The 65,866-nt window shown below is 64.6% G+C and overlaps 3 protein-coding genes across 21 annotated transcripts; 2 read left to right on the top strand and 1 right to left on the bottom strand.

Moving 5' to 3' along the window:
- The first annotated feature begins 6,114 nt into the window (after window positions 1-6,114).
- Window positions 6,115-44,963, top strand: LSP1 (lymphocyte specific protein 1). 6 transcript variants are annotated; one of them, XM_070782617.1, is made up of 11 exons: window positions 6,115-6,274; window positions 31,506-31,643; window positions 34,365-34,535; window positions 36,112-36,307; window positions 36,660-36,749; window positions 36,954-36,997; window positions 39,001-39,082; window positions 39,823-39,957; window positions 40,234-40,311; window positions 40,406-40,508; window positions 44,752-44,963. In XM_070782617.1, exons 1-10 carry the CDS (start codon window positions 6,207-6,209, stop codon window positions 40,493-40,495), a joined length of 1,092 nt encoding a protein of 363 aa, XP_070638718.1. In that variant the 5' UTR covers window positions 6,115-6,206; the 3' UTR covers window positions 40,496-40,508; window positions 44,752-44,963. The 6 variants fall into 6 exon arrangements, with proteins under 6 accessions (XP_070638718.1, XP_019810054.2, XP_070638719.1 ...); XM_019954495.2 differs by having other exon boundaries at window positions 44,539-44,963; XM_019954499.2 differs by lacking the exon at window positions 6,115-6,274 and adding an exon at window positions 19,419-19,538 and having other exon boundaries at window positions 44,539-44,963.
- PRR33 (proline rich 33) lies at window positions 40,945-47,359 on the bottom strand. Of its 2 annotated transcripts, XM_070782616.1 has the most exons (3): window positions 47,208-47,359; window positions 43,301-43,600; window positions 40,945-43,246 (listed from the first exon to the last, which is right to left on the bottom strand). In XM_070782616.1, the coding sequence occupies exons 2-3, from the start codon at window positions 43,589-43,591 to the stop codon at window positions 41,996-41,998; spliced, it is 1,542 nt and encodes a 513-aa protein (XP_070638717.1). In that variant the 5' UTR covers window positions 43,592-43,600; window positions 47,208-47,359; the 3' UTR covers window positions 40,945-41,995. The 2 variants fall into 2 exon arrangements, with proteins under 2 accessions (XP_070638717.1, XP_019810050.2); XM_019954491.2 differs by having other exon boundaries at window positions 40,945-43,600; window positions 47,208-47,356.
- A 1,754-nt stretch (window positions 47,360-49,113) lies between these two features.
- On the top strand, window positions 49,114-64,830 carry TNNT3 (troponin T3, fast skeletal type). Of its 13 annotated transcripts, none has more exons than XM_070782620.1 (17): window positions 49,114-49,244; window positions 52,311-52,343; window positions 52,454-52,467; window positions 52,873-52,890; window positions 53,988-54,005; window positions 54,143-54,184; window positions 55,163-55,183; window positions 55,385-55,399; window positions 57,544-57,562; window positions 60,078-60,123; window positions 60,725-60,841; window positions 60,959-61,036; window positions 61,284-61,397; window positions 61,475-61,584; window positions 61,671-61,761; window positions 62,651-62,691; window positions 64,631-64,830. In XM_070782620.1, the coding sequence occupies exons 1-17, from the start codon at window positions 49,126-49,128 to the stop codon at window positions 64,683-64,685; spliced, it is 951 nt and encodes a 316-aa protein (XP_070638721.1). In that variant the 5' UTR covers window positions 49,114-49,125; the 3' UTR covers window positions 64,686-64,830. The 13 variants fall into 13 exon arrangements, with proteins under 13 accessions (XP_070638721.1, XP_070638731.1, XP_070638720.1 ...); XM_070782619.1 differs by lacking the exon at window positions 62,651-62,691 and adding an exon at window positions 63,296-63,336 and having other exon boundaries at window positions 49,117-49,244; XM_070782623.1 differs by lacking the exons at window positions 52,873-52,890; window positions 62,651-62,691 and adding an exon at window positions 63,296-63,336 and having other exon boundaries at window positions 49,117-49,244.
- Window positions 64,831-65,866: the final 1,036 nt, after the last annotated feature.

The following is a 65,866-nucleotide window of genomic DNA, read 5'->3' as shown; positions in this document are numbered from 1 at the left end:
AGACCCCATGGACTGCAGCACGCCAGGCTGCCCTGCCCTTCACTGTCTCCTGGACTTTGCTCAAATTCATGTCCATCAAGTCAGTGATGCCATCCAACCATCTCGTTCTCTGTTGCCCCCTTCTCTTTCCCAGTATCAGGGTCTTTTCCAATGTGTCGGCTCTTTGCATCAGGTGACCAAAGTACTGATGCTTCAGTCCTTCCAATGAATATTCAGTATTAATTTCCTTTAGGATTGACTGGTTTGGTCTCCCTGCTGTCCAAGGGACTCTCAAAAGTCTTCTCCAACACCACAGTTTGAAAGCATCAATTGTTCGTCACTCAGCCTTCTTCATGGTCCGACTCTCACATCAGTACATGACTACTGGAAAAACCATAGCTTTGACTATATAGATCTTTGTTGAGAAAGTGATATCTCTGCTTTTTAATACCCTGTCTAGGTTTGTCTAGCTTTTCTTTCAAGGAATAAGCACCTTTCAGTTTCATGGCTGCAGTCACCATCTGCAGTGATCTTGGAGCCCAAGAAAATAAATCCGTCACCTGATGGTGGGAGGTGGGGGACCCAGACAGGGGTCTTGGGAGGGTCCCGGGCCCACCCGTCTTCAGCAGGTCGGGCGAGTGCGGTGGGCCGAGGAGACAAGGCAGGGCAGGAGGTGCCAGCCTCAGCGACAGGCGCTGCCAGGGGCCACTCGGGAGGGGACAGAGCCCTGTGGACTAGGACGGGCTGTGGCCCCTGCGTTCTCTGCACCTGAGGCAGGCTTCCCGCCCCCTTCACCTGCACCTCACCCGGCCAAGGGAAAGCAGAGGGGCGTCCACCGGGGGTCCCACGGGGCTGCACCTCCTTAGCTTAGCCCCTGGCAACCTGTCCACATCTGTCCCCCCGGCCCCCAAATAACAGCTTCATCTGCGCCCAGACCTGCTCCCCCTCCAGCTCCAGCCCTGGGCCTCCTTGTCACCCTCCTCCCTAACCTCCACTCACTCTGCCTCACAACAGCTTGGCCTCGGTTTACCCAACTATGAAATGGGTTTGCAGGTGAGTATACCTGCCTCACAGGACGGACAGGTGAGGACGGAGCTCTGACTCCTTCTGGGAGTCTTCCCAGCTTCCCCAGTCACTGCTCCATGACGCACCTGCCTCAGCGCCAGGCCGGGAGATCTCTCTGTCCTGGACTCTGCTAAGAAGCCTTCGGTGAGCCCTCGGGGCTGAGGGCACACGGTCTGGGCCATGATGACCTTGTGTAGAGGGGAGATACCCTCAGCTGGGGCAAGAATTTGCATGCCTGCTGTCCACACTGGGCCCCCAAGGCTCTGCTCATGTCTGGCCCCCACTCCCGACCACCCCATCACCAACATCCTTGCTGGACTCCTGGCCTTCGTCCTCCGTTGTCCTGGGGGGTCTGGGGAAGACCCCCAGATGGCCTTTCCTCGCTGTGAATCAAGATGTCTGGGACAAATATCAGTAACCTCAGATACGAAGATGATACCACTCTAATGGTGTTACCGTGGACCCTCCACGTGGAATCCTTCACGGCCAGCCTGGGGGCCTTCCCCCTCCTCACAGCTTCTCCTTCCAGAGGTCTGCTCCTTGAGGTTCTCGTTCCGTCGCTCAGCCATTTCCAACTCTTAGGGACCCCGTGGAGTGCAGCACGCCAGGCTCTCCTGTTCTCCTCTATCTCCTGGAGTTTGTTTAAACTCATGTCCATTGAGTTGGTGATGCCATCCAACCATCTCATCCTCTGCCCTCCCCTTCTCCTTTTGTCTTCAATCTTTCCCAGCATCAGGTCTTTTCCAACAGGATGTCTCTTTGCGTCAGGCGGCCAAAGTATTGGAGTTTTAGCTTCAGCATCACTTCTTCTAATGAACATTCAGGGTTGATTTCCAAGGGACTCTCAAGAGTTTTTCTCCAGCACCACAGTTTGAAAGCATCAGTTCTTCGGTGTTCGGCCTTCTTTATGGTCCAGCTCTCACATCCATACATGACTATTTGAAAAACCATAGCTTTGACTATTCAGATTTTCGTCAGCAAAGTGATGTCTCTGCTTTTCAATCACACTGTCTAGGTTTGTTATACGTTTGCTTTAAACAAGCAAGCGTCTTCTAATTTCATGGCTGCAGTCACCATCTGTGGTGATTTCAAGCCCAAGAAAACAAAACTGGCCACTGCTTCTCCCACCCTTCTATTTGCCATGAAGAGGTGGGGCTGGATGCCACGGTCTTCATTTTTTGATGTTGAGTTTTAAGTCAGCTTTTTTACCCTCCTCTTTCACCCTCATCAAGACACTCTTTAGCTCTTCTTCTCTTCCTGCCATTAGAGTGGTATCATCTGCATATCTGAGGTTGTTGATATTTCTCCAGGCAATCCTGATTCCAGCTTGTGCTTCATCCAGCCCAGCATTTCACATGATGTACTTAGAATATAAGTTAAATAAGGAGGGTGACAGCATACAGCCTTGATGTATCCTTTCCTGATTTTTAACCAGTCTGTTGTTCCATGTCCAGTTCTAACTGTTACTTCTTGATCTGCATGCAGGTTTCTTAGGAGACAGATAAGGTGGTCTGTTAGTTTCATCTCTTGAAGAATTTTCCACAGTTTGTTGTGATCCACACAGTCAAAGGCCTTCTTGTAGTCAATGAAGCAGAAGTAGATGTTTTTCTGGAATTCCTGTGCTTTTTCTATTATCCAACGAATGTCGGCAATTTGATCTCTGGTTCCTCTGCCTTTTCTAAAGCTCATACATCTGGAAGTTTTTGGTTTACATACTGCTAAAGCCTAGCTTGGAGGACTTGGAGCATGGCCTTGCTAGCACGTGAAATGAGTGCAACTGGACGGTGGTTTGAACATTCTTTGGCTTTCTGGCAATTCCAGGCTCACTGAAGCTGCCTCCCTTGCAGGGAGACCCAGCCAGGTGCCCAGGGGTCCCAGCCACACCCCTCGGCCTGACCCCCAGCCCCCATCAGGGGTCGCGTGCGTGCACAGACACCCTTATCTGTTCCCCTGTCTTCTCAACCCTCACCTGTCTCCGATGGCTCCTGTAGCCCACCTGCCGCTCCTGGGCCCCCACCTGACCTGGCCTCTCGGTGCAACTGCTCAGTGTGGACACACCCTATCTGCCCGACGGTCATCCTCCCTGGCCTCCCTCTGGCCTGCCCCGCTCCCGCTTGCAGACTCCCTGGCCCTTTCTGTCCCCAGGTCAGGACCCCAGGGCCCAGCTCACCTGATGTGGGAGCACGGGGTCGGGGGAGCTGCACCACCAAACCCTGAAGCCTCTCCCGAGTAAAGCCCTCCCAGCGTGCGCGAGGAAGCCTGAGAGCAGGAGGAGGTCACAGTGCAGCTGGAGACCCCGGGCCTCCCTCCGGCCTGCTCACCGCCACCCGTCTCTCTCCCAGCATCTCCCTGCTGTGCCCACACCCACACAAACCCCACAGACGCCTCTGCTGGGGTTTCTGCAGTTGGCATCCGTTCCAGATCCTCCTGAGACCCGACCTTCTCCCGCCTCCTGTCTGTGCTCACCCATGCCATGCCTGGGTCCCCAGCACCTCCAGGAGCCCCGACTTCTCAACCCCCATCCCCAGCCTCTCTCATGGTCTCTCCACTCCTCCCCTGCCAGCCGGTACTCCGAGGTCCTCAGAGGAGGGGCCTGGGGCCCCAGGATGAGTGCGGGCCCCCTCCCCTCCCACTGGATGGGGCTGAGAGTGAAGCACTCTCGGCGCTGAGCCCCGAGGTGTGGGGCTGTTTCTTACAGCCACTCCTTCCTTCCCTGGCTGGCACGTCCCTGAGTCAGCGTCCAGGGCACCGACAAAGGTGAAGCACAGCCCGGCAAGTCCAACAGCAAGACTCACGTCTCCAGGCCTGGAAGCCAGAATCCCAGATCCAGGTGCGGGCGGGGCTTGCCTCCTGAGGCCCCTCTCCTGGGTGTGCGGGTGGCCGTCCCCTCCCCACGTCCTCCAGGGTCGCCCTCTGAATGTGTCTGAGCCCTGACCACCTCTTCCTACAAGGACACCGTCAGCACTCCCACCGGATCAGACCTGCATCACCCTCTTCTGCCTTGACCTGGCCCTCCGCCGACCACTTCCCTGATTTTGACCCCTGCTCCTCACTCTCCCCACCCACTCTCTCATTCACCACCTGCGCCCCCAGCGTCTCATCACCGGGTCATTGGAGGGTGTGGTCCTGACCCTGCTTTCCCCAGGCCTCACCTGGGCCTCAGAGGCCGCCTCGTCCGTGGCGCAGCCTCCCCGGGGCGGTCTGCCTGGGCGTCCCACAGGCAGAGTCAGCGCACCTGGGCCCTTCTGCCCCCGTCTGCCTCGCCCAGACCTCCTCCCAGCCAGCCCCTCAGGACCTGCACACCTCGGCTCAGCACCTCAGGGGCTAGAGGCCTCCCTGGTACCCACCCCACCCTCCCGCAGGACTCATTGTTGCCCCCGGTCCCTCTTTGTGTCGCTGGAGACTGCGCTGGGCTGGAAGCGAGCAGGGGCTGAACGTGGCCTCTGCCTCCTGAAGGCCCCTCTGGAGTCTGTGTGATCGACGGCATGTCTGCTTCCTGGGTGGACCCTGAGCTCTTCCGAGGAAGGCCAGCTCTCCTCACCTGCCCCCAAGTGGGGCATAGGGGCCCTCGGACTCGGACGCTGGGTCACCAGGGGTGCCGTCTGCCTCTCGCACATGGGCTGGACCTGGCAGAGTGGAGGAGGGGGTGGAGGTGTGAGGTGGGCGGGCCCGGGGCATTTCTGCCTGGCACTGTGAGGTTCTAGCACACGCACGCAGAAACGGGGTGAAGGGAGCAAGGGAGGCTGGAGGCATGGTCAGCAACTGGCCGGCCCCGGGACATGGGGGACAGCTGAACGTGGGGTCGGGCAGAACCTCAGGGCAGGAGCTGGACCTCAGGAGGGAAGAGGGTGGCAGAGCGAGATGCAGCCAAGGAGGAGAAACCTGGTGAGCGAGGGGATGCTGCCCCCATGGGCCCCAGAGCCCTGGGGCACCCTCGGGTGCGGCTGCCATGGGCCCCCACCTCCCAGGCGTGGAAGCAGGGTGTCTCTCACCCTCCGGCTTCAGCAAGTGTTGGGGCCTCTTTGCTGGACACACAGCAGGAGGCAGGGGTGTGAGCTCCTGGAGCGGCTCCCACACCTCCTGTCCTGGAGCCCGAAGGTGGGGACCCAGTTGTCACAGGGGCTCCTCCTGGCCCCTCCCCAGTGGCTGGTGGTTTCCTGGGGCTTTTCGGTTTGAGACGCACCACCCCCACCTCGCTTTCATCTTCAGTTGGCGTCTCCCGACAGGCCAGAGCCTGCCTCCAAGTTTCCCCTTTCTGTACAGACATCAGTCATCCTGAATTATGACCTAGTGACCTCATCTTAACTGACTGCATCTACAATGACCCTATTTCCAAATAAGGTCCCGTTCTAGGGTGCTGGCCAGCGGGACTCCAGCCTACAGGTTTGGGGACACAGTGCAGCCCCCCCCACAGGAGGGGTCCGCTGTTTCTGGGCCTTCGAGTGTGGGGATGAGCAGAGAGGACGCGCTGCGGAGGGCCCCAGGGTCTGGTGAAAGCTTGGTGGTGCGGGCCAGTCCCGAGTCCCCCGGCCACGGGGCCTGGCAGAGTCCAGGGGCAGCAGAGAGGCCCCGACAGTTGAGGAAAGTCAAGAAAACTGTGAGCAAACACGGGGGTGGGAGAGGGGGCACCTGTAGGCAGGGCAGCTCAGGCTGGGCCCCAGAAGTCTGGAGAGCAGGGAACGAGGGGTGAGCCAGCCGATGGCCCAAGGCTCGGGAAAGGGGACCATGCTCTGGGCGTGCACCCAGGAGATGCCACCCGGGGAGGTCAGCAGGCTTCACGTGGAGGCTTCGGGACCGGGCCCTGCCCTCTGCCTGGGAACAGCAGCCGTGCAGAGGTGGACTTCGAGGCTGGGACTGCGGGCGGGTGGGGGGTTCCCGTGCGGGGTCCCAGCCCCCACACCCTGCACCTGAGCCTCACCTCCGCCTCCGGGCCCTCCAGGCCCCTGCAACTTGCTTAACGCTTCCTGGTGACTCGTGTTTTTTTTCTCTTCTCCTCTTGCAGCAACAGATTAGAAAACAACACCCCAACCCCAGCCCCGATGCGCTCCAAACCTCAACCTGCAGCCGGAAGGGGGAAGTGAAACCTGGCTGGGGGTGGGGGCTCCAGGGCGGCCGCCCCAGGAAGCGCCTAGAGCTGCAGCTCACACGCACAGTGAGGACCGATGGCGGAGGCTCCCGGCCATCCCGGCTCCGAGGAGCGGCGGGAGCTGCTGGCGGAAGAAGACACAGGGTAAGGCCCGGCCGGGCCACACACACGCCCAGGCCTGCACAAGCCTTTGCATCTGCATGTTGTGGGGCTGCGCTTAACCCGAGGTCTGTGGCACCGCGGGTCCGGATGCGGCTCACAGGCTGCAGGGCGTCTTCCTGGGTCCCTGTCCCCACCCCGCCCGGGCAGCTAAATGCCTCTTCCGTCTAATGCTGCAGCTGGGCCTCGCTGGGAAAGGGGGGTTCACCCACCCGCCAGCGGGATGCGAACCGGGCTCCAGGCAGGCTGGACGCCCAGGGAAGAGCCCGGGCCTAGGGCAGGCAGGGCGGAGACTGTGAGGGCAGGAGGTGGGGTGGGTCCTGTCCAGGAGGCCTGGCCAAGCGGGGGTGCTCAGCCTCGGGAGCCTCGAAGCCTGTGCTGGGAGTCTGACCAGGCCCTCTCCCAGGCCGCCCTGCTCCGCTGGGGGTGAGGAGGCAGAGAGCACTGCCGTGTCTGAGTGTCCGGCAGGCGGGGCTTTGGGTGGGCTGCGCGTGGGCACAGCCGGAGATGGGAAGGGACGCTGGCAACCCAGGCATCTGCAGGAGGCCTTTGGGCTCTGTGGAGCACCCCCACCTGAGATGGGGGTAGGCAGGGTCCCTGGCTGTGGGGGTCTGACTGTCCTAGGGTGCAGGGGCTGCACACAGGAGTGGCCAGGGCTTGTGGGCGGACAAATGGTTGAGGCCTGGGCAGCCGTGTGGAGAGAGACCACGGGCCCAGCGGGAGGATGGCAGAAAGGAAGGAGCAGAGGGAAGGGGTGAGACGCTCAAAGCCACAGGACTGAAGTGGACCTGACCAGCCACCCCGACTTGCTCCAGAGCCACTGCGGGGGGTGGGCGAAGGGAGAGCCAGCCGGCCCACTAGGACCCCCGCTGGCCAAGCCACCATAGGCTGGGCTCCCCGCGGCCGCAGGGCTTCCTTGCAGAGTGGGTGCTGCCCCCAGCTCTCCCATGGGAGGCTGGAGGCAGTGGTACCCGGTTCCACGATGATGCATTTATTGAGGAGGAAGGGATGCTGGAGCTGATGGTGAGGCACACGCACAGGCAGGTGGAGGCGGTGCGAGGGCGTCTCCTCCCGGCCGAGTTCCAGGGGAGCCCTGGGTGGGGGCGTGGGGCTGAGTCCTGGGGGGCAGGGGCAGCTGGGGTCTGGGGGGGTCAGGGCGCACCTGCCCGCCCTGGGCTGTCAGGGTAGCCGGGGGATGCCGAGCAGGACCCGCCGCTTGCCATAGAGGAGGGGAGAGAGGCATGACCCAGGCTTGGCGCCCCAAGGGGGCAGCCCGTCCTCCTGCGGGGCCAGCACGCCGCATGGAGCAGGTGATAGGAACAGCTGTGTCCTCGCTCGGGAACGGCTCTTCACGTCAATGCCACCCAGCCCGGGCTCCCATGCGCCTCCGGCCGCCGCATGCCCATAGAAGGGCACGACTTGTGCGGCCTGGCAGGGGCCTGCCCACTTCTTGGCCCCATCCTTGACCCCTCTCCTCAGCTGTCGCACACGCGGAGGAGAGGGGGCAACGGAGGCAATGGCCACTAGCCCCGGGCTGGGCGGCTTGCCGGGGCCTGTCCCTGGGGCTCGGGGTCTGCCGGGCGCTTGGAGGGAGGACCAGTCCAGAGACACCCCCTGCCCAGGAGCTGGGCGCCCCCAACATCCACCCCCTGGCACGGTGCACGTCCTGACCTTTCAGAATGAAACTGAGACCCAGGGCGGGGGGGTGGGAGGGGCGGTTCTCGCTTCACAAGGTGACGAAGGGAAGCGGGGATTTTTCTGTCTGTGGTGACAGAGAAGTCCCCGACGCCTAGGCAGGGGACCTGCAGCTGGGAAGCCCCTCCCGGGAGCCCCCCGGAGGGCCAGGGTCTGCTGGGACAGAGAGCAGAGCTCAGAGATGGCCAAGGTCTGTCTCCCAGCCCCCACTGGCCGCCCACAGCAGAGCCATCAGGTCGGTGGGTCCAGGGCAAGCCGTCCCCTCAGACTGCTCTAGCACGAGACCGGCTGCCTCAAACCACCCCAGACACCTGGGAGCCCTCCCCGAGGCCAGGCCGGAGCACGCTGGTCCTCCCTGTGCCTGCCGCCACCCGCAGGCAGCATCCCGGGCCCCTCCCCACCTCCCCTGCATCCCCCAGCTGCAGCCCTGCGCCTCCCCTATTGGCTGGGACACAGGGTGGCCTGCAGACCCCTGCCCCTTCCCTGGCCACGCTCTTTGTCCACAAGCCATGGGACCATGTCCTTCCACCGGTGGAACCGTGTGCCACGGAGCAGCATGATCCATACCCTGGCGTGGCCACTGCTGCCCCGGTTGCACGGCCCTCACTGCCCCACAGCCTGGCCTTCCCAGCCCTTCCGCATTCTGGAAGGTGCCGGAATCATTGCAGGGATTTTTTGAACAGGGTCCTTTGAACAGGACCCTCCTCAACCTCCCTGGCAGCCTCACTCCCTCTCCAGGCTTCCAAAGTTTCCTCTGAGCTCCCCTCCCCGGGTGGCCCCTACCCCAGGTTCCCTTTGCATCTGCCACTGCCCACAGTGGGGGCCCACGTAGAGCTTGGGTCTGTCCCCTCCTCGGCCAGGGCTGGGATAGGGTGAGCGGGTGTGTCCCTGACCCCCAGGCCACTGTCCCCCTCCAGATAGGGTGTGACCCCCACCCAGGTGACGCTGCCCCCTCACTGCTCCGTGTGCCCAGCTCAGGGGGCAGGCGGGTGGCGGGGGGACAACCTGCAGGCCCCCTCTCTGGGCCATCTGTCTCTACAGGCCCTGTCGAGCCTGCCCTCTGCACTGCAGGATCTGCAGGACAAAGGCCGCTGGTCCCCATGAGGCAGCGTGCAGTGGAGGAAGGGTCGAGCTGGCCCGGAGGCCTCGGACATGTCCGTCCGGCCAAGGGAGCCAGGGTGGGAGGGGCCCGTGGCACCGGAGAGGCCCTGGGTGGGGACCCCCAGGCATCCCACGACTGTCCCCGTCACCCACTTGCCCTCCCGGCAGGCCCAGCACCACCTGATACAGTTGGGTACACGGCCTGGAGCAGCGAGTGGCGCCAAAGCCCGCTCAGGAAGGCGGACGGCCCCCCTCAACTGTGCGGGCTGATGGGGCGGAGGGATGGGGGCCACACACTGGGGCTCCTCTCCCGGCCTCCGGCCCAGATCCGGGGGCGGCAGTCAGAGCTGGGTCAGGCCTCAGGACCCCCAGGTGGGCCTCATCTCCTCCTCCCCCAGGTCAGGGGTCTCGGGCGCCCGGAAATTTCCCAGGGGAGTGGGAAGGCTGAGCTCAGCGCAGATGATGGATGCCTTCCTTCTGCGCCTCCTCCCGCCTCCATCTGGACCCTTCACATCCCCTCCTCGGTGCGGGGGAGGGAGAGGACCTTCTCACACACTTGGGGAAGTCACTGCAGGGCCCACCCTGCAGACTTGGGAAGCCGGAAACCCTTCCCTGCCTCCCCACCCCCTTCCTGGTCCCCATCTGCCTCCTCAGAGAACAATCCTGGAGCCGCAAGGGCAGAACCAGGGGGGTCTTGGGGCCAGGATTGGCGGCCCCTGCCAGAGGGGTACCGTGGGTCAAAGCAGAGCTGGCCTCCCCCCACGCCCCCCACCCCAGCCCGCCTCTGCAGCAGCACCCCTCGCAGGGCCCAGAGCGAGGGCCAGCCCCCTGGGCAGTGGCAAGAAGCCCCCTGGCCCACCTCTGCCGCAGCACTTCTCGGAGGGCCCAGAGCGAGGGCCAGCCCCCCTGGGCAGCGGCAAGAAGCCCCCCGGGCCAGCCCTGAGCGTTGCCTTTGCCTTCCTGGGTTCTGACCCAGGGCAGGGGCTGGGTGGGCCCCAAACCCCAGGGCAGATGGCACCAACTGCTGCACCTGGCCTGGGACTTTCTGGGGTGACTGCACCCCACCCCGAGGTCTCAGTTTCCTCAAGGGCACAGTCTTCACTCACACCCTGCACCGGCCTCGTTGAGCACTGGAAACCAAGATGCTCACTGCCCAGCCAGGCAGGCCAGTGCCAGGGCCCCCTTTCCACAGGCAGAGCTGAGGCTTGAGGGCTGCACCCACTGCTGGAGGGCATCTGGGCACCAGCTCTGAGCATCTGCTTTCCTGCCGGGGTCCAGGTCCCCTGAGATCCAGTGAGGAGTCAGGGGGACCCAGAGCTGGCTGGGATGCCCTCAGAGGCCCTCAGAAATCCCGCACACTGGTGCCTCCTGAGTTTTCTGGGACGTGGAGAGCCACCCCAAATACAGCACAATTCAGAAGACACCCTGGGGTCCATCCCCAAAGCAGAGATGGGGTTCAGCACCGGCAGGGAGAGCAGGTCCTCTCCAGGGCCCCCTGGAGAGGTGCCCACAGCTTCTCCCCCAGGCCCAGCCCCAGCCCTGTGCATCTCGGGGTCCTCTTTCCACTGGCTGCTCAAGGCCTTCTTGGAGAAGTGGGTGGGGAGGGGGCCTGGGCCACAAGGCCACCAGTGAGGGCAGTTCCCAAACCTCCCCAAGCCTGAGTCAGACTCGATGCCATGATGAGTGGAGATCCAGCAGGGAAGGCACAGGCGGGGTGCAGGCCCTGGGAAAGCTCAGCCAAAGGGAAGCCCCTCACACCTCCCCTCACACACGCGAGCCTGGAGGGAGGGGGCTGGGCCGGCCTGTGAGGGTGTGGAGTTTACAGGAGATAAGGGGATGGGGAAAATCAGGCCTCCTCACCGGCCAGCACGGCCCTGCAGTGCCAGACACAGGCAGATAAGGGGTGGGGGGTGATGGGAGAGGAAAGCCCTGGCCCTTTCCTGGGGTCAGGCCCGTCTGTCAGCTCCCCGCCTCTGAGCCAGGAAGGTGGGAGCGGGTGGGTGGAGGAGGGAGCACTGTCTGGTCCCCTGGCTGGTGGGGAGCGGCTGTCTGGGAACCTGGGAGCTGGGTGCGCCTCGCCCCGCAGGAGCCTGGAGCAGGGCCAGAGCCGGGGGCAGGAGGACACAGTGGTCAGCAGGCAGAGCTGGCAGGGAGTTCGGGGGGTGCAGCCTCAGCCTCCCCACTGTCCCCCGGGTGAGTGAAGACTGGGAGGGTCGCTGCCTGACCCTGTGCCTGGGAGGTGGGGCCTCAGACGCTGCTCCTTTCCGTCCCCTGGGGGAAAACACAGCCCCTCACTCCAAAGGGGTCTGTGCCCCTCCGGGAGAGGACCTGCTCTGCAGACGGCTTCCCTTCTGGGTCCCAAGGCTGCCCATGCACCCTCTCCTCTTTAAAACAGAAGTGGGACTTGGGACAGATGGATCCAGCCAGTTGATTCTAGCGGGGTCTGGAAAGAGCGCGGGCCTTCCTCCTGGTCCCAGCCCCTCCCCAAAGCCCAGCCTCATGGGATTCCCACCACAGCACGCGGGCCCCTCTGCCTTGCTGGACTGAGGCACACATGAGAGATGAGCTCCCAGGAACACTGCTGCACCGAAGTCACCCAGGGGCCACTGCCACTGAGACCACCAGCCCTGACCCCCCTTCACACTCCTCCCTCACGGACTCTCACTGTCTGGTACATCTTTTTTAAAAAAAGTTCACTGATCTGGCTTTACTGGGCTTAGTGGCAGCACGCAGGATCTTCAGTGATCATGTGAATCTTTCGTTCTGGCGCACGGACTCCCCAGGCAGCACATGGGCTCCGGGGCCTGGGGCTCAGTAGCTGCAGTGTGGACTTAGTTACTCTGCAGCATGTGGGATCTTAGTCCCTGGACCCGTGACCCCCGCACTGCAAGGCGGAATCTTAACCACTGGACCACCAGGGAAGTCCCCGACGCACCTTTCACTGAGATACAGCTCTGTAAGCATGCGTGTGTGTGTGTGTGCGTGTGTGTGTGTGAGAATGTCTAAACAAGAGGACAGATCCCTCCCTCCCCAGTCCCTATTTAAGTTCTGTTGTGGCACTAACCTTACTGGGGAGAGGGTATGCGCCTTTATCTTCTATAGCCACAAGTTTATGAACCACGTCTTAGTCACAGAAGAAAGAAAAAAGGATAAAAAGACTCAACAAGAGAAAAGTATAAATGAAAAGAAAGGTAGGAAGCAGGAACAACTAGCTGGTGGATGGATGAATAGATGGATAATAGGTGGACGGAGAGATGGATGGATGAGTGAGGAGTAGATGGATGGGTGGTGGGTAAGAGGATAGAGGTGTGGATGGATGGGCGGATGGATGGGTGGATAGATAAATGGTGGGTAGGTGGGTAGATGGATGGATGGATAAGTGAATGGATGAGTGAATGGGTGGATGGAAGGATGAGGGGTGGATGAATAAATGGATGATGGGTAAGCAGATGATGAGTGAATAGGTGGATGGAAGGACAGATGGACGGACGGATGAGTGAATAGGTTAATGGATGAATGAACGGCTGAGTGGATGAGTGGGGGTTGGGTAAATGGGTGGGTGGATGAACGGGTGCAGAATGGTGGGCTGGCTGGCTGGGTGGATGGTGGTTGGATGAGTGGATGAAGAGTGGGTGGATAGATGGATGTCGAGAGGAAGGATGGTGGGATGAATGGACATGTGGACGATGGGTGAATGAGGGGACGGAGAGAAGGAATAAGTGATTTATGGATGAGAGAACAGTTGGATGGGTGGGTGGATGGATGGATGGATGGATGGATGGACGGATGGATGGATGGATGAGCGAATGAGTACACTGATAAATGCATGAACGGAGGGATGTCTGGATGGATGGATGATGTGTGGATTGATTGGTGGGTAGGTAGATCGCTGGATAGCTGGATGTAAAGATGGATTGATCATGGGTGGGTGGATGGATGAATGAATAGGTGGGAAGATGGAAGTTGATTAAATGGATGGGTAAATTATGGGTGGATGGATGGGCAGATGGTGGGTGGATGAGTGTGTGGATAGATGTGTGAATGAATGGATAGGTAGATAGATGATGGGTGGATGAGTTTGCAGATAGACGTAGGAATGGCATTAGTGTATGGGTAAATAAATGTAACGTTATAGATAAATAACTGGACAGATAAATGCAGATGGATATACACAACTGGTAGATTTTTATGAGTGGCAAATTTAATTCAAATGACCGTTAGGTTTACTACTGTGGGCAAGAATCTCTAGAAGAAATGGAGTAGCCCTCATGGTCAACAAAAAAGTCTGAAATGCAGTACTTGGGTGCAATTTCAAAAATGACAGAATGATCTTGGTTCATTTCCAAGGCAAACCATTCAACATCACACTATGCCCTAACCACATCTATGCCCCAACCACTGATGCTGAAGAAGCTGAAGTTGACCAGTTAGCACTGACACCAAGAAAAGATGTCCTTTTCTTTACAGGGGATTGGAATGCAAAAGTAGGAAGCCAAAAGATACACAGACTAACAGGCAGGTTTGATCTTCAAGTACAAAATAAAGCAGGGCAGAGGCTAACAGAATTTTGTCAAAAGAATACACTGGTCATAGCAAACACCCTTTTCCAACAACGCAAGAGACAATTCTACACATGGATATCACCAAATGGTCGATACCAAAATCAGATTGGTCATATTCTTTGCAGCCAAAAATGGAGACGTTCTCTACAGTCAGCAAAACAAGACCTCAAGCTAACTGAAGCTCAGATCATTAGCTCCTTACTGCAAAATTCAGGCTTAAATTGAAGAAAGTAAGCCATGCAGCTATGACCAATAGGTCATTCAGGATTGACCTAAACCAAATCCCTTATGATTACACAGTGGAAGTGACAAATAGATTCAAGGGATTAGATCTGATAGACCGAGTGCCTAAAGAACTATGGACAGAGGTTCATAACATTGTACAGGAGGTGGTGACCAAAATCCCAAAGAAAAAGAAATCCAAGAAGGCAAATGGTAATCTGAGGACGCCTTACAAATAGCTGAGAAAAGAAGAGAAGCTAAAGGCAAAGGAGGAAAGGAAAGATATACCCATCTGAATGCGGAGTTCCAAAGAATAGCAAGGAGATAAGAAAGCCTTCTTCAGTGATCAGTACAAAGAAATAGAGGAAAACAACAGAATGGGAAAGACTGGAGATCTCCTCAAGAAAATTAGAGATACCAAGGGAACATTTCATGCAAAGATGGGCTCAATAAAGGACAGAACGGTATGGCCCTGACAGAAGCAGAAGATATTAAGAAGAGGTGGCAAGGATGCACAGAAAAACTGTACAAAAAAGTTCTTAACGACTCAGATAATCACGATGGTGTGATCACTTACCTAGAGTCAGACATCCTGGAGTGTGAAGTCAGGCGGGCCTTAGGAATCATCACTACGAACGAAGCTAGTGGAGGTGATGGAATTCCAGTTGAACTGTTTCAAATCCTAAAAGATGGTGTTGTTAAAGTGCTGCACTCAATATGCCATCAAATTTGAAAAGCTCAGCAGTGGCCACAGGACTGGAAAGGTCAGTTTTCATTCTAGTCCCAAAGAAGGACAATGCCAAAGAATGCTCGAACTACTGGACAACCGCACTCATTTCCATGACAGTGAGGTCACGCTCAAAACCTTTCAAGCTAGGGCTGAGCATTACGTGTACTGAGAACTTCCAGATGTAAAAGCTGGGTTTAGAAATGGCAGAGGAACCAGAAATCAAATTGCTACCTGTTGGATCATAGAGAAAGCAAGGAATTCCATAAGAACATCTACTTCTGCTTCATTGACTACAAAAAAGCCTTTAACTGTGTAGATCACAACCAACTGGAAAATCCTTAAAGAGATGGGAACACCAGACCACCTCATCTATCTCCTGAGAAACCTGTGTGCAGGTCAAGAAACAACAGTTAGAACCTTACATGGAACAGCTGATTGATTCAAAATTGGGAAAGAAGTATGTTAAGGCTGTTTATCGTCACCCTACTTATTTAACTTATTCAATTCAGTTCAGTCACTCAGTCGTGTCCGACTCTTTTCGACCCCATCGACTGCAGCATGCCAGGCTTCCCTGTCCATCACCAATTCCCGGAATTTACTCAAACTCATGTCCATTGAGTCAGTGATGCCATCCAACCATCTCATTCTCTGTTGTCCCCTTCTCCTCCTGCCTTCAATCTTTCCCAGCATCAGGGTCTTTTCTAATGAGTTGGCTCTTCGCATCAGGTGGCCAAAGTATTGGAGTTTCAGCTTCAGCATCAGCCCTTTCAATAAATATTCAGGACTGGTGTCCTTTAGGATTGACTCGTTGGCTCTCCTTATAGTCCAAGGGACTCTCAAGAGTCTTCTCCAACACCACAGTTCAAAAGCATCAATTCTTCTGCACTCAGCTTTCTTTATGGTCCAACTTTCATATCCATACATGATAGGCAGAGTATATCATGCAAAATGCTGGGGTTGACAAATCACAGGCTGGAATCAGGATTGCTGGAAGAAATATCAATAACCTCAGGTACGCAGATGACACCACCCTTATGGCAGAAAGTGAAGAGGAACTAAAGAGCCTCTTGATGAAAGTGAAAGAGGAGAGTGAAAAGTTTGGCTTAAAGCTCAGCATTCAGAAAACGAAGTTCATGGCATCTGGTCCCATCACTTCATGGGAAATAGATGGGGAAACAGTGGAAACAGTGGCAGACTTAATTTTGGGGGGCTCCAAAATCACTGCAGATGGTGATTGCAGCCACAAAATTAAAAGACACTTGCTCCTTGGAAGGAAAGTTATGACCAACCTAGATAACATATTGAAAAGTAGAGATATTACTTTGCCAACAAAGGTCCGTATAGTCAAGGCTATGGTTTTTCCAGTGGTCATGTATGGATGTGAGAGTTGAACTTTGAAGAAAGCTGAGCGCCGAAGAATTGATGCTTTTGATCCAACCACTGCATTCTGAAGGAGATCAGTCCTGGGTGTTCATTGGAAGGACTGATGCTGAAGCTGAAACTCCAGTACTTTGGCCACCTGATGCAAAGAGCAGACTCATTAGAAGACCCCGATGCAGGGAAAGATTGAAGGCAGGAGAAGGGGATGACAGAGCATGAGATGGCTGGACGGCATCACCGACTCGATGGACATGAGTTTGGGTAAACTCCGGGAGTTGACGATGGACAGGGAGGCCTGGCGTGCTGCGATTCATGGGGTCACAGAGTCGGACACTGATGGGGAAAATAATGGATAAATATGCGTGTGTGTGGGTGCATACTCAGTCGCTCAGTTGTGTCCAGTTCTTTGCAACCCTGATGGACTGTAGCCCACCAGGCTCCTCTGCCCATGGAGTTTTCCAGGCAAGAATGCTGGGGTAGGTTGACAGTTCCTACTCCAGGGGATCGTCCAGATCCAGGGACTGAATGCACACCTCCTGCATCTCCTGTACTGGCAGGTGGGATCTTTACCACTGTGCCACCAGGGAAGCCCAAATACGTACACGAGAGGACAAACACATATGTTCTCATGCACGAGTGGATGAGGACTTGCTAGGTGGGAGGGTGGGTGGGCATACGGATGGATGGATAGGCAGATATATAAATGGAGATACGAATGGGAAAGATAGCGAAATACTGATATTAAATGAATGTAAGTGCAATAGAATGTTTAGAGAGAGAGAAGGATGTATAACAGAATAGCAAATAGTTCACCAGCTGGGTACCAGGGCAAACGGATATACAAATTGGTGAACGCATGGATAATAGTAATTGACATATGCTCAGCAGTTATTTTGTTCAGAATGGAGGGATACCAGCTAAATGCTTCTTTTAAGGGTTTTACATGTTTACATTAAGACCTTTAAGTACATGGATGGATGGACTTATGGGGCATGGATGGATAGGTGATGGATGGATTGAGTATGGATGGATTGATGTTGAACGGAAGATGGATGGACAGATGAATAGGTAGATGATGGATGGATGATAGATGGTGGAGGATGGATGGATGGAAGGATGATGGACGGAGGACACATGGACAGGGGGACGGATGGATGGATGGAGAGAAGCGGCGAAGCTGACGTCGGGTGCTCTGCCCTGTGGTTCCTGTTGGGACGCGCCCCAGTTGTGAAACTGTGAGCCCTCGCCGCGGCATTTCAAGTTCTGCTCTTGCTATTAATCCCTCCCACCCATCAGTCCAATAAGTAATTGTGCAATTCTATTTAAGTTTCAGGGACAGGAAACTCCCACCACCCCAAGGCAGCCCTTTCCCCTGTGGAAATATTTTTCCTTCTTTTGAACCGAAATATGCTTTGGCACATTTCATTCCTGGCTGGCTGTGGCTGGGATTCCAGAACTAAGAGCAGGGGGCAAGGAGGATATGGCCAGTTGAGATGGGAACAAAACGCAAGCTTCCTTTCCCGGGGTGATCTGGCTCAGCCCGCAGCCCAGCCCTGCCGTCCCCCTCTCCCCCTTCCTCCTCGCCCCACCAGCATCTGGGGGTCTCTGCATCTCTGGCTGGGGGCTGGGACGCACAGTGGGCACAGCGGCCTCTACAGCACACCCCGCACAGTCTCCAGCCCCTCCTGGCTTGTGCAAGGGAGGCGGTGGGTCACAGGACGCAGCCTGATGCGTGGGGGCCGGTCTGAGCCCGAGGGCCCACCGCAAAGTCTCCAGCGGCCAGCACCACACCGGGTTACCGAGGACCCGTGGCCCACGTGGAGTCTCTCCGAAGGCTGCTGCTTCCTCCAACACACAGGGATTCACCCCACGTCCACCCACTCTTTGGTCTGATCCCAACCTTACTCTTCGTCCCCTCGCACATCCGCAGGAGCTCCCAGCCCCAGCAGCCCGGTGCAACCAGAGATCAGACAAGTTAGGGAGGCAGAGGCCGTGGAGTGGCGCTGGGGTGGCTGGCAGGCTCCCGGTGGGCTTGGTTCTGGCTCTGCTGGGCCCTGACCTCAGGTACCAGTCTGAGCCTTGGTCTTCCCACCTGGGGCACGGGTCTATGGTGGCATCTGCTTCTCAGGGTGGTCGAGGGCGTGGGTGAGCCTAGGGAGCTGCTGGATACGAGGCGGCCCAGCCCAGAGCTGGCCCTCGGTGACTCCCAGAGGGCGAGCTGGGTTGGGCCCTCCCCGGTCAGGCCAGTTGCCCGCTGCGCTCCGCAGTGAGTCACCAGGGGCGCCTCAGCCCAACCGGAGGAACAGTGGGCTGGGCTGCTGCTCCTGGGGCCTCGGCCAGAGCCCGGGGGGCAAGGGGGGCTGCCGGCCAGGCCACCGCGCTGACCTCGTGCCACTGGCCACTGGTGGGGAGGACGGCTGTCCCGCCCCGACGGGCGAGCCTGCAGTGGCCTCAGGAGCCTCGGTGCCCTGAGCCGCCTGGGGCCGTCTGTCAGAGGCAGGGGTGGGCAGCAGCCTCCCTACCGGGGAGCCGACGGCATTCCTGGGGTGCCCTGGCCTGCCCCTCGAGGTGATAACAGGAGCAGAGGGCTGGGAAGAAGCAAAGGGAACATGGAGACCGGGGAGGGACAGGAGGAGGGTAGGGAGGACGGACGGGAGGAGGGAGGGGGAGGAGGGAGGGAGACAGAGATTGAGAGACACCAGTGGGGAGAGAGGAGGCTGTGGGGCCAGGGGGCCGGAGGGCATCGAGCAGGAGGCGGCGGGGCCTGGCCTGGGACGGCCGGGCGGGGGGCGAGGGCAGGGAGCAGAAGGCCAGGGCCAGGCCCCGAGAGGTGGGCGAGGATGGGGGCCGGGGCACAGGGGCAGGGGGCCCCAGGAGGCGGGGGGCGGCTGGCAGGGGGGCGAGGGCAGGAGGGGGCACCAGGAGGCGGGGGGCGGCCGCCTGCCCAGCACAGGCCTCCCAGGTCTTGCTCAGGCCCCAGGCTGCCGCGTGGCGAGGGTTTCCCTCTGACATTTTTACTAGTCTCAGAAGGAGCCAGGGGATGGAGGTGGACGAGGCCGAGGCGGGTGGAGAAGGGGGCTGCGGGGGACCAACGTGAAGCAGCTGCTGAGTGTCCTGGTGCAGGAGAGAGGCCTGGAGCCCCGGAGCCCATGAGGCCGTGCAGACAGGGCCATTCGGGGTGCCTGGGGCAGCCAGCGGGCAGCCCACCCAGGTGACCCCCAGGGGCCAGAAAGGCCAGGACAGACGGATGGAGGGTCACAGACCTGCAGACAGAGAGAGGAGCAGGGAGGGGGTGTCAGAGCCGGAGGCCAGCTGGCCAGACAGAGGGAGAGACAGAGCAAGAAGGGCGTCGGGTGGGTAGAGAGAGGAGGGCAGAGGGTCCCAGGGCAGGAGGAGCCAGGGCAGCGGGAAGCAGCCTCTGAAGAAGCAGCCGCAGCCTCTGGCCCCAGGGCGGGGGTCAGGCCAGGTTGCCGGGCAGCCGGGCACCCACAAGCATCATGAGCAGCTCTGCGCTCCTGAGGAGAAGTTCTAGGAAACAGGGCCGGGAGAGCCTCCTGAGGTAGGTCCCTCCGCCCAGGCCGGGGCGTGGAGGGCAGGGCAGGGTGCCCGCGGGTGCCTCCCCGGGCGCCTGCGGCTCCGACCCGTGTGTGTGGGCACCCGCCCGCCTGCCCACCGTCTCCTCCGCCGCTGTGTCCTGCCACCAGCCCCGCACCCCCTCCGGTGACAAGCACGGCCCCAGTGAGGCATCCCCCACCTTCTCTGGTCCTGCTGGCCCCGGGGACCATCAGGTCACCCCTTACTTTGTAGAGGGTGAGGCTGGACTTGGCCCCACATCCCCCGCCCTGGCCGGCCCCTGGCGCACCTGCCCCGGGGGCAGGCACCGCAGGCCGCGTGCACGCTTGGAGTCCGGGCTCCACAGGCGGAAGCCGGGTCGGCGTCCGTGGACTTGGGGCCAGCGCCCTGCCCTCTCTGAGCCTCAGTCTCCTGCTCTGCACAGTAGGGGCATCGTGGCGCCTGCCTCACAGAGTCCTGGAGAGCAAGCAGAAGCGAAGGGCCATGGGTGGGCTCAGAGCCCCCGCAGCGCTGGGGCCTCGCCTCACGTCCCTGTGAGCCGCCCACAATGCCCTTCTCCTCCTCCACCCTTCCAGGCACCGAGGCCGGGGAAACGCGGCTTTCTCCACCTAGCCCGCCTCTGCTTCTCCCGAGCAGGGAGGGCCTCCTGCTTCCACAGGGCTGCTGGCCTGCTCCCTGCCTCCTGACAGCCTGTTCTCCCTGGGCAAACTGCTCGCTCCTGGGAACATGGGTGTTCCTCAGCACCCCAGGTCCACTGTGGCCCTGACTTGGGATGGGGCAGGGGCGAGGTGTGCGGGTGGGCTCCGCAGCCTCTGAGCGGAGCCGGGAACCCTGGCCCGTCCCGCTCCGGCTCACGGGGTCTCTGCAGACACAGGCATGGCTCTCTCCCCATCCCGCCCGGCCGGGCCTGAGGGCCACAAGGCCAGAGTTGGGGCCACGCAGAGTGCTTGCGTGCCCGCGGAGCTCGCCGAGCAGGCAGACCCTCGAGGGTCCGCCCCTGGCTTCACACCTGCCCGTTACTGGCTCTGCTGGCCTCCCTGGTGCCACTCACCAGGGGCCCCTCAGGCACGTCTCGGGGAGGACTCCTGGGCAGCTGGGAGGAGTCGCCACTGTCCTCCTGTGCCCAGCTTGCGGCCCGGGGGTGAAGGGGTGCCTGTCGGTCCTGGAGGTCCAGCAGTAACAAGCCTGTAACAAGTGGGGAAACAGGCCAGGAGGGACATTGTCCAGCCCGGTGGGGCGTGGCAGGGCCTGCCTGTATGCACACCTGTCATCCAGGTGTTTCTTTGGCTTCATCCCCAAACCCAGTGCCAGGTCGCTGCCCCGGGCATGCCGGGGCACGCTGGAGGTGCTGCTGGAGCTTGGACGGTGCAACGGGGCCGAGTGCACAGGCAGGCCTGGGTGTGAGCCCCACAGACCTAGACGGCGAAGGCGGGCCTGTGGGTGACCGGCCGGGGCGGGGACAGAGGGCAGTCTGCCTCTGAACCCCCTGGGGACGCCTGCCGTGGGGGGCGGGGAGGTCCCTTGTGAACGGTGGCGGAGATAGTCTGTCCACCCGGCCGATGGCACAGGCCTGCATGCCCTCTAGGCCCTGACCCAGTGCACGTGGGCCCTGATACCTGCACGCCCGTGTGAATGCCACTCCCAACTCCGAACCTAAGAGGCTTCTGGCTGGCAGGCCCTCGCCTTTGGAGGGCGACAGAACCAGACTCACAGAGGTTGCGACACCACAGGTGCCCCCACGAGTGGGCAGCCACCCGCCTCGCCAGGCGGGTCACCCTGGGCCCTCCCCCAGGACGCCTGGGAGCAAGGGGCGGGGCCGCAGAGGGCCCCGGACGTCGCTGTCACGAGCGCTGGGAGGGTGTGCTGGGCCAGCTGCGGCCAGGGTGCCGGGCAGCTGAATCCACCCGGATCCTCAGCGAAGCCTGGCTTGTCCTGGCTGCGGCCGCGAGGCTGTGTAGAGAGCCAGCAGGAGGCTTCAGGCTGGGGGGCCGGGACCCCGGGGCTCACCCCCTTTCCCTGCTGTGTGCCCATGCCAAGCTCTGCCCCTTCCCAGGTGGCAGGGAGTTACCCCCAACCCTCCAACAGCCCCTGGGGGTCTCAGTGCCCGCCTCAGGCCCATCTCAGGCCTGGCCCATGCGGTAGACCGTCAGGGACAGCCAGGGTCCCTGGGCCCATGCACTTCCAGAGGACTCTTGGACTCAGGGCATCCTGTGGGCCATGCAGCCATCCAGGGCCTGGCCTTGTAAGGCGAGGCTGAGCTGATACAGGGCCGGGTGGCTCCCAGTCTGCCCAGGGAGACCTGTGGGGCGGGCTGTCCGCCGCGCTCAGCGCACATCCGTCTCGGACGCGCCGGTCATTCCCACGCCCGGCTCTCCCGCCTGAGGAAGCCTGGCCCAGGAGGCCCTGAGGGGCGGCCAGAGGGCAGGGAATGTGGCCACTGCCTGCCGAGCTGGCCCGAGGGCACTGGGAAAAGCCAGGCCTGCAAACCACAGCGTGCGCGGGGCGGGGCTGCCTCAAGCCCACTCAGGGCCCCGCGTCTGGGGGTGGGCGGCCCCTGCCCTGGCAGGGCTGGGTGCCCGGGGGGTGGTGCTGTTCCGGCTGCAGGTGGTCTGGCGTTCAGAGCGAGTCCTGTCCCAGGAGCCTGGTGAGCCAGCAGGAGGGGGTACGGGGATGGAGCAGCCCAGCCCCTGGGCAGGCAGTCAGGGCCAGAGCCCAGAGTGCCGAGGCTGAGGCCAGGCTCCAGCCCTGACCTGCAGACCAGCTGGGGTCAGAGCAGCCAGTGAGCGCGGCCAGCGTGCCGGGCACCTGGGGCTGGCACCCCGTCTCCCCGGGAGCCTCAGGAGAGCGCCTCATGGCTCCTGGGTATCAGAGATGGCCAGATGGGATGTGGACCCTGGGGGCATCTCCTGGGGCTTGGAGCAGCTCAGTGCAGGTTGGTGGGGGGGGGGCTGACCCCCTGTAGGTGACGGTTCAGGACAAGAACCCCAGGCGGCCTGTGGACCGGTGGGGTGTTGGGGCCCTGGCCACGTGCAGCCGCTGAGGGGGACAGACTCTGGTCCGCCCAGGAAGGCGAGGGCATGGGGCTGTGAGGGCTGGCCGCTGCCCACGACACACGGGGCAGTTCTGAGGCCATGGAGGGGAAGCTGCAGCCAGGCGCTGTGTGCCCTGCGGTCCCAGGGCTCCTGTCCTGTTGGATGAGGGGAGCAGATAGGAGCGGAGAGATGGACCAGGCAGGGTGGGGGCAGCGGGACCTCCGTGAAGACAGAGAGTGAGTGGGAACAGGAGGGGTCAGGGGGCACAGGGCCGTGAGCAAGAGGACGGGGAGGCCGCAAAGGAGGGGCCGCTTGGGGCGGGAGACGGGGTGCTCGAGGGGTCCCAGGACCCCTGGGCCAGGCAGTGTGTGTGCGAGTGCAGGAGGTGGGGGCAGCCCTGGCCAGCCGGGAAGGCGGGCGGGGCAGGCCGGCGAGAGCAGGATGGGAGTGGGGGAGCACACAGAGAAAAGCCCACCGTGCGGAGGGTGGGGGTCGGGGGCCCCTCCCGCCCTTGAGCGAGACTGCCTGGGTGCTGAATGGGGACTGTGGAGTTGGGACCCCGGCTGTGTCTCCCGGGATGGGGGACCCCCAGTGAGTCTGCGCCTCGGTTTCCTTGCCCCTGGAGGGGTCACTTTGCCCCTCTAATGGGGCCATCCCGGCATAGCCCCCAGATCCCGGTGGAGCCCTTGGTGGGCAGAGGGCCAGGGCAGGGCCTGCAGGCTGGTGGAGGCTGGCTCCAGGCCCCCATCTACGTGGACAGAGAGTCTGAGGCTCAGGGAGGTGGGGTCTTGTCCCTGCCCTGGGGCACAGGCCATGGGGTCTGCAGGGTCAGAGGACGCGAATCTGGGGTGGCAGGGCAAAGCGAGCATTAGGGCCAGTTCGGTGGCAAAGCCCCCCACCCCTTGAATGACCCACCCCGAGGGGTCAGGGACAAGGTGTCCTTTGGAGGAGGGGCTGGGGGCCGGGCAGAGGCTCTGGTGGCAGAGACAGCGAGGGTCCCGCTGCTCCACATGCTTGGGGCCCCAGGGCCCTGCGGGAGGGCCAAGCCGGAAGCAGACAGACAGGCGGCCCGTGCCAGGCTGTGCCTGCCCCCCAGGGGGGCAGCCGAGTTTAAACAACAGGCAGACCCCTGGACTCTGCTGAGCACATGAGCCCCTTTAGCATCGACTGTGGGCAGAGTCGTGTGTGGGGGCGTTGGGGAGTGGGAGGTGGACCCGTGGCACCAAGCAGGAGACGGGAGGGGTGGCAGAGGCTCCAGCCGGTGCCAGCCACCGGTCGCGTGTCCCGGAGCGTGCCAAAGCCTGGCCTCGTGAGCGCTCCGAGGTCTGTGCCAGGCAGTCCCAGCTGGCTTGGGAGCGTCCGGCTCTCCTGGAGGGCTGTCCAGCACCAGGAGGAGACCGGGCCGGTCCCGGGGCTGCAGCTGGAGCTGCTGCTCGGTGGGGGTGCTGGGCGGGCGGGCGGCCCCCCAGGCCCGTCCCCCGGGAAGTCGGCCCGGGCGAGGCGGTGTGTAGGCGTGGGGGTGGGCAGGGCGACTCACTGAAGGGTGGGGCGGGGGCGCCCGGGGAGGTCTCCTGGGCTGCCTCGGCCCCGGGCCAGGCCCCTGCAGCGCTGTGGTCAGTGACTCGGAGGAGAAAGGAGGGACCCAGGCGTGCGGGGCGCGGGGCAGAGGAAGGAGCAGCCTCAGCCCTGCCGCGCACCCCCAGCCCAGACGGGCAGGCTGGTGAGAGCCGACAGGGGCAGAGGCGTGGGAGCACCGTGGCACGGAGGCTGGGCACGGAGCGCATCACGAGAGGTAGGGCGTGCAGCCAGGGGAGGTGACGGGCTGGGCGCCGGGGAGCCCGGCCTGGGGGTCAGAGGGGAAGCCTGGCATCTGGAGGCTCAGGGCCCGAGTGCCCACTTCCCACTCTTGGCAGGGTCTTCCAGGGTCACGTGTGGCCAAGCTGTAGGGGTGGGTGAAGCCCCCACAGGGAAGGTCACAGACACCCTTCGACGGGAGCCTGAGCACCTGGGGTGCCCGATTCCCATCAGGACAGGACACCCTCACCATTCGGGTGTCCGGGTGGCTGGTGGGAGTCTGCCTGGCCTGCCTGGACAGCTCTAGGGACGGCGATGTGGTGGGTAGGCCTGACCTGCGGTGCCCCCACCTGCCAGCATCAGAGCCCGGACCCCCAGGAGCCGCGTGGGTCCCGGGTCTGGGGTGAAGAGTACAGCAGGAGCCTCAGGCAGCAGGACAGTGGGCAGTGGCTGTTAAGAGGGGGCCGGGGTCTTGTCCAGAGTCCGGGGCCAGGGGTCTTACACCTCTGGCACTGCTGCCTCGCAGGCAGTGGGCAGCAGCCAGGCAGCCACCCCCCGGGAATGGCAAGCAGCTCCAGATGGGGGGCTGGGGCAGGAGCAGGGAGCCCCATCCACGGGGATAGAGGCCCCTCCCACAGCGCTCTCCTGGAGGGGCGAGGACCAGGGAGCAGCCCCTAGGAGGCACCAGGACTGTGCGTCCCCCGGGAGGGGTGGGCCTCCCCCTGGGCTCTGGGGAGGATGGACGGGCAGAGGCAGGGCCATGGGGGTCCCAGCTCTGAGGCCCACACCCGCCCATCTGAAGGCCCCTTGGCCGAGACCTCCGTCGTGTCTCCCGGGCACCACTGTCTACTTGCTAACCCGCCCCCTCCCAAGGGCCTCCTCCCACCATGGCCCCTTGTCCCTCCAGGCTGGGTGCAGGCACGGGGTCCTTCATCCGAGAGGATGCCCCCCTAAATGAAGCTCAGAACAGGGGTCCTCTTCTGAGGCCCTGGAGCCACGCTGTGGGGCCAACATGGGCTTTCCTGCGTCCTCTAAGGGCAGCGAGGGCATCTCACCCATCGCTGGGTCCCCAGCACCTGACTAAACAGAGTGCTGGCTAAATAGAAGGGGGGAGGGAGACCCCGGCAGGCCGGGAGAGCGGGCTGCGCTGGCTGGAGGGAGGTGATGGAGCAGGTAGCAAATGCTGGGGTGTTGTCTGGGGGTCCCGGCCGGGGCGAGAGGCCGGGGCGGTGCCGGGCAGCTGTGGTCCCCTCTCCCACCTTCCCAGGGAGACCACAGGCCCTGCAGCCTCACGCCTGCCCTATCTTCAGCTGTAAGTGGGCACTGAGTCTGCTGAGACCTCGGCAGTGGAGCCGTCCTGCCTGGAGACGGCAGAGGGGGCCCAGGTGCCAGTGGGGTAACGGCCTAGAGGAGGCGTGGGGTGGGGACTGGGCTTGGGGGGGCCCTGGGGCTGGAAGGCTAAGGCAGGGGTGACTCCTCCCTAGTTTGCCCGAGGGGCTGGCTGGAAAGTCATGCAGAAGGGGGTCCGAGGCTTTGGGGGCTCCGGGTGGGCAGGCAGCCACGGGTCCCCCAAGCGAAAGGCCACCGTGTGCCGCCCCCTGCGGGAGGATGGAGGGTGACAGGCAGGGAGGCTCCACCTGGGCTCTGAGAGGCAGCGGTGCCCAAGGGGAGGGGCCAGTGCTGGGGTGGGCTCTGGACCGGGGGCGCTGTGGGGGGAGGGGGCCAGTGCTGGGGGGCGTCTGGACTGGGGGTGCTGGCGGGGAAGGGGCCCATCCACAGGGGCCAGTGCTGGGGGGCGTCTGGGCTGGGGGTGCTGGCGGGGAAGGGGCCAGTCCACACACTGCTCTGGCCTCGTCCCCAGGGCAGAGGGCCCTCCACTCCCTCAGGCGGGGCAGCCAAGGTCCTGGGGAGGGCAGGTCGCTCTGCCTCTGTCCCTAGGCCGCCCTCGGGTGCTGTGGAAGCCCTGCAGGGCTGGCCTCTCTCCCGTGAGCTTTGGGCTCCCATAGGTTGCAGCTGTGCCCCCCACACACCGGGGGTGCAGGCTGGGTGCCCTGGAGACGTGGCAGCCCCTCCCGCACCCACAGTCTGCACCTCTGTGGTGCCATTCTCTCTGTGGCTGCGGGGAAGCTAGTTTGCAAGCTGATGCCTCCTCCTCCAGGGAGGCTTCCCAGATGTGACCTGCCCACGGGGCCAAGAGGACATGCTGTGGGTGGGGGGGTGGTGGGAAGCCCGGACCCATGAGGGCACTTCAGCCTCCTTCTTGGGGACAGGGTCTGCCATAGTGCCAGCCGTGAGGAGCGGGAGCTGGGCCCGCCTGGCCAGGGCTGTCCTCAGTTCTCACCTTGCCAAGTGGGGTCAACATCCCTTTTCACAGCTGGGGAGCTGGAGACTGGGCCTGGGGTCTGGCTTGGGAGGAGGGTCAGAGAGGCAGAGTTACAGCTCCTCCCCAGGGGCCGGCAGCTGCCCCTCCTGAGGCGGCCTGGGCCCTCCCCACCCCCGGGGGGGCAACAGCCCACCTTCCGCACCCCTGAGGCCTCCGCGGTCACCCCAAGGGCGGCAACAGGCTGCCCACCTCCCGTCCCCTGCTCGGAACCCTCGGTATCCCTGGGCCCACAGCTTAGCCTCTGCACTCAATCTTGCCTGGACCCCCCGCGGCCCCCCGCCCCTGAGTCCTGCTCCAGGTCTTGCCCCCCAGTGCTGGGGGCACAGCCGTGGGGAGAGTCAGGAAGAGCTGGCACCCTGCACCCCAGCAGAGGGGGCACCCCGAGGCCCCCAGTGGCGGCTGGTGTTGCCAGCTGGGCCTCAGCTGTGGACAGCAGGCCCTGGAGGTGCCCGTGGGGCGGGCGGGGCCGGAGGGAGGGTGGCAGGAGGGGCTCTGCCTGCGGTCACCAGGAGCTTGGCACCCCCAGCTTATCGCTGTCCGGTTCCTCCGGCCGCCGTAGGGGCTGCTTATCCCCGGGTAGGCCGGGGCACCCCATCTGCCTCCCTCCCCACTGCCCTGTCTCTCTGAGATCCCGGAGGCCCCCAGGCCTGCCTTGGCGACCCCCAGGCTGACCCCTCCCGGGTTCCCGCGTCCCCCCTCCGGGGGCCTCTGGACGCCTGCCCCTTTGCCTTGTAGTCCTTCCGCCTTCCACCCGCCAGCTCCCCACCACGTCTGCCCCTTCCTCGCAGCCCAGCTGGGCCTCCTTCCCAAATGCTGGCCTGACACCACCTGTGCCGCTGTGGGCTCACCTGACTCTCCCCAGGGGACAAGGGCACCGCCCCCCAGGCACAACCTCCACCCCCCTGCCCCAGCCTGGCCACTCAGCTCTCCCGTCCCCCCCCATCTCTGCTTTTCCCTCAGCCTCCGAGGCCCGCTCTCAGACCCCTGCTCTCATCCTCCAGACCCAAGCGCAAGGCCACCTGCTGAGCGTCCCTGAGCAGGGCTCGGGGCTGGCCCTGTGGGGTGCCTCCCAGGTCTAAGGCGCAGCACAGAGACACCAGGAAGGTGCTGCTGGGGGTGGGGGGTGGGCCAGGAGGGGCTGGACCCGCACCAGGGTGGTCAGGAGGGTGGGGGCCCGGTGACCCGCCGCTCCATGCCAGCCCCCACCGGGGCAGTCGCCCTCACCGTGTGCCACCACCTACTCGGGGCTCCCGCGTGCTCCGGGCTCAGCCCTCACGCTGCCGCGGCACCCTGGGCCCCCGCGGACCCTCCCTGAGCTACACCCAGGGAGCGGCTCCCCTCGGGTCATGGGGCGCAGGTGCTGCCCAGCCTCCCGCCCCGTCCCGAGCCCCCCGGCTGGCCCCGCCCCTCCTCTGGACCATCTGGCTGGGGGCGCGTGCAGCCCCCCAGCCTGGAAGCGGGCTGAGTGGCCTCCGAGTCCTTCCACCTCTGTCACTTGCACGCATGGGCTCTGTGGTCACTTGAGGCACCAGTTGCTCTGCGGCATCCACCTGGGCGAACGAAAGCCCTGGGAAGGGGGTCACTTGACGGGACTGGACGCCTTGGTGGTCACAGGCACACAGGCTGACCATCCCAGCTCCCCAGGATTCCCACCCGTGGTGTCCAGGGGACAGTGGTCAGGCGGGTACTTTGCGGGTCTCTAGAAGGAAAGGCCCCCCACGTCAGCCTGGCCCAGCCTGGCCATTGTCCCTTGAGCCCCGGGCCCCAGGCCCCCAGCTAAGCCCCTGGGCCTTCCCAGGACTCTGAGCTGAGCTTTAGGGCCCAGAGATGGGCGGAAGGTGGGGGGCAGACAGGAGCTGCCTGCAGGGGGCAGAGCTGAGACAGGACCGAGGCTTGACTGCCTTCTGGAGCCGCCAGGCAGGCCGGGGAGACCAGAGCAGGCCTGGCATCGCCGGAGCCTTGGTGGAGACCAGGGGGCTTCGGAGGAAGGGGAGGAGGGGCCCCCAAGGTGGTGGACGTGGCCAGCGGGGGCAGCTGCTGGACTTGGGGACCCCCGCTGAGAACGGGGCCTGTACACGCTCATGCGCCTGGAGGGGCGAGGCTGCTTAGTGGAGCGTGACCGGGCTGGGGAGCGGAGCCCCGTTCCGCGGCCCCTGGGGCTGAGCCCTGGGCGCGCCCGGAGCCAGAGCAGACGCAGGAAGGAGATAATTGCGTTTGTGCAGGAACACCAAATCCCTCGCAGCTGCGCGCGGGCCGAGCCAGGGCCACGGGCGGCCGCGCCAGCATCCTGACAGCTCCGCCTGGCGTGCCAAGGGGTCTGGGCCGCCGGCCGGGGGCGCCTTCCCAGGCCAGAGGCCCCCACCCCACCCCAGGAGAGCCGCCCCCCTCTCAGTTCCCAGAATGCGGCCCAGCTGCGGAACAGCGAGGGGGTGAGGTCATGGGAGGGGCCCGGGCCCCATGACTCACATCCTGGGGTGGAGGGAGGGGGGCCGGAGGGAAGGGGCCCGCGCCACGGGTCAGGGCCCGGGGCAGCGCGGCCTCTCCCCCAGCAGGGGCTGTGGGGAGCCCCCGAGCCCCCTACCCTGCGTCCCCCGGTCTGTCCCTGCCCGAGGGCTGGGGAGTCACGTGCGGACCGCCGGGAGCAGGGCTGACCTTCGGAGGGGCCTCTTCTCAGGAGCGCAGTTCTCAGAAAACATGCCTTGGCCTCGGGCCAGGGCCGTTGTCAGGACGATGGCGGGAACAGTAAACATGCTCTGGGGCACCCTGGCTGGGCTGGGGGGCCCGGCCTGCCACCTGGCTCTCACCTGGTTCTTGGGCCTGGGTCTTGTGGCACGTGGACCCCGGCGTGGGGTGCTGGGACCCACGTGGGCCCGAGGGTCCGGCTTAGGAGGAGGTGCGTGCACCCACTGTGTGCCTTCCTGCCGTGTGTGCACGTGTGTGTGTGTGGCAGACAGGCCCGTCGTGCTGGCGGGCCTGGGACCAGGATGGGGCACGGGTGGCGTGGGGCCTGGTGGCCAGGACACATGGCCCGGCTGTGGGTGAGCAGTCTGCGTGGCCTCTGCACTTAGCTGTGCCGGCGAAGGGTTCCTGAGGCTCGGGGAGGGGGCTGGAGTTACAGCCTGAGAGAGGCCCCACCTGGGTGCATTCACCCCCCACCGGGGCCCACGCACACACATTCAGCCCCACACGAACACACCATGGGTGCGTGTGCGCAGCAGCCAGGGGGCCCATGGCTGGTCTCGCCCCTCCGAGGAGCACCCCAGCCCCAGCGCCTTCAGGAGGGGTCTATGGACACCTCTCCATCCCACGGCCGGGGGCCCGGCCCCGCTCGCCTCCCACCCTCAGCCTGGGGACTGTGGGTGCTCACGGGAGGGAGGACCCCTGGACCCCGGCCCCCCATCCTCAGGATCACCCAGGCTCTTCCCCCTGACAGGACGCGGCCCCCGGCCCCCGCCGAGGGCCTGGGGCGGGAGGCTGGCTCTGCTGGCCGTGTGATGGGGCCAGGTGTGGGGGATTAGGGGCTCCCTGGAGCTCAGGGGGGGAGTCGAAGGCACTTCGAGGCGCGGGGGTAGGCGGGCGGGGGGCGCTGAGGTCTGAGCGGGAGGCTGGTTTGCACGGCTGGGGTCCCCTGCGGCTGCCGCGGGGGGGAGTGGGCCTGGAGCTGGGGCTGTGGAGGGGCCTGGCTTTTGTCTAGGAAGCTCCGGGGAGACCTAGGAGAGATTAGATCATGTGTTGGCAGGCCTGCCGAGACCACAGAGCCGGCCCACCCTGGCCAGGGGACGGGGCCCTGAAGGAGCGGGCTGTGGGGTCAGGCGGGGGACACAGCAGGGAGGCGCTGAGACCCTGGCTTGGGAGACCCAGGACCCTCCTCTCGGGTTCTGGGGGAGCCAGGGCCGGCAGGCTGGGTGCCTTCTAGGTGCCAGCAACTCGAGAGCTGCTGGGCCAGGGCCGGGGTGGCCAGGCCCCAGGCCCCCAGTCTCAGGCCTCCTTGTGTAGCCTGGGTGAGGGACCCTGGGAACACGGGCTCAGCAGGCCGGCGGGAGGAAGCTCTCCGGGGCCTGGCTCCGCGTGGGCCTCAGTTTCTCATGGACAGCGCGGTCTGGAGTGAGCCTGCACCGGGGCCTGAGGTAGAGGGTGGCCCTGAGTGGGCTGAGGGGTTCAGGCCCCAGCTGAGGGCAGCCCCTCCCAGATCCTTTAATAGGGCCTCCCTCTCCCGATGCCTTTTACTCATGGTTGGGGGGTGGCAGGAATGATCGCCCCCTGCCCAAGAGGGTCTCCTGAGGGGCTGGGCTGCCTCTGACCTGACCCGCCCAGGCTACCAGTGCCTGACTGACCGAGGCTATGGCCACTTGACTCAGGGAGAAGGAGGGACACCAGCTGTCCAGCGGCCACAGCCAGCTCTTTGCACCTCGGCTGGAGGTGAGGTGCCACCAGGCCCTGCCTGGAGCCAGAGCTGCACTGGCCAGTGTCCGGCTGTGATGAGGGCCAGGGAGCCATGCTGCTGGCAGGGGCGGAGGGCCTGTCCCCGTCCCTGGGGCTCCCCAGGCCCATCTGACTGTAGACCCCTCATCACCAGGAGGCACGTGGACGTCCAGAGGCCAGCTCCACTAGCCGAAGGCACCTTCCTGACCCTCTCTCGTGGTCTCCGCTTTAGAAATGGGGAAACTGAGGCCTCGAGGGTCCCCAGCGGGCCTGCTTGGGTGGGAGGCGGTGGCCCCCAGTTGACCCCTTCTCGTGCCCCCAGGCTCGCCGCTCAGTGGAGTGTGGAGGATGAGGAGGAGGCCGCCTGTGAGCAGCACCGGCGCGACACGGAGCGGCAGCTTCGGGCTCAAGACGAAGACGAAGGAAGCCCGTCCCCGGAGCAGTCGGAGCAGGAGAAGCTGTGAGCCGCCCCCCACCAGCTCACCCGTCCTGCCCTGCTGGGCAGAGGGGGCTTCTGGGCATCAGGACCCCCCCAGGGCTGGAGACCCCAGAGCAGAGGGGACAAGGAGGCAGGGGGAGGGCTGCCCCGGAACCTGGGCACGGTGGGGATGTCCTCGGGGTGAGGGTCACTGCAGTGCCGGGGGCCAGGGAGCACTGCTGCACGTGGGCCGCTGCCCCCTCCCCACCAGCCTCCCGGGGCCCTGACTCAGCCCCCGTCCCCCTGCGTGGTCCCCCTGCTTGGACCGATTCTGAGCGCAGCTGTGGGGCCCTGGGCCCCGAGCCCCCTGCCCCACTCCTCGCAGCCAGTGACTCACAGAGGCCACGTCCAAGTTGGCGGCCGAGGCCGGCTCGTCCCCTCCCGGGGCCCGGGAGGCCGCTGTGGCTGGGCTGGGCTGTTTTTCCAATAATGTCCCCCCCTCCTCCTGGCCCTGTTTCGTTCCATTTTCTCTGAGTCAGCAGCTATGGGTGGGGTGGTGTGTTGTAGCGGTCAAGGCCCTTCGAGCCAGGTCCCGTCCTAGCAGGCAGAGACCACCGTGGCCGGGGACTCCAGCCTGAAGCAGGGAACAGGGTGCGGGGCTCACCCTGCTGCCCAGGGAAGCAGCCTGCTGCCAGACCCTGCTGGCTCAGCTGAGGGAGCAGAGGGGGGCTCCTCACCCATACTTGGAGACCCCAGGCTGAGGGGGGAGGCCCGGCCCAGCACTCGGGGAGCCCCAGACTGATGGGGGAGGCCGGCCCAACACTCGGGGAGCCCCAGACTGATGGGAGAGGCCCGGCTCAGCACTCGGAGAGCCCCAGACTAATGGGGGAGGCTCAGCCCAGCACTCGGGGAGCCCCAGACTGATGGGGGAGGCCCAGCCCAGCACTCGGGGAGCCCCAGACTGATGGGGGAGGCCCAGCCCAGCACTCGGGGAGCCCCAGACTGATGGGGGAGGCCAGCCCAGCACTCGGGGAGCCCCAGACTGGTGGGGGAGGCCCGGCCCAGCACTCGGGGAGCCCCAGACTAATGGGGGAGGCTCAGCCCAGCACTCGGGGAGCCCCAGACTGGTGGGGGAGGCCCGGCCCAGCACTCGGGGAGCCCCAGACTGATGGGGGAGGCCCAGCCCAGCACTCGGGGAGCCCCAGACTGATGGGGGAGGCCAGCCCAGCATTCGGGGAGCCCCAGACTGATGGGGGAGGCCAGCCCAGCACTCGGGGAGCCCCAGACTAATGGGGGAGGCTCAGCCCAGCACTCGGGGAGCCCCAGACTGATGGGGGAGGCCCAGCCCAGCACTCAGGGAGCCCCAGACTAATGGGGGAGGCTCAGCCCAGCACTCGGGGAGCCCCAGACTGGTGGGGGAGGCCCGGCCCAGCACTCGGGGAGCCCCAGACTGATGGGGGAGGCCCAGCCCAGCACTCGGGGAGCCCCAGACTGATGGGGGAGGCCCAGCCCAGCACTCAGGGAGCCCCAGACTAATGGGGGAGGCTCAGCCCAGCACTCGGGGAGCCCCAGACTGGTGGGGGAGGCCCGGCCCAGCACTCGGGGAGCCCCAGACTGATGGGGGAGGCCAGCCCAGCACTCGGGGAGCCCCAGACTGATGGGGGAGGCCAGCCCAGCACTCGGGGAGCCCCAGACTAATGGGGGAGGCTCAGCCCAGCACTCGGGGAGCCCCAGACTGATGGGGGAGGCCCAGCCCAGCACTCGGGGAGCCCCAGACTGGTGGGGGAGGCCCAGCCCAGCACTCGGGGAGCCCCAGACTGATGGGGGAGGCCAGCCCAGCACTCGGGGAGCCCCAGACTGGTGGGGGAGGCCCAGCCCAACACTCGGGGAGCCCCAGACTGATGGGGGAGGCCGGCCCAGCACTCGGGGAGCCCCAGACTGATGGGGGAGGCTCAGCCCAGCACTCGGGGAGCCCCAGACTGGTGGGGGAGGCCAGCCCAACACTCGGGGAGCCCCAGACTGGTGGGGGAGGCCCAGCCCAGCACTCGGGGAGCCCCAGACTGGTGGGGGAGGCTGGCCCAGCACTCGGGGAGCCCCAGACTGATGGGGGAGGCTCAGCCCAGCACTCGGGGAGCCCCAGACTGGTGGGGGAGGCCCGGCCCAGCACTTGGGGAGCCCCAGACTGATGGGGGAGGCTCAGCCCAGCACTTGGGGAGCCCCAGACTGATGGGGGAGGCCCAGCCCAGCACTCGGGGAGCCCCAGACTGGTGGGGGAGGCCCGGCCCAGCACTCGGGGAGCCCCAGACTGATGGGAGAGGCCAGCCCAGCACTCGGGGAGCCCCAGACTGGTGGGGGAGGCCCAGCCCAACACTCGGGGAGCCCCAGACTGATGGGGGAGGCCGGCCCAGCACTCGGGGAGCCCCAGACTGATGGGGGAGGCTCAGCCCAGCACTCGGGGAGCCCCAGACTGGTGGGGGAGGCCCGGCCCAGCACTCGGGGAGCCCCAGACTGATGGGGGAGGCCAGCCCAACACTCGGGGAGCCCCAGACTGGTGGGGGAGGCCCAGCCCAGCACTCGGGGAGCCCCAGACTGATGGGGGAGGCTCAGCCCAGCACTCAGGGAGCCCCAGACTGGTGGGGGAGGCCCGGCCCAGCAGTGGAGTGCTGCGTCTGTGCAGACGGGGTCTCCCACGCTTGGCGCCCAGGGTTTGAGAGCCCCCGGCCCACTTTCAGCCCGGCCCTGAGACCCTGCTTGCTCTTCCAGCCTCAGCCCGCAGCCCTCGGAGGCTCCTGAGCTGGACGAGGATGAGGGCTTTGGCGACTGGTCCCAGAAGCCAGAGCAGCAACGGCAGCAGCACTGGGGGGCTGGGGAGGCCCCGGATGCTGGGGACCCCTCTCGGGGCGAGAGTCTGGAGGGGACGCAGGAGGACGACAGGCAAGTGGGGGTCACAGCCTGGGGGCGGCGGGCTCCCTCCAGCCCCCTTACCTGCGTCTGGCCTGTGCCCTCTGCACCCCTCCCCAGCAGCCCCCCAAAACGCCCCTGCGGCTGTGGGGGCAGGAGGAGGAAGAGAGAGAGACGGGGGCGGCGGGTGGGGCTCACTCCGGGCTCCCAGGGCCCCGGCCCGTCCAGACCAGCTGCGGCCCGATCAGCACGTGTGCAGCCCGCTGACGTCAGGGAGGCCCCGCGCCCCCGGGCCCCTTCCTCCCTGGGGGCGGCGCGCTCTGTTCCCACGGAGGGGAGCAGGTATTTCCAGATGTTTGAGGCGGCCTGGGGGACAAGCTTTCCAGATGCACAGACGCTGAACCGGGGCCGGCGGGGGAAGGGGGCCTCGCCCCCACCCGCCTCAGGGGGCTCTGAGCCGGGCTCCAGGCCCTTGGCCGTGGCCAGGGCCCAGATGGGCTTGGAAGCTCCATGCTTGGGGCCCTGGCCCCCTCCCCGGGCCATCTCCGGTCCCCCCACCCCGAGGTCCCTAAGAGCCCGAGCTCTCACTAAGACCACCCCCCACCATCACTCAGTCACCCCTTTTCCTCCTGCAAGCGGCCCCCACAGCCAGAGCTGGCTGCCTGGCGGGGCCCTGGTCCTGCTGTGGCCCTCTGGCCAGGACCACCCTCCAGGCCTCGGTTCCCCTCATCTCTGCGAGTTGGGGAGCACCCTGCATTTCTGAGCTGGGGTCGGGGGCAGCAGGGAGGCCCACCTCCACTGCTCTTGGAGTGGTCGCCAGCTCCCTTTGTCCCTGGCTGCCTGGCCACCAGCAGGGGGCACTATGGCTCTTCTGTGGACCCTCCTGGGCGCCAGGCCTCCCTGCCCCCCGCACCTGCCTGGCCGCCCGCAGCCGGGGCTGAATGGGCCTCTGTGAGCCTGCTGCTGGCTCCGACCCCGGCGCACCTTGGGTGGTGGGTCTGGGTCTTGGCTGGCACGAACACCAAGGGGCCTGAAATCATGGAAAATGCGAGAATTTCCCATCTTCTTCTCCAGGTTCAGTCCCGCTCAAATGCAGACCCGCATGGGCTGCCAGCGGCTGGCCTCCCCTGCCCCCAGCCAGCCGTGTCCGGCCCGCTCCTCTGGGCTGTGGTCCCAGCTGTGACCCCAGTTCTTTCCTCGTCTACCACTGCACCAGCCCCCAAACCCCCCTCAGACCCCTCCTCAGGCCCACTGGACGCCCAGGCCTGTCGCCCCCACACAGAGCAGGCAGGAGCAGGGACCCCGCCTAGGCCGACCAGGCGGACGCTGACAAGCAGGACACAGGCCCAGCCTGGGGCCTGGGAGTAGCCTCAGTGAGCCAGTGGCCCTCTGTCCATGCGGCAGTGGTCACTGGTCACCACGGGGCAGGCGCTGAGGTCCTTGGCCTCACTTCCCCAAAGATACCAGGGTCTTGGGATTCCTTGGCACTCGGCTGGTCTGAGGGTCCTGACTTACAGACGGGGAAACCAAGGCTCGGACCTGGGGAGGCCCTCAAAACAAACCATCGGATGACATCTGACTGATCGGATTGCCTCCCCCACAACCACAGGCCCCGCCAGTGCACCTCTGGGAGCCAGGGTGGTGACAAGCTGAGTCCAGCTGAGGTCTGTCTGGAGGAGCTGCATCTGAGCCCTGACTCAGAGCCCCGGGAGGGGCTGGCACCAGAGGCTTCAGAGCCCAGCGGGCCCCAGGAGCCCATGCAGGGCAGCCCAGGGCTGGCGGAGACCAAGGAGGCAGAGGCACAGGTGTGGGGGCTCCCACAGGTCTGGGTGGCACTCTGGCCCCGGGCTGATTCTTTCTCTGCTGTCCGCATGCCCTGTGGGCCTCACGGGACGGCCCAGAGGGAGCCATCACCCCGCCTGCAGACAACAGCCCCTGCAGCCCTAGAAGGCGGTGGGGCTGGGGACCGTGGGATGGAGCAGCACCTTCCTGGACTCACCAGCTCCTGTGGCAGAGAACTCAGAACCAGAGCATGTCAGGGCGGGAGAGGACCTGAGGAGGCCCAGGGAGGGGCAGTGTCCACCGGGGCCCTGGGGGGGCAGGAGCGGGGGCGAGGGGGCGGTGGTCCAGCCCTAACCCCGGACATTCTGCTCCCAGCACCAGAGCTGCCGGCAGCCCAGGACACCCAGCCCCCTGGTCTTGGAGGGGACCGAAGTGGGCTCGCCTCCCCTGAGCCCCAGTACCAAAGTAGGTTAAGCACCAATGCCTTGTCTTCTGTCCTGCACAGGCTGCTGAATCCCTGCCATGCGGTGTTTGGCAGGGCCTGTGATGGGCATAAGCTGGGCCGTGGGACTGGGAGGGGGGCGCGGCACGCAGGGGGAGCAGCTGCGGGGCGGGGGCTCTGGGCCCCGCTCCGGCTTCAGAGGCTCCATCTCCGCCTGCCCTCCACAGCTCAGTGACAGGACCGAGTCCCTGAACCGCTCCATTAAGAAGAGGTATGTCTGGCTGCTTCCTAGGCAGGACCCAGTGTTCTCCAGGGGAAGAAGGACCCAGGGTTCTTCAAGGGGAGGCAGGACCTAGGGTTCTCCAGGGGAGCAGGGCCCAGGGTTCTCCAGGGGAGCAGGGCCCAGGGTTCTCCAGGGGAAGAAGGACCCAGTGTTCTCCAGGAGAGGCAGGACCCAGGGTTCTCCAAGGGGAGGCAGGACCCAGGGTTCTCCAGGGGAGCAGGACCCAGGGTTCTCCAGGGGAAGAAGGACCTAATGTTCTCCAGGAGAGGCAGGACCTAGGGTTCTCCAGGGGAGCAGGACCCAGGGTTCTCCAAGGGGAGGCAGGACCCAGGGTTCTCCAGGGGAGCAGGACCCAGGGTTCTCCAGGGGAGCAGGACCCAGTGTTCTCCAGGGGAGGCAGGACCCAGGGTTCTCCAGGGGAAGAAGGACCCAATGTTCTCCATGGGAAGGCAGGACCCAGGGTTCTCCAGGGGAAGCAGGCCGCAGGGTTCTCCAGGGGAGCAGGACCCAGTGTTCTCCAGGGGAGGCAGGACCCAGGGTTCTCCAGGGGAAGCCAGGCCCCAGGGTTCTCCAGGAGCACAGGACCCAGAGTTCTCCAGGGGAAGGCAGGACCCAGGGTTCTCCAGGGGAAGCCAGGCCCCAGAGTTCTCCAGGGGCACAGGACCCAGTGTTCTCCAGGGGAAGCAGGCCCCAGAGTTCTCCAAGGGAAGGCAGGACCCAGGGTTCTCCAAGGGGAGGCAGGCCCCAGGGTTCTCCAGGGGAAGCAGGCCCCAGGGTTCTCTCCAGAGGAAGCAGAACCCAGGGTTCTCTCGAAGGGAAGGCAGGCCCCAGGGTTCTCCAAGGGAAGCAGGACCCAGTGTTCTCCAAGGGGAGGCAGAACCCAGGGTTCTCCAGGGGAAGCAGGACCCAGGGTTCTCCAGGGGAAGCCAGGCCCCAGGGTCCTCCAGGGGAGCAGGACCCAGGGTTCTCCAAGGGGAGGCAGGACCTAAGGTTCTCCAGGGGGAGCAGGACCCAGGGTTCTCCAGGGGAAGCAGGCCCCAGAGTTCTCCAGGGGAAGAAGGATGCAGTGTTCTCCAGGGGAAGAAGGACCCAATGTTCTCCAAGGGGAGGCAGGCTCCAGGGTTCTCCAAGGGGAGGCAGGACCCAGGGTTCTCCAGGGGAAGCAGGCCCCAGGGTTCTCCAGGGGAGCAGGACCCAGGGTTCTCCAGGGGAAGCCAGGCCCCAGGGTCCTCCAGGGGAGCAGGACCCAGGGTTCTCCAAGGGGAGGCAGGACCTAAGGTTCTCCAGGGGGAGCAGGACCCAGGGTTCTCCAGGGGAAGCAGGCCCCAGAGTTCTCCAGGGGAAGAAGGATGCAGTGTTCTCCAGGGGAAGAAGGACCCAGTGTTCTCCAAGGGGAGGCAGGCTCCAGGGTTCTCCAAGGGGAGGCAGGACCCAGGGTTCTCCAGGGGAAGCAGGCCCCAGGGTTCTCCAGGGGAAGCAGGCCCCAGGGTTCTCTCCAGAGGAAGCAGAACCCAGGGTTCTCTCAAAGGGAAGGCAGGCCCCAGGGTTCTCCAAGGGAAGCAGGACCCAGTGTTCTCCAAGGGGAGGCAGAACCCAGGGTTCTCCAGGGGAAGCAGGACCCAGGGTTCTCCAGGGGAAGCCAGGCCCCAGGGTCCTCCAGGGGAGCAGGACCCAGGGTTCTCCAAGGGGAGGCAGGACCTAAGGTTCTCCAGGGGGAGCAGGACCCAGGGTTCTCCAGGGGAAGCAGGCCCCAGAGTTCTCCAGGGGAAGAAGGATGCAGTGTTCTCCAGGGGAAGAAGGACCCAGTGTTCTCCAAGGGAAGGCAGGCTCCAGAGTTCTCCAGGGGAGCAGGACCCAGGGTTCTCCAGGGGAAGGCTGAAGAGGGGGTCCATGAGGTGGAGATCTGGGGCCTGAGAGAGCTGTGGCGGCTGCTCAGGGTGAGGCCCAGAAGCTGAGTGAGGGCTCCTGGGCAAGACCCTTCTCTCCTCCAGTAACAGCGTGAGGAAGTCCCAGCCGGCCCTGCCCATCTCCAAGATTGATGAGCGGCTGGAGCAGTACACCCAGGCCGTCGAGGTGGGTACAGGCGCCCGCACTTTCTGCTGAGCCCTTGCTCCATCCAGCCAGAGTCCCTCCACTGATCCTACAGCCCCCAGCCAAATAACACCCTTTTATTCAACTAACCATCTTTCATCCGACCAACACTACTCCACCCTTCCACATTCTTCCATCTAGCCCTTTATCCATCCAACCAAGGTTCCTCCATTGATCCTATCTCCACCCCCACCACCCCCATCCAACTAACACGTTGTTTATTCAACTCTCTCTTCCATCCAATCTACACCACTCCTTGCAATCAACACCCCTTTATCCAACCAATGACCCTCCAGCCAACCAATGCCACTGTGTCCAACCAACATCCTTCCATCCAACCAACACTTTTCCATTCAAGTGATGGCCCTCCATGTTCCTCTATCCAACCAACACCTCTCCATGTAACCAATGTCCCTCCTCTAATTCCACACCCCTCTATCCAACTAACACCCTTCCATACAATCTGCTCCCCTCCACCCAACCAATCCCCCTGCATTCAGCCACTGTCTTTCCACCCAATTTCTTTGTTCAATGGACGTTCTTCTATGCAACCAACGCCACTCACCCCGACCCACACACCTCCATACAACCTGTATACCCTTTCACCCAACTAACTCCCATCCACCCAACCATCACTCCATCCACCAAGGCCCTTCCGTTCAAGCCCTGCTCCTCCAACCCCATGCCCGAGCAGAGCGAGGATGGTCCTGTCTCCTCTGCAGATCGCAGGCAGGACCCCCAAGCTCACCCGCCAGCCCTCCATCGAGTTGCCCAGCATGGCTGTGGCGAGCACTAAGAGCCGCTGGGAGACGGGAGAGGTGCAGGCTCAGTCGGCCGCCAAGTCCGCCCCCTGCAAGGTAGGCGTCCATCCTGGGGCGGAGCCGGGCCCCCTCGGCACAGCAAGCGCGGGCCGTCCGGGCTGAAGAGCGGGCTGCAGGGCCCGTGGTGGCCGGCCTGGTCCCTGGGGAGGGCTGGGGGCGCGGCTTCCGGGCCTCCTCTGTGGGCGCTCCCCGCAAGGGGGCACGTGGGCCGGCCCTGCGGCCCTGGACCTGCGAGGCCGGCGGGTGACGTGCCCGGGGCTCCCAGCTCCCCCAGCGGGGGCCCGCAGCAACGCGGCTTCCTTCTGCCCCAAGGATATTGTGGCCGGAGACATGAGCAAGCGGGATCTCTGGGAGCAGAAAGGAGGCCCCAAGACTTCGTCTACGGTCAAGGTGCGTCGGAAGGCGGCAGACCAGTGGGTGGGCTGGGAGAGCGGCTGTCTCCCTCCGCGGCTCTCACCTTGGCCCCGGGCCTTCTTCCTGGCAGAGCACCCCGTCTGGGAAGAGGTACAAGTTTGTGGCCGCCGGACACGGGAAGTACGAGAAGGTGCTTGTGGACGAGGGCTCGGCGCCCTAGGCCTCTCTGTCTGGTGAGTCCGCAGCAGCGGCCCGCGTGTGATGTGTTGTGCCTGAAATTTGCTGCCCGGGCGCCTGGTGGCAGAAGCCAGGAGGAGGCTCCTGAGGGCAGAGCGCCCGGCTCAGGGCCGGCCGGAGCCTGCCCCTCTGGTCCCCCTGCCCACCCCCGTCCTGGGGTCCTGCCCCGCTCCCCCTGACAAAGCTCTGACTCCCTTCTGGGAGGAGCCATGATGCCCTGTCTGCACCGCTTGGGCAGGCGAGGCCTTCCAGGGCACTGCAGGGCGAGCGTGGCCGGAAGGGGAGTCCTGGAGGCTCGGTTCCCGCCCATCAGTGGGCTCAGGGTCTCGGAGGGGCCAGAACCTTGGGCGCTCCCTGTTATCTCAGTGGGAGCTGCTCCTGTGGCTACCGCCCGCCCCATCGCCTGGTGGAGGCAGAAAGACAACCGCAGCGTGGTCATGCACACTTTTATTAGTGGCCTGGGTCCCAGGATCCATGTACAGCTCCCGTCACGTCCCCCTGCCAACCACCTCCTTCCCTGCCGAGTCCTGCCCACAGCACCTCCGTGTTTCTCCCCCACTGCTGGTCAGAGCCCCAGTGGTCCTGAGTCAGACCCCCTCTGAGGGCACAGTGCGGGCCCCACGGCTGTATGAGGCCCTGGGCCCCCTTCCCCACCTGTCCAGGCCACGGCTGGTCCTCGCTGGGCCAGGCTGCTCTCCCCCAGTCTCCTCATCCAGCCTCGAGGCTGAGACCCACCTCCTGTCTCATCAGCAAATCCTCCCTGAACTCGGCCCTCAGTCTGGGGGAGCAGAAGCCACAGCACAGGGCGGCAGTGAGGGGCCGGCTCCCCCCCCGGGCCTCGACCTGCTCCCAGCGCTGGCCAGGGCCCTGTCCTCGGGCGGCACAGCCGCCAGGGCAGCCCACGGAGGTGACCCCGCCCAAGCCCAAGCCCCCAGCCACTACCCACCCCCACGGAGATGCAAGTCTCCCCCACTTTCTAGGCAGAAGGGAGCGGCCCCAGAGTCCTTGTCCCGGCACGTGTCAGGACTCACCACCCGGAGCTCCCGGGGTTAAACCCAGCCCAGCTCCCTGGAGCCGGGCAGACCCTCCTGAGCAGCCATGGCCCCTCCAGGCTCTGCTGGTGACCGCCCCCTGCAGCCCCTGCCCCAAGCCCTGTGCAGACGCCCAGGCTGGCCCTGCCCTGCGAGGTTACTCAGACAACCCTGACCTCGAGGCGGCCTCCTGAACTGTCTGCCTCCCCAGAAGTTCACCCCCAAAGCCCCCACACTCTACCGCAAAGCAGACCTCTCTCTGCTCCTCTGCACCATCCAAACCCGCCTCCTGCTTAACCCCCTTCTCCCGCTGTGGTCCTTCCTGCTCCCGTCCGCCCCACCGCCCCTCCGGACCCCCAGGCCGCCGGGTTCTTCTCTTGAACAGCTTCAGTTTCCCAGCTGGACACTCAGCCCCTCTTGTCCACCCCACAGCCCTGGGGTCACCCAGCTGTTCAGTGGAGCCTCCAGCCAGCCGCCGTCCGGTTGAAGTTCTTGGGCTGGGGGTTCAGGACCAGGACTGGGGAGGTCACAGGATGGGGTCGGGCAGCCACCTCCTGCAGCTTCCGGGCGTTGAAGCGAGGCCGGTAAAGGAAGGGCAGGCGCCTGAGACCGGCCAGGGTGCACACCCCAGCTCCAGGCCCCGCCTGGCCACTGCGGGACTCGGCCACGGACACGCGGTAGAGCACCGCGTCCCACATCTTGGAGGCCCGGGAGGCGGGGGGCCGGGGCTCCAGGCTGGCAAGGGTGGTCTCGCCCTGGTCCACCTGCCCCGGGCTGGGCTCCGGCCCTGGGAACTTGGGCTCCTCCGGCTCCTCCAATAGCTGCTTCTTGAGGCGCATCCAGCCGCTGAGCTGGGGCCTGGCTGCGGCTCTGGGGGCCGGGCAGGGGTGGGGGCCTGCCAGCGGGGCGGGGGGCGAGGCCCCGCGGGAGCTGGAGACTCTCTCAGCCTCAGTGGCAGGGCCAGCTGTGGGGGGCTCCTCCAGGCGCCCGGGTTCGGGGGTCCCAGAGCCTGGCCTGAAAGGCGAGGGTCCCGGCGAGCGGTAGGTGGGGGTGATGGGCACCACCACCCGGGTGCCAGCCTCCCTGGGCACCGAGGCCTGCAGGCCAGAGGGAGGCCTGGGCACTGGGGATGCCGCAGGCCAGGGACTGGCCACCTGCGTCCCAGTGGGCAATGGGCGGATGTGGGCCACGGGGATCAGGGGCTGAGCCCCGGGAGGGCAGGGGGCCATGTGCTGACCCTGGGGGGCTGCCGGGGGGGGCTCGGGGGTCCCGCCCTGCGGGGATGGCACCAGTCGGACATGCACTTGGCTGACGTGGCTGCCCCTCACTGCAGGGGCCACTACCTGGGTGAAGCCGCTGGGGCACCGCGCGGGTTCCGGGGCCAGGGCTGTGAGCTGGGGGCCCGTGGCCCTGAAGTGGGAAGCCAGGCTCCTGCGCTGGGCGAGGCTGAAGGAGAACGTGGACCTCTGTGTGGGGGAGGCTACGTGGTGGATGACAGGGGTCGGGGGGCAGCGGGGTGTGGCGGCCACAGCCACTGGGGCCTCGGCAGGGTGTGGGGCCTCGGCAGGGTGTGGGGCCTCAGCCGGATGGTGGGCGTCAGTGGGGTGCGGGGTATCAGAGGGACGCATGGCCTCTGCTGGACGCGGGACCTCCACCGGATGCGGGGCCTCCAGGGGATGCAGGGCTTCGGTGGGGCGTGGGGCCTCTGTGGGATGCAGGGCGTTGGCTGGGCGTGGGGCCTCCCTGGGATGCAGGGCCTCGGTGGGGCGCGGGAGCTCAGCTGGACGCGGGGCCTCCATGGGACGTGGGCTCGGGGCCTCCTGGTCACGGCTGGCCTCGCTCACGGGGGACAGGGAGGTGCGGAAAGCCCCGGGCGGAGCGGGGGGCCCGCCCCCGCCCATCCTCTTCCGGGCCGCCTTCCTCAGGAGCTTCTGCAGGCGCAGGTTGTCCTTTCCCGGCTTGGGCAGCAGAGGTGGCGGTGGTCCAGGGGGCCCCGGGCGGCACGGCCCAGCCGTCCCAGGGGCCACGGAGGCAGCTGAGATGAACATCACTGCTCCCTGGGGCGGGAAGGAGGAGGCGGTGATCCCAGCCCTCTGCCCGGAGGTCCCGCCCCTGAGGGGGGCACACGGCCCCCTCGTCTGCAGGGGGCCCCCAGGTGCACTCTAGGCGGCACGTGTGCAGCATCCATCAAGGGGGCGGCCCCAACATCACCCCCAGACTAGAAGTGAGCCCACCGCGGCCCAAGGTGCCTGGTGGGCACGCAGAGGGGCCGGGCCGGGAGACCCACGGGCGGGCGCTAAGCTGGGGCACGTGCTGGGCCGGCCGCCCGCAGAGGCAGGAGGGGCGGCCGCCCACAACCGTGAGAGCCGCCTCGCCGTCGCCGGGCTGACCACAGGCGCGTCCGCTGCGAGCCGCGGCGAGGTGGCGGCCAGCGGCCGGGAGGCAGGGGCAGCGTCCCGAGCGGTCGGCTGGGCGGAGGCGGGAGCTGCTCCCGCCGAGCTCCGGCTAAACGGGATGTTCCCGCAGGCCTCCCGGCGGGCTGGTCCCGGCCAAGCCACCCGCCCTGCTTTGTGGGCGCCACGTGCTCACAGGGACGTTGACGGATGGCGCCCGGGCAGAGCGGGGGCCACTGGCTGGGAAGGGGGAGGCCAGGGCTGCGGCCGCGGAGCCTCTCTGTCAGGCAGGAGCTGGGGGGCCCGGGAAGGGGTCTGCTCCTGGCTGCTGCCTGCAACTGGAGGACTAGGACCTCCTAGGGAAGAGCGGGGTGCCCAGGCCGAGTCCTTCCACCCTGCACCCTGAGCAGGGTCCAGGCGGCAACGTCGGGAGCCAGCCTCCAAGTTGGAAGGGGACCAGGGAGGCTGCTCCTGGCAGCCGGAGGGGTTGGAAGAGCGGCCCCCAGAGAGAGGCTGCAGGCTGCAGCGGGCAGGGTGGTGGGCCCTCCTGGGCTGCGCCTGACGCCCCCCGCCACACACACACCTCCCCATGTGTGTTTCAGCTTTCCCAGGAGCAGGGCACAGGCAGCAGCAGGTCCTGCTTCCCCGTCCGCACGCCCAGGGGAGAACCCGGCCAGATCCGCCCCCCGCCCCCCGAACCCGACCTTGCTGAAGAAGCTGCTTCTCACGCCTGCCTTCGCCCCGAAACCCTGGCAGCTCTTGCTGCGGGGCCCTCCGACCTCGCCCTCCAACATGGCACTCACTGCCCCCCACAGTTCCAGGAGGAGAGGAACTCTGGCTGTTGGTTGGTGAAGGGACGCCCTCCAGAGAAGCCGCAAGCTCCCAGGGAAGGCGCCGTCAGTGCTGGGAGCGGCCACGTGCCGGGGTCTCCAGGTCAAGAGCCACAACCCCTGCCCTGCCTGCATTGCCCCCCGCCCCCCGCTGGCAGCCCCTCCACCCTGTCCAGTAAAGCTTCCATGTATCTCCACGTGCTGGCTCTCTGGGCTCACTGACGGGGGCGGGGAGGGAGCATGGCTGTCTGGAAGGGCCATCCACCTTGCCCAGTGGTGGGGTCCAAGCCTCTTGTCTTCCTTCAGACTTGGACCCTGTCCTGTCCAGTAGCCTTCTGCGCGTGGGGCTCTGGGGTCTGAGGGGTGTGGCGGCCAAAGTCAGGGTGCAGCTGACCGTGGGCTCAGTCCTCCTCCGGCGCATCTGTGGCGCTTGCCCCCAGAGTCTGCAGCCCCCGAGACCGGGCACATGCCACTGCGCCCCTAGGCTCGGCCTCCTCTGAGGACGAGACGTTCCTTAGGGTTATCCCCATCCCGGTACCCAGGAGATTTGGTGGATAGGTGGATGATGGATGGTGGATGATGGACGGATGGAGGGTTAAGACGCATGGACAGATGGAGGGATGGATAGATAGGTGGAGGGAGCGATGGAGGGAGGGATGGATGGAAGGAGGGTTAAGGCTGACAGACGGATGGATGGGGAGGGAAGGAGAGGTAGGTGAGTGGATGAATGGATGGATGGAGGGTCAAGGTTGATGGACAGATGGAGGGATGGATGGATGGATGGATGGATGCATGGGGAGGGAGGGAGAGGTCAGTGGGTGGATGAATGGATGGATGGAGGGTCAAGGTTGATGGACAGATAGATAGAAGGAGGAGGGGATGGGTAGGCAGATGGACTGGTATGGAAACGAGAGGTGAGGCCTCCTTGGGTGATGGATGGCTGGATAAAGAGCAGGTGGAGGGCGGGCCTATAGAAGGATGAGAGGTAGATGGCAAAAACACCACTGTGCAGAGTAGACGGCAGAAGAGACAAGGCAGTCAGACCATGCCTGCTTCAGGGGCACCGGTGGGGAGGACGGGCGGGCGGGTAGACGGATGGGTGGGCGATGGGAGATGGGAGTGAAGGAGGGAGGGGAGCAGAAGGCGACTGTGGCGTGAGCGGGCACCGAGTGCATGGATGGGCGGGGGTGGGGTGCAGGCTGGGGCTGTCCTTCCGGGCCCGTGCCCGCCCCCCGGCCTGCATGCGGGCCCACCGCGGGGCCCTGCTGCCCTCCGTGTCAGGGGAGCCCCTTTGAAGAGCAGGCCCCCTGGCCCTCTGGCGTCCCAGGCCTGGGTCTGCTCAGAGTCCGTTTTCTGAGGTCTCCTGAAGGGGAGCACAGATACGGGCGGGCCAGGAGGGCTAGAACCTGGGCACGTCACATGGCCTGTCGCCCATGGCCCCTCCGAGAGGGCGTCCAGGGCTGTGCCCACCAGCTGGGGGGGGCATCTCCCAGGGAAGGAGGGCTTCTCGTCCACCCGGCTGGATGGGACGTTACGAGGGCCACAGGCAGAGGCGGCCCCCTTGGTCACTGGTCAGCGAGTGGGGCCCCGAGGGCCAAGGGGTGGGCAGGGCGGGGCAGGAGAAGCAGCCGGCCACTCAGCCCACACTCAGCCCAGCCCCTCTCAGGGTCCTGGCCTCAGGGGCAGGAATCCAGGGCTTGTCTCCTCTGCTGCAGCAGCATTGTCAGGGCCTGCCCACCGCAGCGGTCAAGAGGCTCGGAGGGGCCGCCACCCGGTGTCCGGCCTCTGCCCTCCATCTTGACTGCCTCAGTGGCCCCCCAGGCAGCCCCCTGCTCCCCAGTTCTGAGCACGGAGTGCCAGCCCCACACAGCGCAAACCAGCGACCCACTACAGAGCCCGCAGAAGCGCTCAGGGTATGTGGAGGTGGCCGCCCAGGCTGGGAAGGGCTCACCCCGAAGTGCTGTGTCAGCGGCTTCTATCTGGGGCCTGGCAGGGCCTGAGCCCATGGGCTGGGCCGACTGGGAGCTCAGACTGGCACTGGAGTGGGCACCCAGGTCAGCTCAGGGCTACCAGGCGAGGTTCAAGGTCTCTGGGCCCCACCATCCCCAACCATGCACATGGGGGGCCCTTGCCCTCCCCCACACAGCTGGAGGCCAACCCTGCAGGAACCTGAGGGGGAACAGGCCCCCCACAGCCTCCTCCCTGCTCCGTGGCTCAGCTCAGCTTTGCTTGCTTGAGAAGCCCACCCCAGCCCACCCTACTCTGTCCCTGGGCCGAGGCCCTGTCCCGTCAGCCCTCAAACTCTTCCTGGGGTTCAGTCAATCCCTTGCTGCAGCCCTGCGCTGGGCTGCCCAGTCCGTGCCTCCAGCCCAGGTCCCCAGGCCCAGGGGGAGCCCAGCCCTGCCCCCTCCTCCTGGCCTGGCACATGGGGTGTGGGTTACCTGTTGCAGGCCCTGGGCAGCCGGCGGCCGTACAGCAGCACCCGCTCGACGCCGTCCTGCAGTACCCCCGGCCTGGCGCCCCAAGAGGGAGGTCGCCGATACCCAAAATAAAACCTGCCGCGTCCCTCTGACCTCAGCGCCCGCTCTCTGGCGCTGCCTGCTCATGGGCGCGCTCCTGCCAAGGCCAAGGCCGCTGAGCGGGCAGCCACCCTCCTCTGCTGGCCGAGCAGGGTCACTGCAGGGCCGAGGAGTGCCCACCTGCGGGTAAAGACGCCCCAGGCCTGGGCGAGGTGTGGCCAGCCGCTCCGGGCACCGGAGGCCGGTGGGGCCAGACGCACACGAGCCCCTACTGTGCTCACCCCAGCGTCTCCCTGCATCTGTGTCCAGGGGGATGGGGTCACTGTCAGCAGAGCATGGGGTGCCCGCCTGAGAAGGGCTATCAGCCCCCACCATGGGGAGCAGATGGGGCAGGGGGCCCCCAAGAGCAGCCCAGGGCTCTCATTCAGATGTGTCTTTACAGCTGAGCCTGCTGGACATAGAGTTGGTCAGCATTATCCCAGGGTCAGCGCTGTGTGTGGCCTGTCCCAGGATCCGGGCTGGAGGAGGGGTTCAGAGTCCCTGCGAGGGAGGCAGGACAACCCGGCGCCTCTGCTTCGGGGGCTCCCCACCCCCAGGGGCTCTTGGGGGGCGGACAGGATGGGGGCTCCATCCACCCCCTGGCTGAGGATGGCGGGCCCACCCTGCCTGTCTCGAGCCCCACGGCCTTATCTCCGGCTTGCAGAAATTGGATGAGGTGCTGAGGGAAACCTTCCAGAAGGCTTGGGGGACCGGAGCAGGGCGCAGAGCCAGGGGGCTCCAGGGCTGGGGTGTGAGGGCGGCCGTCCTGACACCCCTGGCCCTCAGCCTCCGGAGGACAGGACCCTCATCTGAGTCTGCTGGGGACCACCCCCCGGCCTGGCCCCTGGCCCACCAGCCTCGGCTCTGGGTCAGGCCTGCATCCTCGGAGCAACCACGGCCCCACCGAGCCTCTTGGATCTTTCAGACCCCTCTCCCCTGCTCTGCATCTCGGCTCCCCTACCCAAGGGGCAGACCCAGAGGAGCATGTGGCCTCACTGGCCCACGAGGGACCGTGGGAGGCTGTGGGCACGACGTCTGCCGACTGGACGGTGCCGCCTGGAGTCGTGAGGAGAGAAACAGCGGGCTCCACGGGCGAGTGGTGGAGCCCGCCGTGGGCAGCACGCGGAGCCCAGCCTGTGGGCAGGAGACCCGCAGGATCTGGACCCCGAGGTGGGAGCTCCTGGGCCGACTGCAGAGATGTGGCCCCTGGCACCGGGAGGTGCCAGACCCCATGCGTCAGACTCGGGCGAGCATCTCGCTCGCCTGCTGATGCTGTGTGTTCTCAGCGCGTCACCCAGGGGACCTGGTCTGGCCACTAAATGGGCTCCAACCCACTGGGGGCCTGGCCGAGGACTCAGGCCCTCCATTCCACGAGGGTGCGGAGACCTCAGGCCGGCCCCTCCGACGAGGAGGCTGGGTGGGCCCGGGGCCTGGCTGGACAGACAGCAGACCCCCTTCCTGAGAGGACCCCCTCTCTGGGCAACTCCTTGGAGGGAGGGGCAGCTGCCTGGGAAGTCAGGGCCCCAGCCCTGGGGACTCCAATCCAGCCAGGCCCAAGGAGAGTCCTTGGCTGCCTCCTCAGAGCCACCCAACACCTTCTTCACCCTCCTCAGCCCATCAAGAATGTGCCCGCTGTCGGGGGAGTAAAAATAGAAGCTGACACTTGGCGGGGGAGGAGGGCGCCCCCGACTCTTCGGACGCAGCCCCCTCCTTGGGCCTCCTCTGCTATTCCCATACTTGGTCGGGGGCCTTGGGGCACGGCCCTGTCCGCCCGCACGCGCCCGGCCACCGAGCCCGGCCAATGGGCTGCCAGGCAAGATCGAATGTCACTATAACTCGAGGGCGCGCGGCCGGCGGGCAGTGCCTGAGCCGGTCCTGTCCACAGCGAGCTCCTGCCCGTCTCTCCAGACCCAGCCGCAGGTCAGTAGAACCACGGGCAGCCCCGGGCCTGGGCCGGCCTGCTGTGTGCTGGCGGCCTGGGGTCCCCGGACACGGACACCACGCCTTCCAGCCTCTCCACTCTAAGCACAGCATCTCAGAGACACCAGGAAGCCACCCCGGGGTCTCGAGGGTCTGGGATGTGGGCACTGTGGGGTCACATTCACTGAACACTGGATGTAGAAGAAGCTGTTTTATACCCAAGCACAGGATCTGGGGAGGGCCAAGAGGGAGGAAGAAAGGGGACCCCTGGAAGGCCCAGGGGGCAGTCCCCAGGCAGACAGCTAGAGAGAGCTGAGGATGTGGGTTGAAGAGGCAAGAAAGGGGCTTTGTCCAGGCTTCAAGGCCACCCGCTGCGCTGGGGCCACTGCTGCCCAGTTGGCCTTGGCCAGCGTTTCCTCGGGGGCTCAGGCTCTCGGCCCAGCGGCCACTGCCCCCGACGCCGCCATCCGTAAAGACGAAGATGAGGGTGGGGCTTGTGTGATGCCCTGCAGAGCAGGTCTGTGCAAGTGGGCGGCCGGGACCCCTGCAGCCCGGGAGTCAGTGTCCAGTGGCCAAGGCCAGGAGTGGACAGGACGGGAGGAGCAGGGCAGCCGGCAGAGGGAGGAGCGGGCAGCCGGCATCTGTTCCGCCCGCCCGCCTCGGCCTGGGCAGAGAAGCACGTGCTCCCAGGAGCCCCGGCCCGAGCTCCCCAGCCCCGGCGCCCCCACCGCCTTTCCTGTGCCCCCTGGGGCTGGGGCCCAGCCATCCTCCTGACGTCATGGGATGGGGCGCCCTCGCTAGGCAGCAACCTTTCTGGTGCCCTCGACCATTCTGGGAGGAGACGGCTGGGGAGCCACAGCCACACGGGACGGCGGGGGCCCGGGGGTCATGGAAGAGGGTCAGGGTCCCACGGCGAGCGAGCGGCAGGGCCTCCTGGCTCCCCGCCCACCCCCACCCCCCCCTTGTCACTTGGGAAGGAAGGAAGGAGGAGGGGTCCCCGAGGAGCAGTGACCTCAGAGGCTGTTTGCACAATGGCCCCTCTGAGGGCAGGACATGAAATGGACAGCTGGTTTCCTTCTCAGCTGTCGAAATGCCACCCTGCCCCCAAGCACACCCCACCCCGGGCCCCTCCCCAGCGGCAGGGGATGGGGGGTACGGAGGAGCCGCGGTGTCACCCCCAGGGCTTCACTGGGCAGAGCAGCAGGGGCCCCGAGGGCCCTCAGTTTCCCTGTTTGGAGGGTGGGCACCCTGCCTGGGGTGCAGGACGGAGTCCTCCGGCCCAGAAGACAAGAGGGCGCAGGGCCTGCAGGGGAGCTGACTGAGGGGTGGGCGGGCCAAGACCTGAGCCGGTGGATGTTCGCAGCCCCCCTCCCAACATCTTGGGTTTCTGGGCAGAGGTGTCTTGGCTAATCTGGGTGCCTATTTCTGGACGCCTCAGCTGCCACTGACTCCTTAAAAATAACCCACCCTGGACGCCAGCCATGACCACCCCTCTCAAGGCGGTGACAGGTGTCAGGCGCTGCCAGGGGGAGAGGTGGGCACAGCCAGGGCATGACGGCAGCCTGGGTGGGGCGGGGGCCCAGCACCCAGGGACAGGGCTCATGGAGGGCCGTGGGAGCAGTGTGCTGGAGGAAGCAGGAGGCTGTGACTTGAGGGGGCAGCAGAGCCCCAGGAAGGGAGAACAGGCTGGGAAAGCGCCGCTTGGCTTCCTGGAGGGGGTTAGCAGAGACCCATCCGCTGGTTAATTTTGCATGGAGCTTAAATTGCTTTGGGAAAATTAACATTCTTGACAGAGGCTTCGGAAAACTGTTCCCACCTTAGCAATGCGATGTAAATGCATTTTTCGATGATGAACTGGTGTTTTTCTTATACAAAGCTCCCGGGGGGACCAGAACTATTGTCTTCAAGTGGGCTGTAGCGTGTTGTCATGAACTCTGTTTTTCAAAACCCCGGGCCAACATTCTGATGCAGCTGCCCCGAGTGTTCCCAGGCCCTGGCTGCCTCAGGCCTGCACGGAGGCCAGCTCACGGAGAGATGGTCCCCGAGCGCGCTGGCCCAGAGCCGGCCGCACCTGGATGCACACATCCAGGCCCGGGCAAGAGCTTCTTTGCAGACGTTGACAAATTCAAGAGCGTCTTTGGGGCCTGGGAAAGCAGGCTGAGAAGGAACGGGGTTGTTCGCTCAGTTCTCAGAAGGCATGTGGGCCTGACAGGGGCGCCAGGCTGGGGAGGGGTGGCTGCGTGGACATTCAGAAACAAACCAGACCCATCCCGGTGAGCTCAGGGCTCAGTCTGCTGGGGCAACAGGAGATGGGAGGGAATGGATGCCTAGTACTCTCTCGTGATTTTGAAAAGGGCTCTGCAGAGGGCCGTGAGGGAACCCAAGGAATCCCTGGGTGCCCCCATCAGAGGACGCAGCATCCTCATGGGAAACCGTGAGTGGGAGAAGGCAGCATGGCTCATTCCCGCGGAGTGGGCCTTGTAGGGACGGCAGGCGGGCAGGCCAGGGAAGGTCCACGTGGCCCATTCTGAGGAGCCAAGCTCTGCAATTCAGAGGCTGCCTGGGAGCCCCCTCCTCTCCCGCCCCACCATCTAGACCGAAGAGCAGAGACCGCCAAGAGGGAGGTTTTGAGCAACCTCAGCAGGGCCTCGCTGGGGCCCGGAGCTGCCAGGAAGGGCCCCCCGCCCCAGCCTGCTCAGCCGCGTGCTTTCTGGATGATCCTCCTTGGGGAACGCTGCAGAGAGCATGTCGGCCCAGCCACCACCTCCCAGCTCCCGCCCAGCTCCAGGATTCCAGGCAGCAGGCCGGAGCCAGGCCCGGAAGGGGGGCGGAGGGGGATCGGATCTGGGGCGAAGAGGGCTGGGGGCCTGGGGCCTCGGAGGAAGCAAGGCAGCCTGCCGAGGAGGCCCTGCGCGGGTGCAGCCCGCCCAGGCCAGGGAGCTGGCCCTCGACCCCTGTGCAAGGATGGCCCCCCACAGTTGGCTTGCTGAGCCCACCCCCACATTCCTGCACCTCGAGACCCAGGCAACTCCTCACTCACACCCTGTCTCCCCCCACCCCCTGCAGAAAGCACCCAGCCGCCATGTCGGACGAGGAAGTGTGAGTATCCGCCAGCTTCAAGACCCCCGGGCCTCGTGTGCTCAGAGGCCAGAGGAGACCCCCCCTCCCTGCAAAGAACTGACCCCTCACCACTCCCCTTCTCCCCACAGCGAGCACGTGGAGGGTAAGTGTGGACGCCAGACTCTCTCTGCATCGGCTCTAAACAGAAAGCCGAGGTGGGACGGGGCTCTCCACCTGCAGCCAGCGCCTGGCCCGGGGAGCCCCCCGGAAGCCGCGGGCATGTGGATGCCCCTCTGCAAGCAGGCCCCCACCCCTGCCCCTGCACCTCTTTTCAGAGGACAGATCCCCAGCCCATGGACACCCTGCCCCGTGACACCCTGCTTGCAGAGGGGAGACCGCGCTCCCACTGCAGGACCAGGCCTTCGAGGCTCAGAGCCCTGCCCACGAGCCTCTGCGTCTTCGCGGTCCTCCCCTGACAGGGGGCGAAGGGCAGGCTGGCCCCCGCCTCTGTCCAGGCTGGCCCCCCGCCCTCTAACCGCTTCCTCTCCTTTGTTCTACCCCCTTGCAGAAGAGTACGAGGAGGAAGGTAACAGAGGTGACCCCCAGGCGCCCTCGCACCCCAGGCCCCCGCCCAGCTCACCCATTAACCGTCCACCTCCGTGGTCATTAATCCCCACCTCCTGCACCCCTAACAGCCGCCTCTTCCCTCCATTGAGAGGCGGTCATTAATTGTTCATTAATACTCCTGCATTATTATGTCTCACTTATACGTAATAATCTCACGGTAGCCCTGGTGTGTGAGGTTAGCTGGGATTTGGTCATGAAGACACTAACAGCAAGCCTGGTGCGCGCCCACCTGCCTCTCGCTCTGCCTCTCTGTGTCTCTCTGTCTCTCTGTCCCTGTCTCTCCCAGCTCTCCCCCTCTCCCTCCCTCTGGGAATGGGGACCCCAGGTGGGTCAGGAGGCCCCTCCCGGTGGGTCGAGCCCCTGCAGGCGGGGAGCCCAGCCCCGGGAAGAGTGTGCGGGGTGGTCCGCAGGCCCGATGGGCACCCCTGGGCCTTGCTCTGCCGCGGCCAGGCTCTCTTGAGCTCCATTGGGCCGGCTCTCCTGTGGGGTGTTCTGAGCGCTGGGTTTTGAAACTATTTTGAAAACACTTGGCTACCCTAACAACACGAGCAAAACTCTTCTTTTTTCTGCTGAAAAGGTGGAGAGACTTCTTTCTGAGAGGGAACCACAGTCCCGGGCGGTGCCCTCCCAGGGGAAGTCGATGGGTCGTGTGGGCAGGTCCCCCAAGTGGGCTTCTCCAATGCCTGCCTCTGCCGCCCGCCGCCGGGCCCCCTGAGGATGCCAGCCCACACCCGTCTGGGTTTTCCCCTAACACCTGTCCCCACCTCTGGGACCTTCAGGGTCTGTTACTTAGCGAAACCCTCCGGAGTACAGACACCTCAGTCCAGCACCCGCTCCCCAAGGAAAGGGGAAGGCGGGACCCCCAGGACCCGGAGCAGGCTGCGCTGCAGAGGCCCTGCGGGCCTGCGATGTCTGCCAGCCTCTCTGGTGCCTGGAGCGCCCACTGCCCGCGATCCCCCTCCCTGGGGCTCCTCCCTTCCCGGCCGCCCCGTGCTTGGCCCCTAACGACTGTCTCATTCCCTCTCTCCCTTCTGCTCCCTTTGGTTCCCACTGCAGAAGAGGCCCAGGAGGAAGGTAAGTGGGGTCCAAGACCCCGGCCCCCAGCCACCCGCCAACCTTCTGTCCCCTGACCCCGCGTGCCCCACCCTCTAAGGGCGTGCAGTGCGCTCCCGGCCTAACCTCTCCTCTCTCCTTCCACCCTGCACACCCAGCGCCCCCCCCGCCTGCAGAAGTCCCTGAGGTCCACGAGGAAGGTACGTGGACGCAGGACTTCTGGGCCCCATGTGGGGCCCGGGGCTGGCTGTGGCACAGCAGGCCGGGGAGGGGGCGGTGAGGTGCCAGCCAGCCAAGGGGCCCCCACATGTGGCCCCCACGTAACCCACTAACCACGGCCAATGCTTGACCAGAGTGGGCCGGCCCCCCGAAGGGCCAGCACTGACCCCCCGACATGGGCCCAGGCGCCCCCTAGCCCAGGAAGTGTGGGTCAGTGAGGAGACCGCTGGACCAAATGAGACCTAGCTGTCCTGGGGGCATCCCTGAGGCCTGCCTCCTGCCCCAAGCTGGGTACCTGAGAGTCCTCGGCACCTGACCCCTCCACGGGGGTCTCGGGGCAGCCCAGGGTGATGGTGGAAAAGCCCCTGCAGTCTGTGCCCCCAGCCAGGCAGCAGTGCCCCGCACGGGCCCCCTCTAGCCTGCCCCAGGGAGCTCCCTCCCGGGTCAGGGGCGGGACTGGGGAGTGGGAGGGTTGGGAACCCTGGGGTTGGCACAGCAGACAGGGCAGCTGAGAGCTGGTACCCAACACTCAGGCTCCTCCGTGGGCACAGAGAGAAAAGGCAATGGGTGCCCCGGCCTTGGGCCGGTAGGAAGCTTCCCTTCCAGGCCCTGGGGGACCACCCTCCAGGCCACAGCCCTGCGCCCATGGAAGTCCTCGGGGGCCTGAAGGAGGTGGGAAGTGGCGCGGGGCGGGGTGGCCAAGCGAGGCAGGACCCCAGTGGCCCCTCAAGCAACAGGCGTGCCCTGAGATAAGCGAAGCCCGGGGGCAGGCAGGGACAGGACGGGGGGCGCTGCCCCGGCCAACATTGACCTTGTCTCGCTCACTCCCCGCACGCTCCCCACCCCCGGGCCTCGGCCACTGACCCTCCCGTGGCGACCGGCTGTTTCCATTAACCCGGGATCCTTTCTCCTTTGACCTCTGACCCACGCGTTGCCTCTTGTTCCATGGCCCTCCTTAGTCCATGAAGTTCATGAACCAGGTATGTGCCATGACTTCAGTCCCGTGTGGGTGCGTGTGCACACGGGGTGTGTGTGGGTGTGAGCCGCAGCCTGGCCGACAAGGAACAAGAGGGGCCACATAACCCACTCACCTGCTTGCCCACCGCCCGCCCTCAGCCTCTGCCTGAGGTTCACAGTGGTTCTCTCTCCCCCGCCCCACCCCCCCGGTGCTGCTTCTACAGAGGAAGTCCAAGAAGGTACGCTCGCTCCCCATCCCCTGCTGAGGCCTGAGCACCCCTGCGCCTGCCTGACCCTCCCCGCTGCCGTCCGGAGGGCTGGGGCCTGGTGGGACGCTTAGGCCAGGGATGGGGAGGGTGGCTGACAGAGGGTGTCAGACGGCTGACAGGCAGCGAGCGTTCAGGGCTGAGGGGGTGAGGCTCCGCCCGGGGTCACTGCAGGAAGGTGGGGTGGCCAGGCCCGAAGGGCCTGACAGAGGGGTGCTGGGAGGATGGTACTGGGGTCCATTGGGACCCCCTGGACCCACCAGGCTAGGTGGAGAAGGGCAGAGGGGGAGAGGCAGGGCCCCAGACACCAAGGAAGGCAGAGCGGAGAAGTCGTGGCGAGGAGGGAACAGTGGGAAGGAAAGTGGGGTGAAGCAGAAAGTCAGGCTGAGGCTGAGGTGGGGGCCCACGGGCCTGGAAGCGCCGGGGCCCCCTGGGTGGAGCATCGGGGCCCAAGTCAGAGCCCCCCGCCTTCACATGGCCCTCGCGGGGCTGCAGAGGGCCTCCTCACGGGGCCTGCACCCAGAGCACAGGCTCCAAACTGTCTCCCCTCCAGGGGCCTTGGGGGGACCCCCTGCAAGACAAGGGGCCGGCGGGGCCCGAGGGCCGGGAGGCCACCAGGCCACCCTGGAACCAGGCCTGGGGCTGACAGACCAACAGACAGGCAGGCTGGGGATGCCAGCTCGCGTCCTGCTTGCCCGCCGGCCGGGAGCTTTGCCGCCTGGCGCTTTGCCGCCCCCGCTCCTCGCCCCCCTCCCAGTCCCCCACCAGGTGCCGGGGGGTGGGGGGCATTGACGCCAGGCCCACCTGGAAGCCGAGCAGCCCCAGTAGGCGCAGGAGGCTGCGCAAGTGCAGGCCGGTTGCTAAGCAACCTAGGGATCCTCGCGCTTAGGAAGGGGATGCAAGGGAGACCCTGACCACAGCCCACCCGCCCTGGCCAGGCCTCCAAGACGGGGCACCGGCAGCTCAACGTGGACCGCCCTGTCCTCGCCACCAAAGGCCCAGGAGCAGGGGCGGGCGTCTGGCCCGCAGGGCCGAGCTGATCCAGGCTCCTGCGCCCCTCGGGGCTGAGCCTCAGCGCTCTCGTCCCCTCGGCTTGGGACCTCAACTAGCCAGGCTTCCGCAGGTCTGAGGCCCCAGTCTTGACCAGCATCAGGGTCGAGGTGTGTCATAGCTTTTCTTCCAGGGAGGCCACCCCCAGTGGAAAGGCTTAAGGAAGCCCGCAGCCAGCACCCACGGGCCCCCAGCGGCCCCTCCAGCTACCGCTGGCCTTCTGGGGCTGGGGGTCTCCCGGGCATCCTGGCCCCGCAGTTAGCTCTCGCAGACCCTCCCAGACAGAAGCCCTGCAGCCCTCAGCGGGGTCACCGACGGGGCCCAGGCCAGCATCCACCCAGGGGAAGCGGGTCCGGGCGTGCCCGGCTGCCCGCCCCCAGCCCGCGCCCGCGCCCCGCCGCTTTCTCTTGCATGTGCGCTTCCGCCCGAAGACGCAGAGCAGGAGGACTGGGAGGACCAGGCAGGTAAGGCCAGGCCCCTGGCCGCACACGGTGCCCGTGTGGAGTCTGGACAGACCCTGGCAGAGAGGCCCGCCCACCCGCCCGGGGTCTGTCTCGAGGGCTCTCCGTGCCTCTGCTCGGCCGCCTGCCCACCCGCCCATCCTGCTCGTCTGACGCCGGGGCCTCCAAGGGCCAGGCCTTGCTGCTTCGAGCTGCGTCTGCTGCGGGACTTAGCTCTGTAATGTCCTGAGCTTCCGCCCCACACTGACACTCGGGGGTCAGCAGGGGCCCAGCGGGCACGTCAGGAGGCGGGCAGGAAGGCGCTTCCTCCACCCGGCCCCCAACCTCAGTCTTGTCTCTGCCCCGAGGGTGTGGCACCCCGGGACCCCGTCTCTCCTCTCCACTTGCCCTGCCCTGGGCCCTGCACCCACTCTCCTCCTCAGAGCCCACAGGGGCTCCCGCGTATGGGCCCTGGGGGGGCAAGTCCCCAGCCCCTGGCGGGCAGGGAGGGCAGGTTCACTGTAGGGGGCCCCGGTCAGGCGCGCGGGGACCTGTGGGCTGAGCGAGCTGCCCTCTCACCTGGTCTCTCGGTCTCCTCTCTCCCCCTGACGCCACCCTGCTGACCAGAGGAGAAGCCGAGACCCAGGTGAGTGCAAGGCTGGGCCGGGCGAGGGGGGCCTGTGAGGCCTGGCACTCGGACGGGGCCCGGTCCCGCGAGAGAGGCCGTGAAGCTCGTTAGGCCCTGGGGACCCAAACCCTCGAGGGGCCACAGCCACTCGTTTGCTCCTAAATTCGGGGTCCTGGATTCAGGGTGAGGCTCGCCCAGGGAACGGGGTCTCAGGGCAGCTGGTGCACTCCTCCGGGGCAGGCTTCACCCTGGGGACGGTAGGGATGGACTCTGGAGGTCCAGTCCATGCCCAGACCATGCAGACTAGAAAGGATGGCTTCCTGCAGGAGGAGGCCCTGGGCGAAGGAAGAGAGGGGGCAGGAAGTCGGGGGAGTTGGGCACAGAGAGGGAGGCCCCGTGGAGCCCCTGTGGCCCTTTCCGGTGCCCAGCCTCCTGGCCACACTGCCCCCCGCATCTCCCGGGGCCCTCGATGTGAGCAGTGGGGTGCTGGCAGGGAGGCTCTCGGCCTTGAAACCCGCCTGGGAACAAAGCCTTGACCGGAGCCCCAGTCCTCCCCTTCGTGGGGACCTTGAGCCCCCGGGGGAAGCTTCGACCTCGTTCAAAGAGGCTTTCTCTCGCTCATTTGTCTCGCGTGCTAGTGGTTCAGAGGTTTCTTGTTTTAATCTGGCGTTCCTGATTTTCTGTTTCTGATAAGTACATGTGAGCCCACGGCCCTCTGTACGTGCTTCACCCCCCGTCCTCGGGGGACACGCGCCTCCCCTGCTCTGCAGGGGAAGGCGTGTCAGCGCCTCTGAGCGCAGGCCAAGTGCTCGCTCCCACTTAGGGGAGCCCTGCGGACTCTCCACAGAGGACTGGAAATATGTGAATGTGTAGCCAGCCCATTTCCATCCGTTACACTTTATTTTTCAGCAATTTTAAAGAAAGCTGCCGGGTCACAAGATATTTTCTAGTTTTAAAAAAATGTTTGTGTTTTCATTATGAAAATAAAACACCTCATTAAGGAAAATTTGGAAAATACGTAAAAGTCCAGTGAAAAAAAAAATCATCTATAACTCTCCTACCCCGCCAGCCAGACTGCGGAAAAGAGGAGAAAGAAATAAAAAGGCTTATTTCTTCCTACTCTTTTTCCATGCATAGGACTCGGAAAAAAGGATTGAAACTCTGAGCTGTTTTTCAAACATCGTCTTGTCTATACAGACTTGAATTCTGCTTTTCTAAAATACAGCGCTGTTCCTAAGTATTTTTCCATGTTTTTACATAGTCTTCTTAAATATTTTGAATGGCCACATAATATTCCATCAATTGGACAAACCATAATTTTCCTAACCATTCCTCTATTGCAGGATATTAAGGCTTTCCCCAATATTTTACTATCATAAATAACGCTGGGTGGAAAGCATTTTCTGTCTTTCGGGTTATTTCCCTAGGCCGCATTCCCAGAATGGAATTACTGGGTCAAAGAGTAGGAACGTTCTTAAGGCTTTTGATGTCCTCTGCCAAAAGGCTTCCACGAGGGCGGCCAGCGCGGTCTCCACACCGCATGCCCGGGCCCGCGACGTGCCTGCACACGGAGCCTCTGACGGGTGGATGAGAAACGGCCTCTCTGGCTTGTTTTCGTTCACATTCCTTTGATGGCTCGGGAGCCTCTCCCACGTGTGTTGACTGGTGGTCTTTCTTCTCGGGGAGCTGCTAGCGTTCACCCTCTGCCCATTTATCTAACGGCGGGGGCGTCTCTATGTTTTCTTAATCATCGGTTTGCATAAGGATATAAGTCTTCTCTGTATTTGCTGAAAATATTTTTCTAGTCTGGTTTTCCCCCCCTTCCACGCTGTGCCTTTTTCCATAAGTTTTTCATTTGTATGGACTCCTCTGGCCATCTTTGCCTGAGTGGGACCTTGTGAGCTCAGAAAATCGCTTCCCTCGCCAGCATGCCGATCCACGTTCAGTCCCACTCTCTTCTTTTTTGAAGAAGCTCTTGTTTCTCTTGTGGATTTAACTCTTTGCTCAGTCTGAGATGTATGGGGGGAGAGGGAGGGCCATGGCCGTCCCGGCCGGAGGGATTCGAGAGGGATCTCATTTCTCCTCCGCACGGTGTGCGTTCTGCCCAGCACTCCCTCCTCTGGGTCCCCAGAAAGAGAGGTCAAAGAGTGACCAGAGAAACGCAAAGGGTCAGCCGAGATGGCCGTTCCTGACCGCAGAGGCCAAAGACCCGGGAACGGTCTATGGTGGCCGCCTTGCCTTCTTTTGTTTGAGAAAGAGAGCAAGGGTGAGCAGGGCTGAAACAGCCCTTGAGAGGCCCAGGAGTGGGCAAGACAGAAGGACACCAAGAGGCTGTAAACTTCTAGAAGGGTCAAGCCACTCTGGGGACTGTGGGCTATATAGTTGATAAGAACAAGATCAGGCCATATGCCCTCAACTGGGTGCCAGGATGAAGGGCAGGAGGGTCAGCCTGGGGCCAGGCCAGGTTGGGTCTAGTCAACCATCATGGTGGGGACCTGCTCACTGTACTCATGAGCCCCTCTCTCTTCTTCAGACTCACTGCTCCTAAGATCCCGGAAGGGGAGAAAGTCGACTTCGATGTAAGTTTACGGGACCCAGGTTTACACAGTCTCCCCAGAACCCCAGCCTTCAGCTCCAGGCTAAGCCTGAGAAGGTCACATCCTCTAGAGCAGCCAGAACTGGGGCTTCCTAGTTCCACGAAATCCTGCTGTGATTCATTCCCGGATCAGAGGGAACTCGTCTGGGAATAACACCTTTCTTCCTTCCTCCCCACTCATCCATCTCCCCATGTCCCCATCTCTCCCCATCCATCCAACCACCCACCCAACTATCCATCATCGATCTGTGCCTCCTCCCATCTGTCCATCCACTCATCCATCCACTCCCATCTACTCGCTCATCATCCCCCACTCACTGTTACACCCATTCACCCACCCCTCCATCTATGTATCCATCAGACTGCCTCGTTCCCCAATTTCCTCTCTGTCCAACCCACCCAGGCATCTCTGGGCTTAACAATGAGGCCAAGTCAGAGGTGGTCCATAGGGGTGCTCACTGACCTCAGGGCTCTGCATGGCCTGGACTCAGCCACAAGGAGGGTGCCACTCTGACCCCGTGGCTGAGGGAGCAGGCAGCCCAAAGTTCGAGAGGAGGGCGGGTGTGATGGGCCTGTCCCCACAGGACATCCAGAAGAAGCGCCAGAACAAAGACCTCATGGAGCTCCAGGCTCTCATCGACAGCCACTTTGAGGCTCGGAAGAAGGAGGAGGAGGAGCTGGTTGCCCTCAAGGAGAGAATCGTGAGTCCAGTCCTGCGGAGTCCAGTCCTGTGCCCTGGGCGGAGGGCAGGCTGGTGGATGTGGCCGGGGGTCCAGGGGAGGGCCAGGCCAGGCTGACCCGCTCCCCTCTGGCCTCAGGAGAAACGCCGAGCAGAGAGAGCCGAGCAGCAGAGGATCCGGGCGGAGAAGGAGCGGGAACGCCAGAACAGACTGGCGGTGAGGCAGCCCCCCACCCAGCCTGGCCCCCCGCCCGGCCCCCAGGCTCCCGGGCCTCCCCATTTCTGACATTCCCCTCGACACTGGCCTAGGAACCCAGACCATCAGCCAAGTTCCCCCCGCCCCGCAGAACCCCTGTGAGAGGGCAGACCCGACAGGGACCGGGACCTTCCAGAAGGTTCCCAGCCCAAGCAGGTCCTCGACCGCTGCGCTGAGGTCTTGGTTGGGGGCGGGGGTATCCCCGCAGGAGGAGAAGGCCCGGCGGGAGGAGGAAGACGCCAAGAGGAGGGCTGAGGACGACCTGAAGAAGAAGAAGGCCCTGTCCTCCATGGGCGCCAACTACAGCAGCTACCTGGCCAAGGTGAGCACGGGCGCGGGGCCACGCTGCCCACCGCGGCCCGGGGCCGGCTCGACGCGCCCCCTTCCGCGTCCCCGCAGGCAGACCAGAAGAGAGGCAAGAAGCAGACGGCCCGGGAGATGAAGAAGAAGGTCCTGGCCGAGCGGAGGAAGCCCCTCAACATCGACCACCTCAGCGAGGACAAGCTCAGGTGAGGGTGCACCGGGGCAGGGGGTGGCGCCCAGACCCTCCTGCCGGGGCTGACCCGCCAGCCCCTCACCCACGGCTGCCCCCCAGGGACAAGGCCAAGGAGCTCTGGGACACCCTGTACCAGCTGGAGACCGACAAGTTCGAGTACGGGGAGAAGCTGAAGCGCCAGAAATACGATGTGAGTGTGGTGTCCTTGGCCTCACCCGCTGGCGGGCACCGGGTCCCCGGACCCCGACCGAGGCCCCTGCCCTGCGGGGGGCCCTGCCCAGGCTGGCCTCACGTCAGCACGGCGCTCAGGGCCAGCGGGGGGTGCGGTGGGGCAGAGTGCCCTTGTTTCGGGGCAGGGGTCTGGAGACCTGATGTCCTGAGCCCACCAGGGGGGCACTGAGTTCCTCTGGGGAGGGGGTTCTGCCTCACCCAGCCTCCTCTGCAAACCCAAGTTCCAGCCAGGCCAGCCCTGGGGACTCAGAGCTGGGGAGCAGGCCTGGCCGGTGCCTCCTCCACCCTGGGCTCACAGCTCAGGTCGGCAGCCCTGGGTAGACAACCGCCTTGGAGTCAGCACAGGCCGGGGGTGGGGCTGGGTATGGACCCTGATGATAGACCCGCGACAGACCCTTCCCTCCAGCCTCCGGTGTCCCCTGAGGAGGACCGTCCACTCTCAGGGCCCCTCTCCCACTGGCCCCTGAGACAGAGGGTGTGGGTGACCAGTGTTGACAGCTGGAGGAGTTCTGTCTCCTTCTCAGGAGCCTGGGGTCTTTGGGTGGGTTGCCTGGTCCTCCTGCACTTCAATTTCCCCACCTCCCTCTGGGGAAAGACCCTCCCCCAGGGGACCAGGTGAGGGGCACCACTCTCTGTGCCAGTGCTCCCAGCTGGCTCTGGAAATGGGCTTCAGAGGGTCCAGACTGGCCGCACTCGTGCTGAGCCAGGAGAGCAGGCCCTGACAGTGTGCACAGTGGTCCCTGGGAGCTTGGAGAGCCTCGAGGGCCTCGGACCAGGCTGGCCCCGACACACAGGGTACCGAAGCCTCGGCCACCCACCCCGCCCCCTAACCATCTCGGTCTTTCTAGATCATGAACGTCCGGGCCAGAGTGGAGATGCTGGCCAAGTTGTAAGTCGCCGGGGTCCCCCCGGACCAGGCTCTAGTGTTCATGCACGGCGGGCCTTGCGCATGGCGGAAACCTGGGTCGTTGCGGGTGTCGGCGGCAGCGGGCACGGAGACCCTGGAGGACGTCCCTGGGTCCTCCCGCCCGCCTCCTCCCCCTTGCCTGCCACCTGGGGGCTTCCGAGGCTGACCCACTGCCCTTCGTCGGCAGCAGAGGCTGGCCCTTGCCTCCTGAGCCTCCCCCGGGCGGTCAGCAGGAGGGAGCAGCTGGGCCAGGGAGTGAGATGGCCACGGGGCTCTGAGCTCCAGCGGCCAGGCGGGGGCTGTACTTGCGAGCCCACCTCCGACCCGTGCCCCTGCCCCACATCCTGCAGAGGTGGGCAGGTAAGTGGCCAGCTCTGGCGCTGTGGTGTGTCATGGCCCAGGTGTCCAGCTCAGTCCACCAAGAGTAAGTCAGAGACACAAGTCTCAGCTCCTCCAGACCAAAGGAGCCAGGACACAGTAAGAGCACTGAGGCCTTCCAGGGCCACCGAGGGGCCTGCGGGCAGGAGGCCATCATGCAGCCTGGCCCTGTGCAGATGTACAGGTAAGTCCCCTGTGTTGTTTGCAGATCACCAACCTCAGGAGCCGCATCGACCAGGCCCAGAAGCAGTGAGTAGCCCTGCCCGCCCCATGCTCTGCTCCAGGCACGCAGCCTCACGGGGTCGGCTGCCACTGCCCCCAGGGGCCCGGAGATGTTAGCCTGTGCTGCTGGCAGGCGGCCCTCAGCAGAGCAGTAACAGGACTAACCAGCCGGTCCCTTGGGCCAGCATGTTGGGCCCTGTACCCCGGACCTGCAGCCTCCTGTCTCCCCCATCCCCAGGGTGACCTGCGCAGGGACTCAGCAGCCCCTGCACAGCCTGGCGTGAGACCCCTGGTCTGGGGTTGATGAGCCTGCTGGGTCCATGGGACCCTTTGCAGCAGCTGTCAGGAAGGGCTGGCGAGCGTGGGCCCAGGTGCCGCCTGCTGGGGTTCAGTGCCCGAGACTGGAGGCTGAGCTGGGGCCACCCCAAGGGCTGCAGAGAGGGCTGGCAAAAGCGCACGCCCTCCGCCCCGGGCTCTGTGGTGTGAGGCCGGGGTTCTTACGGGTCACTTGGCTAGGTGTCTGTGTGTGCATGAGCGTGCAAGTGTGTGCATGTGTGTGGTCCAAAGGGCTCTCAGGCTGGCTTCCGCTGAGGGACCCGGGCTGTGAGCAGGGTCCTCAGAGCCAGGCTTCCCGCTGAAGCCTTGGGAGCCGCAGGGCCCATTCCAGCCTGAAGCTGCCCATGAAGAGCGCGGATGACCGCCCCCTGGCGGCCTGGCTCCCCGCCAGCTCCTGGCTGCCTGCTGCGCACAGGGCTCAGACAGATGGGGTGGGCTCCTGAGGACCCCCGTCGCCCGAGGTCCTGTTCTCACTGGTGACCGAGGGGCTGAGATTCTAGAACAAGACGGAGGCCTCCCAGGTCCCGAGTCTGTCAGGCTGGACTGCTGGCCTGGAGTGAGGAACCGGAGCCGCCCGCTGCCCCTGCCCATCCTGGCCGGGGGGTGGGGGGCCCGGCTCTTTTCAGGCCAGAGTTACTGGGAGAAAGGCGGCTACCAGCAGGACAGCTGCCCGGGCAGGCTCGGGTCTGCCTGACATAAGGCCCCGTGCCCTGAGTCCCTCAGGTGGGGAAGGGAGGGAGAGGGGCCCAGCTCTTGCCAGCACCCCCTTAACCTCACTAATGCCCCCGGTACAAAGTCACCCAGGCCCGCGTGGGCAGGCACAGGTGAGTCACTGTGGCTGGACCAGGGCTGGGGATGCCGCTGGGCTGCTAGGGCTGGGCTGGGCCGAGCTGCCAGGGTCTGGGGTCTGCTGGGGGCTGGGGAAGGGGTCGGCTAGGGTCCCAGACTCCCTCATGCTCAAGACCAACTTGCTTCCCATTTACAGCAGCAAGAAGGCCGGGACCGCGCCCAAGGGCAAAGTCGGCGGGCGCTGGAAGTAGAGCGGCCAAGGAGGTTCCCAGAGGCAGAGGCCCTCAGCCCGGGGGTCCACGCAGCGGCGCCCGGCCCCCAGGGGCTCCCCGCGTCCCTGTCCTCACTGCGTCCATGCTCTGGGGCCTGCGAATAAAGCGAGCAGGCTCCCCTCCACTGCGTGTGCACTGGCTCATCAGTGGGGCCTGCGGGTGGGCAGGGCGTCGTGGGGGCTGCTCTGCAGCTTGGGGACCCAAGGGATCCAGGTGCTGACCTAGGGGTTGGCCCAGGAGACCCCCGGCGGTGGTCTTCTACACCCCAGAGAGCCCCAGGTGCCCACGGGCTCTGCCAGCAGCTTCCGCTTGTGTCAGCAGACCATCGCCCTGTCCCCACCCCGCGTGCGAGCCCACTCTGCTGGCCCCCAGCCCCCCCGGGTCTGCTCTGAAGCCAGTGTGGGGCAACAGAGCTTGGCTTTTGCAGAGCATCCAGAAGGCAGGCCTGGGGCACGAACGTCCCCCAGAAACAGGGCAGAAGGGAGCCTGGAGCAGGGGATGTGCACACGGCCCCAGGGAGGGGGGAGAGCACATCTCAGGGAGAAGTCGTGGCAACACAGACCGTTCTTTCTATATTATACGAGAACAGAGTGCTCCCTGTGTAATAAGTCTGAAAGGCCTGACCAAGTAGAATTACGGAAAATATAAATCACAAAAATTGGATCAAGACACAGAGCCTTGCTCAGCCAAGTATTCACGGAGGAAGCTGCCGAGCCCGGATGGCCCCCTGGGAGGGCTCTGCGGAGTGGAGGGAAGTGGGGAGCATCCCGGCTCAGGCTGCTGCGGGGCGCCAGGCCCCCGACAATGAGCTCGCCCACCCGGATGGTACGTGCCCATACACAGCGTGCACCCCAACACACACACACACGTCCACAGACCCTTGGGCACCCCACCCCCGCACGACAGGGCTACGTGCAGTCAATGTGAATACTCTGCGCCCGGCCACTGCGCCCTCCTGCAGCGGGGGACTCGAGGGTGAGCAGCACCTCCATGTAACAAACAGCGAGGTCCCCCGAGCCCAGCACTGTCCCTCCACGTCGCACAGGAACGACGGGACGAGAGCTGCCCTGGGGGGAGGCAGTCAGCACATGGGGGCGGGGGGTTCAGCTCACGGAATCGCGTAGGTTCAGAACAACGTGAGCTGAGTCACAGATGGTGGG

Source organism: Bos indicus, chromosome 29, assembly GCF_029378745.1.
Source record: "Bos indicus isolate NIAB-ARS_2022 breed Sahiwal x Tharparkar chromosome 29, NIAB-ARS_B.indTharparkar_mat_pri_1.0, whole genome shotgun sequence".
Classification (NCBI taxonomy): Eukaryota; Metazoa; Chordata; class Mammalia; order Artiodactyla; family Bovidae; genus Bos; species Bos indicus.
Note: the sequence above shows the minus strand (reverse complement) of the source record. Positions and strands in the feature narration are given on the sequence as shown.

Bases quoted from the DNA above. Each gene is read 5' to 3' on its own strand.
- PRR33 (XM_019954491.2), bottom strand. From the start codon at position 43,591: ATGTTCATCTCAGCTGCCTCCGTGGCCCCTGGGACGGCTGGGCCGTGC.
- LSP1 (XM_070782617.1), top strand. From the start codon at position 6,207: ATGGCGGAGGCTCCCGGCCATCCCGGCTCCGAGGAGCGGCGGGAGCTG. The intron at 39,958-40,233 runs GTAGGCGTCCAT...TTCTGCCCCAAG, and splicing joins CCAAGTCCGCCCCCTGCAAG to GATATTGTGGCCGGAGACAT. The intron at 40,312-40,405 runs GTGCGTCGGAAG...TCTTCCTGGCAG, and splicing joins AGACTTCGTCTACGGTCAAG to AGCACCCCGTCTGGGAAGAG.
- TNNT3 (XM_070782620.1), top strand. From the start codon at position 49,126: ATGGGCTGCCAGGCAAGATCGAATGTCACTATAACTCGAGGGCGCGCG. The intron at 61,398-61,474 runs GTGAGCACGGGC...GCGTCCCCGCAG, and splicing joins ACAGCAGCTACCTGGCCAAG to GCAGACCAGAAGAGAGGCAA. The intron at 62,692-64,630 runs GTAAGTCGCCGG...TCCCATTTACAG, and splicing joins GTGGAGATGCTGGCCAAGTT to CAGCAAGAAGGCCGGGACCG.